Here is a 67,099-nt window from a genome sequence, read left to right on the forward strand (position 1 = left end):
CTCCTTTGTCATATGTGTTATTCCTGTATTACTGCACTGCATATGTGTTCAGTTGCACTACCTTATGTATTAGAAAAGTGGTTATTGTTATCTGGGCTTTAGAAAATTGATATGCAAACATATATTTTCTGTCATTTATATATATATATAAGTAGTTACTCATACAATTTGTGCACAGTGTACAATAAGTATCCTGCTGGTCAATAGATAAATATATGGGCATAATTATGTGATCTAAGAAAAATGTATTTCAGACATAAATGTTGTATTTCATAACAACTTAATAGCATCTTGTGCGTTTTTATTGGATGTGTGTGTAGAAATGTCTGTTTAATGGTTTTACTTTTCTGAAGTTGTCCGAGTTACAGTATGAGGATTACATACTGATTTTATTCAAATTCAAGTCAAAATCATGGAAATATTGATTTCAAATCAAATCAAATCAAACTTTATTTGTAAAGCACTTTTCATATTTATAAAAACAACGCAAAGTGCGATTTCATTGAGGATTAAAAAATTTTAGCACAGACAAAAAATAACATTTTTCATGCAATTCTCATATCCTTTTCACAATAATGGACATATACATCATGTCATGGCAACAATGTTGTCCTGAGTAGTAGAAGTAACTAGATTGTCAGGTGGCCTACCAAAAATAGTTATATGAGGGGGTGAACAGATGCTAAACCTAAGATATCAGAAACAGACTTAAAGAAAGACTGCCAGAGTTAATTTTGAACAAGACCAAAACATGTGAGTCAAGTCGCAAGGGGCCTGAGAGCGTTGAGCACAGTTTTCATCAGTTGTGTCTGGAAATATTCTGGAGAGTTTCTGTTTGCTACAGTGAAGTCTGTGAAGCACTTTAAAATGGATGAGAGATAACATGACACAGCTAGAAGAAAAAATTATTTAAAATTAACTAAAAGTGCTTTAATCCAGAAATCTAGAGAAAGGATGATTTGTGGTTCAGTTTTCCAAAGAGCGTCAATCTCATTTATCGCTGACTTGTCTGTTGTGGATAGGAGGTCATAGAGGAAGGAAACCTGACCTTTCGGCAACAGTCTTGCCTGAAGTGCTAAATCGATGCCACTGGAGTTCGGGGCTTGAGGAAAGGTAGATGAATGGGTCCTAGCAAAGTTGCAGAGCTGAAATTATTGGAAGATATCAGAACCGTTGAAGTCAAATGTAGTGTTTAAAAGGTCAAAGCCAACAAAGACATCATTAACATATAAGTCACCCGGGCAGCAGAGGCCGTTCCTCTCAAATGAGGAAAATCGTGGATCAAGCTGGTGTAAAGAGGTAGTTGTTACAGATATGCTCTGCTTTAGGGAGGGAGAGCCACCCGAAGTGTTGTCTTACCTCTGACCATATTTTAAGTGTGTTTATCACAGCATCGGACATGAAGCTGGAGGCAGAGAGGGGAAGGGTCCCACATACCAGAGATGGCAGAGAAGAAGAGCAGAAGTCAGCTTCTCGTCAGCACCAGATGAACTGGAGAATAAGCCAAAGTATGATTTTATTAACATTTGGCAATCAATAGCAACTTATAAAAAAATTAATTAAATGTAAGACATTTAAAAAATCTGTGTGTGTGTGTGTGTGTGTGTGTGTGTGTGTGTGTGTGTGTGTGTGTGTGTTTGTGTGTGTGTGTGTGTGTGTGTGTATACATGTGGCAAAATGGGGCTAATATTGTATAGCCCTTTGGATACTGTAAAATTGGTGGAAAAGCAGGACAAAGTGAAATTAAACAAATCTGCCTCTTTTATGGCAACACTGCTGCCACTTCATCCTCATTGTTGTGGTCCTGTGTCAAAAAAAAAAAAGCATTCCCCATTTCCAGCACTAATTCCTAAGTGATAGGCTATGTCATCTATCTAGAACTAACTATCTATCTATTAGCATGAGCTCCCTTCCAGTATTTTATGACATCTGGCAAATATATTCAATATTCTTGATGGTAAATCCACTAACTGCATAGCTTGTGTTATTCTGCACATCAGTGTTTCCTATCAGTCCACCAGCTTCCAGAGTTATGAGTCAAAGTAGTGCTTGGTGTCATAGGCACAGCCCTTCAGTAAGCAGTGGTAAAACGATGACCTGTCCAGGATGAACAGAAAGCCTATTTTGTGAACTCATCATGCCCTTCGCGTGTGTGCATGTGCATAGAGTTGCTGAGAGGGCCCAGAAGTGGGATAAAGGTCGGGATTATGACATGGGGTCATTCTGACTAAGGTCCTATTGGACTGTGACCATAGAAACTGCTGGATTACCCAGATTAGGACTGACATGAGTTAGTCAGCACATCCCTGCCCCGATCTCTCTGTGACAATACACAGCCACAAACCTTAACATCCCAGTCATGTTCACTTCTTTGCTTTGTAAATAACTATTTGTTCTCTAAGTCCTGAGAGTGATTTGTCTATCAGTTTGTTTGATCTGTAAACTGTCAGTTGTTGAATTTTGGACTTACATTGCTGATAGGAAAATAATGAAATTCATGCCACACCCTGTGATGTTCTAACCTTTGAGGTCTGTATTTGTCTTTAGTTCAGTATTTTCTGTATTTTTTTCTCTCAATCTTCGCCCTTCAAATTTCCAGTATTTCCTTGATCTCAGAGTCCAAAGCTCCGAGTGTACCTATGGCATCCTTTTGCTGTGACTCACCTCTGTTTCCTGTCTCATATTGTGCTTTTGATCTTATCAGTCTGGTCTCGTCTGCTGCATGTACTGTATGTTGACCCTTGATTAAGGGTCTTGCTTCAGGGATTAAAGCTCAAGGGTCCTCCTGGTCAAAAAAAATAGAAACAAATCAAATAAATGTGTTTCTCCCAGCATACATCTCTCCATCTTTTATCTTCTGATTTCCCCATCTATTAGCCCAGCTAGTTGTTAGAGTGTCATTTCTGTTCCTTCCTCTATGTAAGGTGAGGGAAAATGGGGTTAAATAGAGGCAGAGTGCGTCAGGGTTAGGGTTAGGCTAACATTAGGATTAGGATAGTTATCCCTGAGCTTGGCAGAAAGAGGCTCAGCTCCATTGTATCTGTGGAGTATTGTTGTGGTTGTTGACTCGCTGGAGCACTTATGAATCAGGTACGCTGTGTTTGTAACTCTCTCCTCAACACAGACAGAGGCTGGTTCGCTGAAGCGAGTCCCTACTGCTAGACTCTCTTATTTTTCTCTCTTATTTTATCAAATTACTTTGATTGCATGACAACCATTGACTGATTTCTCCCTGTCAAATGAACGAATACATGAATGAACTAGCTTATGGTGTGTGTGACGTGCAGTAAGATCCCATTCTGCAGGGGCATTTGCAGTGTTAATTTGGGCATCGATGAGGTGTTGGTTGCTAGCTGTTTGTACTAAGTTGTTCTACTGTTTTCATACACCTTTCCACCAAGTTTCCTCAAAATTGTGCACATTTTACCTTTCAGACGTACGCCTTCTCTTGAGCTTGTTTATTCTCTTCAAAATTTGTAATACATCCACCTAAGTTGTCCTCATGAAGAGGGAGACTCGGGTTTGTTTGGGAAAACCCATTGCTTTCATGGAAGTGAGGAGTTCCTGTCTGGATTAGAGTGTTTTGACGGACTCAGCAGGGTGCAGGTGTGCACTCCACACCAGCTTTAGCTTCTCCTATGTTTGTCCGCTCTCAGTCGCTGAGCTCACTCGTATCTGTCAGCGTCAATCTTTCTCTCAATAAGCTGGTACAGTGGGCGCTCCCTGTCATGGTTTTCCTCATGTTCTGTCCCTCCCCAGCCCCCCCCCCCCCCCCCCCCCCCCGCGAAGGGGGAGGAGACAGCAGGTCTCTGAAGGGACACTTGGCTGATTCATCTCTTCCCAGGGTATTACGCAACGCTATCCGCTGCGTTGGTCACATGGCCACAGGGCTCACCTGTGTTTAGAGTGACCATCTGCCCTTTCTCATTCCCAATCCCATCTTCCCACCCTGAGACATCAACCTCCAGCTGACTTCTGAAGGAGCTGCTTAGTTCTGACCCAATTCAAGCGTGAATCTATCCACAGCTATGTGTGAGGGGAAGAATTGTATAAGTGGTAAGAGGAAGACGTGGGAGCCCAAAGGCAGGAAATAATACCAAGACGTGCGAACGAGTGACTAATGCTGGGCTGATTGTGAACGCTTGCACTGTACTTATTTCCTACCTTCTTCCCTGTTAGACAGGAGCATCAGCAAATCATACTCCTCGCGTGTGGGTGAACAGAAGTAAGCTGGGATTGCATCTCTGTTAACACCTCCGCAGATTCAGTGTGAAGCAGGGAGGGAGAAACACAGACATGCAGACGGAATGACTGGAAAGAGGAGGACAGAGGGGAGCGAAAGAGACAGAAGATACGTTTGACCGTGTGGGTGTGTGAAGTATCAAGGCATGCATCATAATTGTGGATTCTTCTTGGAGCAGCTGGACAAGTCACTGCATCAGCAGGACATTGCTGGTCTTTCAAAGTGTGCCGTTTTGTACTTTCAGTGGGAGCCGTGAGCACAGAGAGCGACATTTTCAGAGACAAAATGGAAACCGGCTTGTTTTGCTGTCTCAATGACTTCATTCACTGGGATTACAAAAAAAACAGTCTGACTGAAGTGATGCTGGACGTACTGTAAGGAACAGTATGATGCCTCTGTTCTTTCAGTAAACAACGAATCCACGTATTTGAGGTGAGTGTGACGTTATTACGGTTTAATGATAAAATTACTGTGGTGGGTGTATATGTTGCATTTGTTTTGAATTTACTGAAATCTATGTGACTGTCAGACCTTGTGGGGGCATTTTTTATCTCTCTCATTTACTGATTTAATGTAGAAACTTTTGTTTTATTTGACTAAATATCAAACGTCAACACACTGCTCGATTAAGATAAAAACGAGGGATCGCTTTATCAATAAACACCCTCGCAAACACGGTGTATGTGCGACCGTGTTTTTCTGTGATTTGGGGTGTTGAACTAGACTTCTCAAAAGCCCAGTATTCAATGTAGTCAGCCCACGCTGTTTCCCGTTTCCATGGAAACTATTGCCCAGTGCTAAAAGCAGTTCTATTCTGTGCACTGTGTGTGTGTGTGTGTGTGTGTGTGTGTGTGTGTGTGTGTGTCTGAACGATGCCAAACATCTCACACACCAGATTTATTGGATGTGAACAGATATCGACTGCTGTTTCTGCCGTGATATGAATCATCAGATGCTGTAGGAGCTCATATACAGCAATTAACCTCCACAGTCACCCCCCTGCTCCCCTCCTCTCTGGATGCTTCACCATAGCATCCCTCAGCTTGTTTATCCCTCGCTCTTTTAACCCTTTCTCTGTTTGTTTTTAGCACTACATTTTCTCTGTCTTTGTCTCTAAGATGGCCGTCAGCCCTATCATCATCATCTGCCTCCTGTCACTGATCGGCTATGGCTCATGCCACCCTCCTCCTCCTCCTCCTCCCCGGGGATGCAGCGTGGATGTGGACCCCCCTTACAGAGTGCTGTGCGACCTGGAGGCGGTCTGGGGTGTCGTCCTGGAGGCCGTGGCCTGCAGCGGCGGCGTCACCTCCCTGGTCCTCGCCGTGCTCCTGCTCGTCAAGCTCCGTTCCATTTCAGACCCCGCCAGGCGCTCCGGCCTGGGGCCGCTCCTGCTGCTCCTGGGGACGCTCCTCGGGATTTTCACCATATCTCTGGCCTTCCTGGTAGGGAAGAACCAGGCCCTCTGCGTGGTGCGCAGGGCCTTCTGGGGGCCCCTGTTCGCGCTCTGCTTCTCCAGCTTGCTGGTGCAGGGCGTGAGGCTCAGGAGGCTGGTGTCTGGGAAGAGCAGCCCATCGGGCAGCACCCTCGCAGCTCTGGGTCTGGCCTTAGCTTTGGTTCAGGGGATAATCTCTGCCGAATGGGTCCTTCTGACTGTAGTCAGGGAGGGGCACCCGGCCTGCGAATACCCACCCTTAGATTTCGCTCTGACATGCAGCTACACTTTGGGGCTGCTCCTAATAGCCATGGGTCTTTCTTTGGGGGTGGTTCTGTGTGGAGGAGAGTTTGCAGCAGAGGGAGGAGGAAACAGTGAAGAAGATAGAGAAACAGAGAACGAAAAACGAAGATGGAAGTGTAACGCCGTCTGGCTCTTCCTGTCCAGTCTGGCCTCAGCATTGCTCTGGGTGGCCTGGTTGGGCTTTTATCTGTACGGCAGTCAGGCATTAAGAGGGAAGGCGAATCGAGAAAGGGGAGGAGGGAAGAAGGATGCAAGAGTTCTGGATGAGCCTGCTCTGGCTGTGGCTCTGGTCATCCAAGGCTGGATCCTGCTGCTGTTCCACGCCATCCCCGAGGCTCACCTGTGTCTCCGGAAACCGCCGCAGTCCAACACACAGGATTTCTTCGACACCAGCCACACGTCTCCTCCTCCACATTTCGGGGATGAGCTCCCCTCACACTCCCACCGACCCTTCGCAGAAAACCAGGCCTTTTCAATGGAGGAGCACAGTGCAAGTAGGCCTCTGTAATGTGTGTGTCCTTGCATGTTAGTCTTCCAGAGATGAAGAACAAGCCTTGAAGCAAATTTAACTTCAACCTTGGTTCAACGATGCTGCCAGCTGCCACTAATTAGGCTTGAAATTTGATATATGAGGCAGAGCAACAAATATGCTTAGATTTTAAGAATTTTGCGACAAGGTTCAATATTGTTGCTAAGCAACACATAAAAATATGGACTGTCCAGATTTTCCTTCATTCAGTGTCATGTCTCAGCAGTAATTTAAAAAAAAATGCATGTTTAACTGTTAATATAGCAATCATATTACCAAACTAGCGTTGGCAGCATGTAGGTTTGTTTACAGATAAGGTGGCTCGCTTTGTGCAACTGTAAATCCAATTAATTCCCATGAAATACCTGTTTATCCAACAGGCTTTTTCACAGGGGAGCATTATGAGTCATTTCGCCTTGATTGCTCTCAGTTTTTTTATTTGAAGCCATATGAACAGATGAAGGGCTAAACCGTGACGAGGCACAGTAAAACCATCAGGAAGGCAGCCGAAGCAGCAGCAGAGAGGCATCAGACAGACTACAGGATGCTGATATTCGTCAGCCATTGTACAACTGACAATACTGAGTCACACAGAGAAGGTCATGTAGCGCGGTGTGAGAAAGACACAGGAAGATGTACTCTGTGGATGAAAGCATAAGGTTAAAACTCTTGTTCCCTGTCTTATCAGCCACAAAAACATGCTTTGCACTGTGTGTGTGAGAAAAGTCTGCAGAAGAACTTGTGAGTATTTTATTCAAACTCTATAGACTGGCTGCTGAATAAACATACATCAAGCGCCGCTCACACAATGAATTGCCTGAAGATTTTGGCAGAATTCAGCATCTTGGACTTAATTTAAACAGTGATTTTTTTTTTAACAGACATTACAGCCCAAATAACTAACTTTAAACATTAAAAATGTATTTTTAGTAAATGTGAGACCAAGACTGACTCAAACATGAATTTAGAAATGAACTAAAATGAGGTTAGCAGTAAAGAGCAGGCAGTGATGTTTTCTGAAGTAAAACCTGCAGGAGTGTGATGAAAATGGCAATACTATTTATTTTAGCTATTAGGTAGTTTTCTAAATATCACATCCTGGGACTGCTAGCAGTTTTTTTTTTTTTTTTTTTAATTTAACCTTTATTTAACCAGGAGAATCCCGTTGAGATTAAAAACCTCTTTTTCAAGGGAGTCCTGGCCAAGAGGCAGCAAAGTTACAACTGTTACAATAAAAACATCAAACAAAATCCATATCAAATTACATAAAACAATTACAATTTAAAGAGTCCATTTCAAGTGCTTTCAGTCTGGCTTTAAATTTGTTCAATGGGATAAGCTCAGTTAATCTCCAGTTTTTTTGTAACGTATTCCATGTAGTGGGAGCAGAGTGGATGAAAGCTCTTTTCCCCAGTTCTGTTCTGGCAAAAGGAACACAGAGCAACAAATGATCATTTGAACGCAAGCCGTAAGAATCAACACTTCTTTGTGTGATTAAGTTACATATGTAGGAGGGCAGTAGACCAAGCATGGCCTTGTAAATAAAAATGTACCAATGTGCCAACCTCCTGGTGGACAAGGGCGGCCATCCTACACGACAATACAAATCGCAATGATGAGTCAAAGCTCTACAGTTGGTAATAAACCTCAATGATGCATGATAAACTGTGTCAATCTTCCGAAGACATTGAGCTGAGGCATTCATATACAGCAGGTCTCCATAATCTAAAATTGATAAAAAATGTTGTAGTGACAAGCTGCTTTTTCACATTGAAAGAAAAACAAAATTTATTTCTGAAGAAAAAACCCAATTTGAGTTTCAGTTTCTTCACAAGATTTTCTATGTGTGGCTTGAAGGAGAGGCCCTCATCAAGCAAGACACCAAGATATTTGTACACATGAACCACTTCTATGACATGTCCCTCAAGCGTAAGCACTGGCGGGACAGTTTGATGCACCTTCTTATTGTTTGAGAACAACATCAGTTTAGTCTTGTCAGTGTTGAGGACTAACTTTAGCTGCAGAAGTGTGTTCTGGACCACATTAAAAGCTTTCTGCAAGGATTCAACAGCTTTCGTCGGGGTTGGTCCATAACCGTAAATAATTGTGTCATCGGCATAAAAGTGCATATTAGCATCTGACACATTGAGACCCAAATCATTAATGTACATTATGAACAAGAGGGGTCCCAGTATTGAGCCCTGTGGCACCCCTTTGTGGACACTCATAAAGTCAGAACAAAACCCTTCATATTTAATGCACTGAGTCCTGTCACTCAAATAATTTGCAAACCAGGACACTGCATGATCAGACAAACCAAAATGATGAAGCCTTTGCTTTAAAATAGTATGATCCACCGTGTCAAAAGCTTTTGACAAATCAATAAAAAGTGAAGCGCAGCACTGCTTGTTGTCAAGAGCAACGATTATATCATTAATCACTTTAGTGGCAGCAATGATAGTACTGTGCCTTTTCCTGAAGCCTGACTGCAACTTTGAGATAAGTTCATTATTTGGTTGTCACTGTTTGATATATAAACCCTGTCAAAAGAGAAGTGTGTCTCCTGCTGAACAAACTAGAAGCAGCAGGTAGCTTCATTGAACAGCTGCACCCTTTTGAGCTTGTTTCTCTATTGCAACGTCATCCCTGACCTTCGATGGAAGCCTGTTGCAGGCTGGTTTGGCTGCATGTTTTCCGTCCCTGCTCATAACCCAACCCTAATTGTTGCCTTGTAATGGAAACAAAAAAAACCTTGTCATGAATGTGGGTTTGCATGCATTAAATTCTTTCTTGAAAGCAGGATAAACAGATCAAACTCTATGTAGCTGAGTGCTTTTGTTTTGTGGTTGGCTGTAGAGAGAGAAAGCAAACCTGCGGGTAGGAAAATGTGATGCTGCTGTTACAACTAACTAAATGTTTTTAGTTTTAAGGACTTTTTTACTTTGTTTAAATGACATTTTTATCAGTTAACCCTTTATTTTATTTCAGTTTCATACAAGAGCTTCAGTTTGTTGACATCTGTGTCTTATGTCATTCATCCAACCGATACTGTGGAGAAAGGCCACACATCAGTAACACCTGTGTGTGTGTGTGTGTGTGTGTGTGTGTGTGTGTGTGTGTGTGTGTGTGTGTGTGTGTGTGTGTGTGTGTGTTTCCCCTCTCTTGGCCGGTCAGCTCTTCGAAGCGGGACGTACCACGGCAGCAGCCACGGGAACGTGCGGCCCGGCATCGCCTTCAGAGGCCACGTCTACCAGCCTACTGAGATGGCTTTGGTCATGAACGGCGGCACAGTAAGAGAGACGGAATCACATCAGTCCTGTGTCTGTGCTCCTAAAGACGGATTCTGATATCTTGCTTGGCTCTTCGCAGATGCCCACAGCCCCGGTTAACTACACTGGGCGACGGTTATGGTAATGTGACCGAGACTAGAAGACGACTAAACTCCCGTCTCATCTCCTGTGGCCTCAGAAGAAGGAAATATCACAAACACCACATATCATTTCCAGTTCACTTCATGAGAGATAGTTTACTGTGTTTGTGCAAATTTGTGTAAATTTCACATTATGGAATTCTGGGCTAAATGGTCTTGATTGCCTCTTAATTTTTTGGCATAATGGATGTGAAATCACATTATAAGAACGAGACTGATACAGCATCCGTAGTTATTCCATAATACTTACAGTGCATTATTCTGATCAGTGCATACAGTCTATCTGTGACTTTTAAACCAAGTGATAAAGGGGTGTGTGAGGGTTTTGTGTGAGTTATATCAATGATATGTTCGAGTTTCAAGAGGAGTGCAGCTCTAAGAATGACAAGAGGGTCTTGAACACGTTTTGCCCAAGTCTTTTTCTTCTTTCCTCCTCTTTCTCTTCTTCTGTTTTCCGTCTTTGTTGTTTGGCTTAAAGCTACAGCTTAGAAGAGAAACTTCAGGACGTTGATTTGAATTACCTGCACACTCCTGCAAAGCTTGCTTGGCCTCTGCGTTTCATGCTGGAAAATCCCCAAAGGACTCTCATAGTGCTTTCCTCTCTATATCAAGTGCTGTTGGGCAGTTACACCCCATGTGTTCATGAATACAACGTGATTCGCAGGAGCTCGTGCACAGTTGCGGAGGATTATGGGATAGATACAAAAGGTGAATGTAAAACCTTCAACTCATGGATTGCCTTTACAAAAATAAAGATATGTTTTTAATAAGACTACCTTAAAAGCCATTTAATACTGAGAAGCCTATTCTGCAGTATGGGGTTCAGACATGGAGGTTGTGATCTTGCACTTTATCAGCGCTACGTCTGGAAACTCTGACATTTTGAGATAAACTGAGTTGCATGTAAAAGCACAGTTTTAAGGTAAAGTATTTTGTCAGAATGTATGTATTTTATGTCTGTTTTCTATACTTTTGATATACATAGATATTGTATATTACGAAAGACAGTTCCTGTTGCGCAGTGTCAAAGATGACCTTTCGTTCTAAAAACACTATTTGACTAAAACCTCTTACTTTTTCCAAAAAAATTCATAGCTCTTAACAGGTGTTTGAGGCTTGTGCTGTGCAGTTTGGGAGCAAATCTGAGATTAGAGTTTTTGCAATTTGATCAGATTTTTAGAAAACATTCTGAGATTTTTTTTTTTTTTTTCTGAAATATCTCTCTGTCATTCAAGTAAGTTTTCTTTGGATAGTCACCATAGACTTGTTACACTATGTAGTGTTAAGTTAACATTTGGTAGAAAGACAATCTGATATTTTTCTGCTAGATGGTCACGAGTTCAGGCTCAGATGCGGTTAAGCAGCCCCGAAACAGGATCCTGCCTTCAGTGTGCTTCACAATTTGATGTATATTCACACCGACTGCTGTTTTGATACCTTTTCATATAGATTGCTCTGCGTTCTTCCCAAAGAAATCAAGCATTAAGGCCATTTTCTGTGACTTTTCCTTGAATATTATGACAGGTTCCCTGACTTAATGCAGAAAAATTATGTGAGCTTCTATATCAGTGAAAATACCTGGAAATAGGACATTTATTCTGTTTGTCGTCGGTGACACTGAAATGTTTCTCTCCAGATCCAGACTGAAAAATAGCTGACAGCAGCTGTTCAAACAAGACAAGCAAGAATCCTGCCAGATTGACCGAACTGCTGCAGCCTCTCTCTATCCAGGGAGCAGCAGTGATTTCGGTCCGGGACGTTTCCTCCTGTTATGATCTGCTTGTGATGCGGCAGTCAACACTCTTATGTTGTGACCGTTTCTTCTTGCTATAACCTTGAATACCTAGATCGTCTGTTATTTTGCTTTCGTGTGAAGGTGTGTGCTCCGATATTGTAAAATGCAAATATGAGATTTTTATGTAATAGCCCTCTATAACAGATTTTTAAAAACGTACTGTCAATGTGAAAAGGCACTGGTATTTCCCTTTTATGATGATAGCTCTGTTTCACTGTTTTATGGCAGCGTAACATGAATGTCTGTAATGTGATTTGCACAAAGTGGCTAATACATCAGTGCACATCTTCAGTTAAATGCTGCCTTGGTCATGTCGTCTTTTCTGAGAACATGTAGCGTTGAATTATAATGCCCTGACACCAAGTGTTTCATGCAGTGTGGCTGAATCACAAACAAGAAAAAGAAAAGAGAGAGCGATGGAGAGAAAGAGGCTTTCAATACAAATTTGGTTTTCAATGAACTGAAAAGTGAAAAATATTTTAAAGGAGCCACAGAGTACCACGGAAACATAAATGCTTCCCCTGTTGATAACTTATTAGACAACAAAAAGTCCTTATTTATAATGGTTTCCACAGTCACCTCAAGGCAAGACAAAGCAAGTTCATTCTGATCTTCATGGTGTTTTCGTGTTTCGAGAACTTCTTTATTCATCCTTTATTCACCCTGGGCCTCCAACCTGACAGTTGTGAAAGACAGGTACCTCCTGGACAGTTCCTCAGTCCAGCACAAACAAACAGTCACACACCCTGGAAGATTGAGTGTTAACTTCAGACTGTTTTGGACTGTGGGAGGAAACCAGAGAACCCTGATAAAAATCACACATGCATAATCCACACCAACAGAGCCCAGTCACACATGAACAATATATTCTGGTTTTAGTGTCTGAGTTCTAACCACTTCTCCCTTTATTCTGAAGTCAAAAGAAATCTGTGGTTAATCTATAATTTTATCTGTAGCTACTGGTAGATTTGTTTGTGTTGACTTAATGATTGACTGGTGATTAGTCGAAGGTGAACCTTTAATAGCTTGAATTATTCTAGAATATAGATAATGGATGCTGATGAGCAAGAAATGCTGAAGGGGATCCAGAATTTACAGAACTGCAGAAACCTCAAAAACAAATGCAGATCTCTTCGAGCTAATATATTACATCTGAACAAACTCATACAGAATTGTTTTGCTATTAACGCTGTACATCTGATATTATTCACATTTATCTGCTCATTCCTTATTGTCATGGATCATGAAATTAAGCACATGAGTTTAAAGGTGAGAGTTATACTCAGTAAATCTGATCAAAGCCTGGTGTGTTCTTCTAACCTTGCAATGGCTGGTTGTCACCTGCTCCAACTGTCTTCTGACTCACTCGTTATGACATTATTAATTCCTGTAATTAATTCGAAAAACATTTGCCAACTGCGTCAAACTGAAGTGATTTCTGCACATGGTCTCTTCTTCGTGCATTTGGTAGACTCCTGAGACGGTTGATACATATCACGGCTCAACAGGTTATAAATAGTGAAAATCCGTCAGAGTGTGTAGGAGTGTTTCAAAAGGAAGCATCGAGTAGTAAGAAAGACATTGCCCCTGAAGAGCATGTGTTACTGGAGGCTGTAGGTGGAGGTTTTACTGCACAGAGCTGGCACCTGGAAGCTGTGGCTAAAAGCTCGATCTGTAGGAGGCTTCTTCAAAGTCCTGCTGTAGGTGAAAGCCTTGTGGCAAAAGGCTAAAGGTGTCACGCCAACTGAACGCTGGATTTGCAGTGGTTCTACTTCGTAAGTGCTTAGCCCGCCTACGGGCTTCGCTAGTGGCACACCTCCAATCTCTGTCCAATCCACTGAGACTATACAAAGCTCGACGCACCAATCCCCCGCACGCGATGGCGCAGCGCCACGCCCCACACCGAGGGTACATAACCTCGGATGGCGCTAAGCAAACCCTTCTTCTTTCTCAGCATCTCCATGAGACTTAGAAGCCTCTTTACGGATCAAGATTCGACTTGAATGGATTCGCCGGCCCGGGACCAGTCGCCATCGGGCGTCGGGCCGTTCTCCTGCCGCTCCTGCGGCATTCCGCTCATCGTACAGGACTGTCACGAGCTCTGCTTCCTCTGCCTTGGCTGGCAGCATCACCGCCAGCGGACCTCCTGCCCGGCCTGCCTCGCGCTGCCGCTCGAAGAGAGCCAGCGGCGAGCAGCCTTCATGGGCACAACCTCCCCGGCTCCTGCCGGTGAGGACGACGCCGAGGAGACCGCCGCCGCCGCCTACGACTGGGCCGAGATCCGCGGCAGCGTCAGCAGCAGCAGCAGCAGCGTGTCTGTGTCACGGAGTTCGACTCGGTTCGACTCCGCCTCCACCGCATCCCGTCTCCCCCGTGAGCCTGTGGAGCACCTCGCGGGGCTCTTCACTTCAGCCGCCGAGCGCACCGGCCTCGCGCTGCCGCCGCAGCCTCCGGAGCCGGTGCAGCGTGATTTTGCACTCGGGCTGGCAACCCAGTCACGGGCTCGGTCCCGGACTGCGGTCCTATGTCCCGCCGTGCCGTCGTTTCAAGCTCACGTGCAGCGGGACTGGGGTACGCCACTTGCCGCCAAGGGTACGGTGAAGGGCTACCGAGAGTATTCTTGTGTGGAGGGCTGGCCGCCGGTCTCCGGAGTGCCTGCCATTGAGGACTCCGTTCGGCTGTGCCTCCTCCCCCGATCCTCCGCCTGGCCCGGCGGAAAGCCCGTGCTGCCGTCTGAAAGGGACAGGCGCATGGCGAGCTTCCTGGATCGTGGCTACGCTAGCGGCAACCTGACGTTCGCCCTAGCCAATAACATGACCTTCCTCCTGGGCTCTGTGGACAAGATCTGCCACGAGAAGTCCCAGCTTTCCCCCGAAGACATCGTGGAAGTCCAAAATACGGCCGAAGTCCTGATGCGCATGTGCAGAGCCATCGCCGTCAGTGGAGGCCGCGTCATGGCCAACGCACAGCTCGCCATGAGGCACCTGTGGCTTGGTCTGTCTTCTTTATCTGAGCTGGACCAGCGGGGCGTCCTGGGACTCCCCTTGTCCACCTCTTCTCTTTTTGGGCCCGATATACAGGTGATCATCGAGCGCCTGGAGGCAGCAGCACGAGGCTCGCAGCAGCTCGCCCCGCACCTCCAGCCCCGCCGTGAGCCGCCGCCGCAGCGCCGCCGCTCCGCGGACCAGCGGCGTCCCGCTCCTTGGAGCACCTCGGCACCTGGACAGACCGGACCGTCTTTCCGCCGATCCTCCCGGGGCGCCGATCAGCCCAGACGGTCCCGCGCTCCCGAGACACGGAGCGCCCCGTCCGCTCGACCCGCACCTGCCAGCAAACATGCAAATAAAGGCCGTCAGGCCCGTTACATCTTCCAAAGAGCAGCAGTCCCTCCTCTCCCCCGTGTTAGCATGATCGAAAAGTGCAAAACCCGGCTGGGCCCTTCTCCCTCCCTCCTCCCGCTCCGCGATAAGGCGGCTGAGGATGGCGAGCGGAATGCGCACGGAACCGCCTCTTCACCGGCGCTTTCTTCGCGCTCTGGCCGCAATGCGGCTGCGGACGCGGGGCATAGCAGCGCGCTGGAGCCGCTAGCTTTCCCGCTGTGTGCGTCACGCAAGCGGTGCGCTGCTGATGTCCTTTCAGCGCCCCGCAAACGCTTCAGGCTGCACTCTCCACCGGCTTCGGCTCGAGTGAGCATTTCGAAGCGTCAGAGCGACGGCTCCGGCCCGGCCCGGATCCCCGCCGTGGGGTATCCCGGCCCCGGCCGCACCCATAGCGCTCTCAGCAGCGTCTGTCCGCCGACCTCCGCTCGTGTTAGCATGACGAGGCGTCAGAGCGGCGGTGCCGTTACGCCCCGGGCTGCCGACGTGCAGCGCCCCAGCCCCGGCGCCACTCATGCCGCTCCCAGCGGAGTTTCTCCGCCGAGCGGCGGACTCACGCCGGCCCGGGTGTCCGCCGTAAAGCGCCCCGATCCCGGCCTTATTGGTGTTGCTCCCGGCAGCGCTCCCTCGGCTTCCCCGTGTGTTGTCACGGCGGAGCCTCGGAGCAGCGGAGCTCTGCCGTCCCGGGCTCCCGCTATTGAGCGTCCCGGCTCCGGCTTCAGCATCACGGCCAGCGATCCGGAAGGCTCCGACATCAGCACCGAGGACAGCGACCCGGAAACTCCGGGATCGCGCTGCCTCTGCTCGGGTTGTCCCCAGCAAAGCGCCGGTCCGCGGCCGCCTGGCGGCCGCCCGCTCTCATTCAGGGGACGCCTGCTCCACAGCCCTTTCGCCGGGGGGCCCCCGTCTCCCGAGGCCGGGAGGACGGGTGGGCCGTCCCCGCTGGCCGTGGTACAGCCACTCACGCTCCGGTTTCACACGTGGCGTGTTATGTTGGGACCGCTTTCTCCCTGGCTGTCCAGGACGCTGAGAAACGGTTATGCCCTGCAGTTCGCCTGTCGTCCGCCTCTCTTCAACGGCATCCTTCGTACGCGGCTCGCATGCCCTGCGGGGACGGCCGCTCTCGAGGCAGAAGTAGCCTCACTCCTCCGCCGGGGTGCAGTCACGGAGCTGACCGCGACAGAGGCGCACTCGGGTTTTTATTCCCCCTACTTCTTGGTCCCCAAGAAAAGCGGGGGTGTAAGACCCATTCTGGACCTGAGGGTCCTCAACACTCACATAGCCACCAGGAGGTTCCGCATGCTGACGGTCAAACACCTCCTGGAGAGCATTCGACCTGGGGACTGGATGACTTCGATCGACCTGACGGACGCCTACTTCCACATCCCCATTCTCAGAAGGCACAGAGCCTTCCTCCGCTTTCCCGTGGGGACCAGGTATTTTCAATACAACCGGCTCCCCTTCGGCTACTCTCTCGCCCCTCGCACCTTTACCAAGTGTGTCGAAGCAGCGTTGGAGCCCCTCCGTCGTCATGGTCTGAGGATCCTCACTTACATCGACGACTGGCTCATACTGGCGTCCTCTCATCAGGAGGCTGTGCTGCACACGACCCAGGTCCTGCACCACATCGAGCTCCTGGGGTTCACGGTGAACCGACACAAGAGCGCACTCACCCCAGCTCAGAGCATGGCTTATCTGGGGTTGGAGCTGGACTCGCTCTCTATGACTGCCCGCCTCTCCGAGGAGAGACGGACCTCCCTTCTCTCGACCCTGAGGTCTGCAGTGACCACACCCCTGGTCGGGGTTCGTTTGATCAGGACCATCCTGGGTTTAATGGCCGCGGCCCACCCAGTGGTCCGGCTGGGCCTTCTACACATGCGCAGGCTGCAACGGTGGTTTGCACGCCTCCGCTGCATGGGAAAGTGGGACGGATGCAAACGGTTCCCGATCCCGCCCCAAGCACGCCAGGATCTCCTTTATTGGATGGATCCTGCTCTCCTAATGCAAGGAGTTCCCCTGGGCTGCGTGTCGCATCACGTCGAAGTGTTCACCGATGCGTCTCTCGCGGGATGGGGAGGCACCCTAGACCACCACGCGGTGGGCGGTGCTTGGGATTTGACTCCCACTCACATCAATGTGCTGGAAATGACGGCGGTGCAGAGGGTCCTGCTCCATTTCCAAGCCAGGCTGAAGGACAGCCATGTGCTCATCAGGACGGACAACACTACGGTGGTCGCGTACCTGAACAGGCAGGGGGGGACCCGGTCTCCCCCTCTTCATCGCATAGCGGCGGAGATCCTCCGGTGGGCGGACCGGCACCTCGCGTCTGTCAGGGCGCGTCACGTGCCCGGAGTCCTCAACGTCGGTGCAGACAGAATGTCCCGGGGAGGCCCACTCCACGACGAGTGGGGCCTGTCCCCGTGGGTCGCAGCCCGACTCTGGCGCAGGTTCGGATGCCCAGTGGCAGACCTTTTCGCCAGTGCAGAGAACGCACAGTGCCCACTCTGGTTCTCGCTCAGGTTGTCAGACGCCCCCCCTCTAGGGGTAGATGCCTTCGCACACAGGAGCTGGCCGTCGGGCATCCTGTACGCGTTCCCTCCAGTCCACCTCTTGACCCCGCTGCTGCGCAGGGTGAGGTTGCACAATCTTCACGTGATCGTGGTGGCTCCGGACACCCCGAGTGCGCGGTGGTTCCCGGACCTGGTTCAGTTGGCAGTCGGGGACCCGTGGCCGATTCCCGACGGGCCCGACGCACTGCAGCAGGCAGGAGGCGCCCTTCGGTCCCGCCCCTTCCTGGGCGGGAGGCTCCTGGCTTGGAGGCTGAGCGGGTGAGGCTGGTGGAACTAGACCTCCCCCCAGCGGTGGTGTCCACCATCCAGAGTGCCAGGGCCCCCTCTACTGTCAAGGCCTACAGGTCTCGGTGGAAGCTCTTCACATCATGGTGCTCGGAGAGGGGCTTGGACCCGGTCTCCTGCACCGTTGGTGGAGTTTTGGAGTTCCTCCAGGCCCTGCTGGACAGCGGTCGCGCTGCATCCACCCTGGCGGTGTTTGCATCGGCCATCACAGCGGGCCACGGCGGTTTCGGCCGCTTTTCTGCACGCAGCCACCCGCTTGTGAAGCGGTTTCTGCGCGGGGCGTGTCGGTTGCGACCGCCCCCCAGGCATGTGGTCTCTCCATGGGACCTCCATGTGGTGTTGGAGGGCCTTAAGGGACCTCCTTTCGAGCCTTTGGAGCAGGCGGAGGACCGCTTTCTCTCCTTTAAGGCCGCCATCTTGTTGGCGCTAGCATCCGCCAAGAGAGTTGGGGATCTCTGCGCATTGTCAGTCCACCCATCCTGCATGGTGTTCAGCCAGGATGGGGGACTCGTGCACCTCTGGCCTAACCCGGCCTTTCATCCCAAGGTGATCACTTCGGACTTCCGGTCGCGAGTGATCCGGGTCAGGACGTTTGACTCCATGCCTGGTTCGTCTGGGGACGACCCACGCCTGCGGTCACTGTGCCCGGTCAGGGCTCTGCGTCTTTATGTCCAGCGCACAGCTGGCTTTCGCACCACGGACCAGCTGTTTGTGAGGTTTGGAGCCCGGGGGCGTGGTTCCCCGCTGACCTCTCAGCGTCTCGCCCACTGGGTGGGGGGCGCTATTGCAGCTGCCTACGAGGCACAGAATCTCTCGCCACCAGCAGTGATTCGTGCTCATTCCACACGACGTGTGGCTGCCTCTGCGGCCCTGTGCAGAGGGGTCACGGTGAGTGACATCTGCCAGGCTGCCTCCTGGGCCTCTGCGTCCACCTTCGTGCGTTCGTATCTGTTGGATAAGTGCACTGACTCTGTGGCCATGTCGGTTTTCGGCGAGAACAGGAGTTCAGTCGTCTAACCGTTTCGGTCCTTCTGGCCTGGCTGCCGCGTCCCGGGTGGGCTCGCGGACCAGGGGTTCCCCACCTACCGCTCGGCTCTGCCGCGGTCTGCGGATGTTGTTTACGGTGTTGCAGGGGCAGGAGTTCTGCCGCTTGCTGTTTTTGGGTTCGCTGCCGCTCCCCGTGCGTGGGACGCGGGCCAGGGGTCCCCCCCTTCACCGCCTGCCGCTGTGGTTTCCCGGCCGGCGTGTGTGTGTGTCGCTGTGGCGATGCTTTGTACGTCGTGGGCCGCGCTACATCGCTAGGTGCCCGCCTCGTCCTTCGGGAGTTCTACGGCCGTTCTGGACGTACGGTTTGTTTACTTCCGTCTTATGCACCAATCCCGTCAGCAGGCCAGCTGGGAGTACATTCATCGACCTACGGCCTTCGCCTTGGTGAGTACCACTAGCGAAGCCCGTAGGCGGGCTAAGCACTTACGAAGTAGAATTAGTAGTTACTGGATGTAACTCCAGTTCTACGAGTAAGTGCGTGCCCGCCTACCTGCTGGCCCAGCTGTCTGCTTCCCTTGTTTTTGCTACGTCAGAAGAAGGGTTTGCTTAGCGCCATCCGAGGTTATGTACCCTCGGTGTGGGGCGTGGCGCTGCGCCATCGCGTGCGGGGGATTGGTGCGTCGAGCTTTGTATAGTCTCAGTGGATTGGACAGAGATTGGAGGTGTGCCACTAGCGAAGCCCGTAGGCGGGCACGCACTTACTCGTAGAACTGGAGTTACATCCAGTAACTACTAAATACAGTGGGAACAGAAAGAACTGGGTGAGTTTGCAGATTATTAGAAATGGCAGATTATCCAAATGGAGCCTGAAAGGCATCTGTACAATTCTGTAAGGGCTCTTTTTGAAACCAACATAATCGCCCCCTGCTGGAATTTCCTCGGTATTACAGCGTAAGCACCAACCTCTTAAAAAAAAAAAAAAAAATATATATATATATATATATATATATATATATATATATATATATATATATATATATATATACATAAAGCTCTATGATGGGTTGTCGTTGCCTGGGACGCTTTCTCGTTACACAGGAAACAGGAAGTCTCGAGACTACGCAGAGCTACTTCCGGGTCAGGAACGTAAACTTGCGTCCACGTGAATTACACAAAGCATACAAAGTAAGCGAAAATCCAGTCTTTTATGAATTAGTTGTGTTTCATGGCACACTCTGCAGCTGTCAGTACATGCTCTCGTCGCACGGCTGCCTGTTCTGTGTGTTCTGTGGTGTTTTTCTCTGATTTGTTTAACTTTTAAGGTCTGCTAGCTTGTTAGCATGGCGGGTTTTTCAATGAATAAACTCGGCTCCTGGTAGTCGTGTCAGCTTTAAGCTTTAGGAATTTGACGTTCTCTCACTTTGTTTTTCAGACGGAGACGGACGACGAAGAAGTCATTTTCATTTCTGAAAAACCCGCGACCGTTCGCAACGTGGTTCTTACATTTGACCTGGTATTGATCACCACACTACATATTTCTGCAAGGGGACAATGCATTGGTTTTAATGTGATCACTGAACACTGTTGGTGTCAGATAGTGAACAGTTCAAAGTCCCATGTTTAAGGAGATAAACGCATTAGTAATGTCTTAGTCCTGGAATTTTTTCTCTGACAGTAAATAGTTCAGATCAATAAGCTACCCCAGTGTGAAATGTAAATGAGTCTTTTACACTGTTAGTATGAACCACAGTCAATTTGACTGTGCATTTGGTGCAAACAAAACAAATATGGTTTCATGGTTATGAAAAGATGTAAAATGGAGACATAGCAACTATGAAAATATTGAAACAAAAATTGCTGAACAGTCAAAGGACGTTTCTGTCAGTGGTCACAGAAGCTTAGCTTACCTTTACTGCTATATCAACCATTGCTTCAATGCACCCACGAATCTTTTGTTGCTGTCTGGAAGCATAATGCATAATTCCACTACATCCCAACTCCCTGGGTCTCTCTAGCTTTATCTGTAACTGGCTAAGCCTTAACTGGACCTTTCATGTACTCATTTTTAAATCCTGCCCATCATGCTCTCTCACCTCTGTCACCTCCAGCTCAGTCTCCTGTCCTTTAGACAGGTCCACTGTACATCAGAGCAGGTCTCACCTCGTCTCTTGAATATTTAAAAAAATGTGTTGTGTTGCCTGCAGGAGAAGCGACGTGCTCTTCAAAGAGAGATAGATGAGCAGTCTCAACCACTACTCCCAGCCAAACATCTGGTTTGTGTTCATTTATTTGTAAACATGTACACACTGTATTTAATTGAAGGATGCTACTTCATTACGTGAACTGCGTTTTCCCCATCAGACAAACAAGACAGTTTCAGTGGAGACACAGACCATTAGGATGAAAGTGGAAATGGAAGAAGATGAGAATCTGATAAAAAAGGAAAAGAAGCGTAAGAAAAGACAAGAAGCCGACTGCTCTGTTGAGGATGAGCATGCAGGAACTGTGAAAAAAAGAAAGAAGAGTAAAAATGTTGATGAAGTGCCGGTGCCGAAAGAAAAGAAGAAGAAGAAAAAGAAGGGAACTGATTCTTTGGGTGATGCTAACAGTTCGGTTGTTATTGAAGAAGAAAAGAAGAATAAAGTAATAAACGCAGAGAGTTTAATAGAAGTAGAGGTGAAAAAGAAGAAAGTGAAGTGTAAACCAGAAAATACAGAGGAGGAAGAACCAGGTGTTGAACCAGATAACAAACCAAAGAAAGTTAACAAAAGTAAAAACAGTATTTCAGCTGAAAACACACAGGAAACTGAAATACCAATTAAAGAAAAGAAAAAGAAGAAAGCAAAGTGTAAACCAGAAAATACCAAGGAGGAAGAACCAGGTGTTCAACAAGGCAACAAACCAAAGAAAGTTAAGAAAAGTAAGAAACGTGAAAACAGTATTTCAGTTGAAAACACAGAGGAAACAGAAATGCCAGTTAAAGGAAAGAAAACAAAGAAAGTGAAGTGTAAACCAGAAAATACAATGGAGGAGGAGGAGCAAGGTGTTGAACAAGATAAACCAACGAAAGTTAAGAAAATTAAGAAAAATGAAAACAGTATTTCAGTTGAAAACACAGAGGAAACAGAAATGCCAATTAAAGAAAAGAAAAAGAAGAAAAAAGATAAAAGTATTTCACCTGAGGAAGAAATGACAGCAACAGCAAAAAAGAAAGCCAAAGTGGCTGAAAATGGACTAAAATTAGAAATACATGACACTGAGGTTCACGGGGTTAAATTGAAAACTAAGAAAAAGGAAAGCGTCTCCACTGCGAATGATACAAATGCAAATAAGAAAGTGAAACACGGACAAGAAGCTGATCAGACAAACATGAAAAAGAAGATAAAGAAAGAACCTGAGGAGGAGAAAGACGCTACTGAGACGACCAGCAAACACAAAAAGTCTAAAAGAAGGAAAGGAGGCAGTGATGACAATGAAGAAATGACCGAGAATAAAGAGAAATCCGTGACGATGGAGACGACAGAAAGGAAGGCGCAGAATGGAGCAGCTTCCGAGGAGGCTTTACCGATCGAGACAGAGAAAAAGAAGAAGAAAAGGAAAAAGGAGAGGGAACCGCCGTCCAGCACCTGTGAAGATGTTGAGAAAGTCCTGGCTGAGACCGCAGATCCTCCCGGAAAGAAGAAGATCTCTGTGGAGGTTGGTTTAAATATGAAGAAAAAGAAGATCAAAGAGGAGCCGGAGGTGAGCGCCTGTCTCGGCTGGTTCCTCCTGACGCCTCGGCTCTCTGAAACTGACATGTTTTTTCATGATCTTGTGTTTCAGGAGGCGTCCGAAGTAGACGTGGTTTTTCTGTCATCAAAGAGTGGAAACTCAGATGAAGTCACCATAAATAAGGTACCGTATCCACAACGCTGGCTTTTCCATATTTTCCTCGAGCAGTATTGCATTGGGATTGTGTCAGAAACATACATTGGTCGCTGGGCAAAAATTCTCCTTTTTAGTGTACTGAGCATGAAAAACAGCACTGTAGCAGCATCAGCAGCGGCGAAGGGTTTTAAAAGCAAAGGCAAAAACAGTCCTGGAGATATTAGAACAGCAGCGTTTGGGCGGTTCAGCAGTGATTTGAATCAGACTGAAAATGTCGTTCGTTTTTGTTTTCTTGCAGGAGAGAAGAAAAGCGCTGCAAATGCAGGTTGACGAAGCCTCTCAGCCTCAGAAACCGTCCAGATCAACAGTCAGTATTCTTGTCTTTGTGGAAAACAAATCTGATTCTTAAAGTTTTGAATATCACCGGTGTTTTTATGGATACTGAAGTCAGCTTTGATTCAAGAGTTGTTGCTGTGGAGATCAATACCTGGACGTTGGCTCCCTCTGGTGGATGAAATCGATCTTGTAAACTTTACAATCTATTTGTAATACATTTATTTTTCCACAAATTGTCAGAAGTTTCATTTCACCTTGCACATTCTTGTAGCGATGTGGCGGATGGAGCCGTCTGGAGAGCTGGTCGGCTGACTTCTTGCCGTTTCCCTCTGTCCCTCAGGGTTTGGGCCAGTGGAGCACGGCTCAGTTCGACAGCTCCGCACAGAAGAACAAGTTCCTCCGCCTGATGGGCGGCTTCAAAAAGGGCGCCCAGCCGGCCGCAGGCAGTCCCGGGGGGGCCAACATGGCGCTGGGGAAGGACACCCAGCAGCAGCTGCACAAAGGGCTTCTGGGAGAGTTCGAGCGGGCGCACTCACGCAGGATGGACTTGAGTCAGCGTGCGGCAGGACTCGGCTTCAGCGCGCCGTCCAACAAGAAGTTCTCCATCGACGTTGATGCACGCCGATCCGTTCGATTCGATGACTGAATGTTTGTATTCATGCCCTCAGAGTAGTGTTGTCAAAAGGCAGATGTTGACGTAACTCAGCTGATTTGTAGGAATTTCCATGAAACCACCGCAAAGAAACTGATGTGAAATTTCCATTTTTATGTTAATAGATTTTTTTTTTAAAACCCAAAGTGTCTTCAGCTTTCATTCACATCCTGACAAGACAAACGGCTGCTTTGGTGATTTGATAGTCGTTTATTGTTGCCTTCTGCTTTAAAGTGGAAAAACATGTACACTACAGGTTCAGTTCTGGCAGATTGGACTATCATATGTTGTACTTCAATGCTCCATGCATGGTGGTTGAGTTTTAAATCTGACTCAACGTTTGGCTCCCTTTATCACATTTTCCTTTAAGACAGTTCACTTTGAACAGAAAAGCAAAAGAGGAAAAAAAATGACACGTCTCAGCTGAATTCCCAGTTTTATCAACACGTTACAAAAACTCTCAGCTGCATAAAAGACATCAGGAAAAAAAACAAGTCGCCTCTCCCTTTCTGCTTCAAAATGCTGAGTGTTGTCGACAGCCTGCTGCTTCCTCCCCCAAGTAACCTGACGATCTTCCAGACTCCAGGACTCCTTACTTACAGTGAACTGTTTGATTTCCCGAGTAAACTGATACAGTTCTCATTGGGAAGCTTTAAGGCAAACGAGCAGGCTGCAGGTTAAACCTTTAAACACCAGCTGCATGATGTTTTGGAATGTTTGGAGTGAAAGGATGACAGATGTGCAGGCATGAGCCGGCGCTGCGGCGGCGCGGGAGGCTAGCGGCGGCGATGGAGGGAGGGAGGGCTGCTGCAGAAAGGAAGGAAGTTGTGTGTTCCTTGTGGTAGGAAGGAGTTTCAGTGCTCTCACGCTTGGAGGTACTCGGGCTGCACTCGTGCCACTTTGCGGAACTCTTTGGCGTGCGTCCGCGGGCACTGCATCTCGCACCAGCTGATGGGAACCATCTGAGCACCTGTGAGGAACATGAAGTCAAAGTACAAATTACGGCAATCCGTGATCAGCTCCACAAAAAAAGCTTTCAATTCTTATAGACGAAAACTCTCAGTAACTCGACTCAAAAACCCCACAGACTCCATCAGCACCTCCTCAGGTGAGCGTCACTCATCACATCTATGAAGATGTCTGCTTTGTGCTTACAGCTCGTCTTTACCGCTTTTCTTGAAAACAACTTTTCTTAAAATCCTAAAGACATTTCTCACATGTCTGAAGTTTTTTTTTTTTTAAACCCCAAGAAAACAATTTCAGCACACTGCCTAGAAACAAGAGGAGTGGCTTCAGTTCGTTATCCGGAGTAACATGATGTTCTGCTCCGCGATTTACTACAGAGCCTGAGATAAAACCCGTCTTTCAAAGAAAAGATGAAACTATGAAGGGATTTGGATGAAAACATTCTGAGGGTTGAGTGGAGAAGAGGTTTGACAACTCGGATATTAAACTGCGTTTTTACTACAAAATGGGTTCAATATTTCATTACTTTAAAATAGAAAATTAAAACCTGCCTGACTGGAGATAATCATTATAGACTATATACCTCTGGTGTAAAGCTGATCAGTGTACGTGCTGCAAACATGAAACAATAAATACAGTCTGAGATCACATGGATGTTTGGAAAGAAACCAAAACACTGAGCAAACTATTTTAGCCTGACAGACGAGCGAGCTGATCAAGCTAATCTTCTGCATGAAGCAAACTTTCACCACAGCTTGTATGAAACTGTTTAAGCTCCAACAGGAGCAGAGAGCATGTTTACAATGCTGGAGCTGCCTGTAGCAGTGGATTACTGCACGCTGATCACAACAATGTGGTGCCAGCAATTATAGAAGATGGTTGAAGGATAAACTCAAACCTCAGGTTTTCAAATTTACTTTTTTTCTGAGACGGTTGACATTAGAAACAATATTTTTTTAAAAATCAACCTATTTGTGGCTGCTTCAAAGTTATTCTTAGTAAGAATCACATATATTTTGTGTGCTTGACATTCAATGCAGCATTCAAACATTTTATATGATCTAATATGACAGACATTAAAGCGCTGTCACACCAGGATAAGGTTCACTTATGATGAGCTGCGTTTCAGACATGCTGAATTTCAGACATTACCTGCTTCACTGTGTGCCACCACCACCCCCAGCTCGTTCTCTGCTGTTGTCAACAAGTAGTTCGACTGAACGTCCCCGAGGGAAATCTGCCGTTACAGGTTAAGGTTTTAAAGAAAAATGCAGTCAAGTCTGACGCTGAAAAAAAAAAACATTTCATTAGACCGTCTGTGACCGTTGGATGCACTGAAATACACCTCTGCTCATAAACGTACACATGTTGGAAGTACTTGGAGGATGGGACTATCCTTGACAGAAGTAAACATTTCTCTGATTTGTCACTGATTTAAAGTCTGTCCAGTCACTGATATTTCAAGAGCTCAGAAACTGAACAATCTGCTTTTAAACTTCTGTGCGAATCAATTTGAGTCTCAAACAGAAATATTTGAAAGGGAAAACTTGGGTAATTTTAATGACAACTTAAGGCAATCACAGTGACATGATGCGTGAGAAACGGCTTCATCTCAGAGACTCGGCAGTGTGGGCTTGACTCATCAATAGTGTTTTAAAACTTATAGCTTTGAGTTCCACAACCGTATCAACCAATTTCAGATTATAGAAATTGTAATAGATTCTCCATAATCTTTGAGGTGTTGATCAAAAGTTGGAGCTGCTGCAGAAGTGATTTTGTTTTCTGTATGTGTGTCAGGTTTTCAGAGAAATTCCAGTGAAAGGAAACTGTGTGTACACCTGCAAATGACCTGCATACTTCCCACAGCCGACAAGTCTTTCTCTTTAACGCTCTTCAAGGGTTTTCACTGTGTTTTGACTGGAGGTCAAATGAAGGATACGACTTTAGCCAGAACGATGTCTCCTGGTCTGAAGCTTTTGTACGTTTCCACCTGAAAGAGTCCGAGAACAGCACTGAGTGAACACTGAGCTGAGCTGCTGGAGGTCACAGAAAACCTGAAAACTACAAACACACCTTATCCTTCTCTGTTGCACGAACGTCTTCTTTCCTACAGAAACAGAGTCAAGTGTTTTTTTTTTTTTAGGCAAGAGAATAACAGGGGAGTGGTACCCTGCCCTGTCACACTACCTGATGGTCCCTCTGAAGCGGTCCTTCAGTGGCGTGGAGCCGACGTAGAGGATGTGAACTTTGGCAAATCTGGGGTTGATGCTGGTCACCTGTAGATGAAATAAACAGACCTGTTGGAGGACCTAATCTGCATTTAAATTATCAACAACCTTTTAATTCATCAACTTTTGCGATCTTAAGGTGTAAAATTCATTTATTTCATTAGTTTCACAGCATGAGGTGCAAACCACTGCACCGCCTTCTCCAAATTATACTTTTGGATGTTGTTTTAAATTGTCTACATATCTCAATATGACGTTCACTATGGTATTTCAGAATGGTGAGAGTGTTGGGTCAGCTTTGGTTCAGCTAGCTAGCATCATCAGTGTGATCTGGGTGTCAGTTCTGCATGGTCGGTTTAGTTGCCCAATGTGAGTCTTTTTTGATAAATTAGTTGTTTTATAACCACTATACGTGAAGCTGTTTGCTGCTTCTCAGCAAAACTAGCCCCGCTTGTTTATTTAAATTAAACTTGCAAAGTTAAAAAAAAATAACAATCATAGTGACACTTTCCACTGCATACCTTACAGGTGACGATTGCGCCTACATCTGGCAGTAGTTGTGTTTCCGTTTCCCGAACCACTGAGATCACTGGTAACTGAAAAAATACACACATACAAGTCACACAAACTTGTAAAGAATTACCAAAAGAAAAAAAAAAATAAAGAAAGTTCAGCACATTTTTCACAGCAGGCTCTGAACAAACCTCCTGCAAATCAGTCCTTCAGAGACATTGCATAACACCCTCATTCCGTCACGCCCACTTATCTCAACGCTTCACACCCATTATCCCCAGCAGTCCTCACCTCCTCTCCCTCATTTTTCCTGAGCACGTAGCCTGCTAGCGAGGAGTATATGTATCCATGTCGGAGATACACCCCTGTGCCTGGGATACAGTCGTCTACACTGCACAGTTTGTCACCTGAGTACACACACAACAAACCAGAAGAGCGAGGCATTGGTAACATCACAATCAAAGAAACGTTTGATCTGCAGGAATAGAAAACAAGAACAAATTCACATGCAGGACAGGGTTTGATGAAGCTCTGGTTGGAATCTGGAAAACTGAAGGTTAAGTGTTCTTTATTCGTATCCTTTCAAAAAGTGCACTGCACTAAACAACATGATCTGACTGAACTGGATTACACTGAGGTGTTAGAAATAATCTGCTCTCTGCAGTCAGGCTCAACACAAATGCAATTTGAAGCAGAAATAAAAGAAAACTGAGAAACATCTTTTTCACCAAGAAATGTGAAACACCTCAGTAAGACATGTTCGGTTTTCCACATTGTCTAACATGGTCTCTAGAAGCTTTAAAGTAACACACACCGTCACGTGTACAGAGCACTTGTGCAAAGTAGTTATCTTATGCATGTTCAAAACAAGTAAGATTCTCAAAAATTCTGACGTTGATGTGTAATTCTCTCAATAGCATGACAGTAATTTCAGGCCACTCACATGATAAAATCTTTTTATTCGAGCCACCTTACCACATCTTCACGTTTTAGTACTATGTAGCTTTAAAAAGTTTTTTTTTTTTTTTTTTGCTCCTGAATGATTAAGCACGAGCCATTATTGAAAGTTACAGGCGGTCAGGCCGCATGTAATGAGTAAGAGTAAAGCACTGTGCACACATTTACTACTGCCGTTTCCCATGGGTGCGTCAAAACAAGCGAGCGGAGGAATGTGTTATCCTGCCGGAGGCGATGGGCAGGGCTGCTAATGCAACATGCCTAAAGTGAAAGGTAGCATCTGACAACTCAGGAAACATGGCAAATATAACGAAATGATGAAATGCACCGGTACACACGCACTTCTTGTCTTAATATACTACAACACATGGTTTAAAAACAACGTGGTGGGAAATACACAGAAGGGAAGTTAGCAAGATTTAAGCTGTCAAAACTGCATCTTTGTTACTTTTTCAAGCAATATAACGGAAAACGAGCAACCCTCTATGAACAAAAACGACACTGATTATAAAATTGTCTTGCAAAACACGCGTTAAAGAGAGAGAAAGGTACATTTACGGGACTCACCTGGAACACACAACTTCATGGGCGACATGTTTGCGAGAAGAGCAGACCGTCCGCTTATTGGCTGCGACAGAAGCCTCAACTCACATCTGATTGGCTGGTTGGAAGAGACCGGAAGACGACCAAGGGCTGAGCTATCCGCCATGTTTGGTGAGGCACACATGTGGACATACATGTGCCTGTAAATGAGGATACTCTGCATGTGGCATCCCTCCCTATTCTTCTACAGAAAAAAAATATTAATTCAGTTAAATTGATGAGGAAAAAAAAACCCTCAAAGTACTACTGGTAAGGTGAAGTGTTACAATACTTTGATGGTCCCAGGTAGGAGTTACTTTATGCAAGGTGGCAATAATTTTCAGTCAGTTGGATAAAATAATAATCCTTCTATCCATCTTCTGTATCACTTAGTCTTGTACAGAGTTGTTGAAGTCAATCCTGGTCAATTGCAAAGAAGACCTGCTGAGTTGGCACATTAAAAATGATGTAAAATGAGATTATAAGGCTTCCAACATCTTTGCACTGTTAGGGAAAGAAGTTTAATTTTTTTAGGTTCTCCAGAATATGTGGTACTCTTGGGTCATGGATAGTCCCAGTCTTAGTGCAGCAGTGTTGAAATCCCGATACCCAATCGTGTGGTCTGAGGGGACCATACTGTCTGATATGCTGGATTGTTGAATATGAGTGACAGAGTAGCTGGGTAGCTGAAAGCATGTACATACGAACACTAATGTGTGAGCATTTTCCTGCTGAGATGGGGAGCCGGTGAAGGGAATGGGTTTGCATTTGTGCACCATCAACAGGACTCTGGCAGCATCACCATGAAGTGTCACATTTTTGGAGGCTCTTTCCAGCAACTCCAATGAGTAGTGTAGTCTGGATGAGCCCTAATACCATAGTTGTGTGAACCTTTTACATGTGTATGTAAAAAAGTGCTTTTTTTTTGTTTCTTTAAAAAAAGAAAAAAGACTCATGACACTGCAAAAACATTTCAGCACTTAACAGCTCACAAAATTTATTCTGTTTTGCACAACACCACAGCAGACAAATTTCAGCAGTGCAAATAAACATAGCCTTTTAAGAACAGCCAGTGTTACACTATTGGTCTAACTGTATCCACCTACATTAATTCTCTGTAACAAGAAATGCAGAGGACTGGGTTTAGGTTTCATCCTGCTCTCTGGTCCCCAATTTATTTTGGTCGGTTAGTCTAATGATGAAATGTATGTCTCAGTCTGGTATCAAGTAACGATCAATCAAGCTAAACGTCACGTTAGTTTGTGTGCAAGCTGGGTATTTTAAGATAAAGTGTGCATTGTGTGTCTGTGTGTGCCCCGGTCTGATGACAAAAATGTTAACCCCTTAATTTTTAACTGATTTGTAGATTGCAATATACTCTAGTCTCCAGTGGAAGTCTATTTCTTGGCTTTTCCTTGAGCTGCCACCGCCTCCATGGCCTTCCTGACGGTCTCCTCATCTCCCAGGAACTGCATGGGTCCTAGAGGCTTCAGGTTCTTGTCCAGCTCGTAGACGATGGGGATACCTGTGGGCAGGTTCAGCTCCATGATGGCTTCCTCCGACATACCTGGGGAACAAGGACAGACATTCAGGTTTAATGTTTAAAAGAATACATTTCTGTGACACATGTCTGACTGATGCTGGGGGAGACCAGAACTAGTGGAAAGGGTGAGGAATAATGTTCTAACGAAAAGCAGCAAATATCTTTCTTGAAGTCCAGTGTTGTCTTCAGGAAAGTAGAATCAGCTAAATCAGAAGGCTGTGGTCCACCCTGAAGAGGTTTGCAAAGCTACTGGGTGCATTGAAGACAGCATCAACAACTGAAACATTTCTAATAAACTGGGAATTTACTTTGCAAAATAACTGAATGTTTATTTGAAGAACAGACTGTGCTAAAATGAAAATACATGGATGCAAATGCAATGTTTAAAAAAGGATGCAAAGTTTTTGCTTTAGAATTGTGTAACTTTCACCCTCACCCTCAAGATGCTTTACAATTCCACGGAGACTGTTGCCATGAGCAGCAATAAGGACCCTCTTTCCCTCCTTGATCTGCGGGACGATCTCCTCATTCCAGAAAGGAAGTGCTCTGGCGATTGTGTCCTTCAGGCTCTCACAGCTGGGAAGCTGGTCCTCTGTCAGGTCCCCATAACGCCGATCCTACAACACCAGGAGGGAAGGAGTGTTACAACAATATATTAGTTATGCACATTTGCCCTGCTATAATAAAGATGCAGTTGTAAGAGCGTCGTCACCTTGCTGATGGCCTGATAGAAGTCGTGGTCCTCGTCCATAGATGGAGGAGGAACGTCAAAGGAGCGCCTCCAGATCTTGACCTGAGCTTCGCCGTGCTTGGCTGCAGTTTCGGCCTTGTTGAGGCCAGTCAGGCCACCGTAGTGACGCTCATTGAGTCGCCAAGTTCGGTGAACCGGAAGCCACATCTGGTCAATGCTGTCCAGAACAAACCACAGGGTGCGGATGGCCCTCTTTAGGACAGATGTGTAGCAAATGTCAAACTCATAGCCGGCATCTGAAATGAATCAGAGGAAGACATGGAAACATTACACACTCAAATATTAGCTGTACTTTGAAAGAAAAACAGGTTTTATTAACTTGCAATAACACATATGAACACATGCTCAGGAAGACTGCACAGCAGGGGTGGGAAGCTAATTTTCCCAAAATAATGGAATAATGTGACCATTGAATAAAGTCAATAGCATTCATTTTTATTGGATTTTTTTGCACTGGGAAACTGAGGATTTTTCAACATTCTACAGCAGGAGTGTCACACACATTTTAGCTTAAGGACCACAGTTGATGCTTTCCCTTTAAGCAGTTCCACCATGCTCAGCTTGACTCATCTCCCCCAGCCTGGATTCGTCATACCGAGGCAACCAGAAACTCAAGTGACGTCATTCGTTCTGCGACACATCGCGGGTGATTCGTCTAGCTCTTGCTGAATCCGCTCGTCAGCAACCACAAGAAACGTCTGCACCTTGTGGTAACTCCATGGGGTTGATTTTTGAGCATTCATCTCTTATGTTCCTTTTGTGATTGCATTTTAAAAATGGTGGGGCTGACGCTGATGGACGCGCCAGACTCCTGACTCATCTAGTGATGTTGCGCTCTGGCCAATCAGAGGCCAGCTCTGTGAACCAGACCCCTCTCCAGGGGCAAGGTGAGCTGAGGAGGTACAAGAGGAAAAGGAGAATACAGCCCAATTTTCATCTTGAGTGGGCCGGACCAGTAAAGCAGTCCCACAATAACCTCTGAATTTAAAGTTTTCCTTTGGTGTGGTGCAGACAACATCTGATGAAAATGTCTATATTTTCACACGACCATGTAATAAAAATTATTACAATCTCAAGCCACTTTAAATTAAACTTGTGGTTCAAAATCCAGTGAAATTTCCAAAAAAAAAAACCTCTTAAAGCTGTTGAATTATGCATGTTGTTATAAACCCAACCTGGCAGCATGGCGTTGAGTCTAATGCTAGCTTGCTAACTTTCACACCAGCATCCCCATCCTCAGCTGTCAGAGTTGTCTACTACTCGAAATCATTTAAGTTTTATTGAAAAGTCGTCTTCTTTGAGTCTTGCAACATTAGCTTAGTGTTTTGGCGGCCGGATTGGAGCCTTACGCGGGCCGGTTTTGGCCCTCGGGCCTTATGTTTGACACCCCTGTCCCTGCAGAGGGAACCATGCCTGCGATGGCTGATGGCTGAACTCTCAGGACGGTGTGGGGTCTCTGCAGAGGCTCCGCTCGCTGCCTCCTTTCTGCTTCCCCATCCGGATGAGTTGCATAAGCTCGCGCGCGGCGGTGTAATCCAATGTGGGCCGATTAGGCCCGCCGACACGGCGTGATGAACGCACCTTTCAGGGCCTGTCCTCCCCGCCTCGCCTCCTTCTCGCCGGTCTCACTCAGGTCGGCGTCGAACCAGCCGCAGAAGCGGTTCTCCTGGTTCCAGCAGCTCTCTCCGTGGCGGATCAGCACCAGCTTGTAGGCAGCCATCCTCTCCCCGATGCCCTCTACGCGGTATTTCCGGAAACTTTGGGGTGAGCGACTCCTCCAAAAAGGCGGCGGCGAAGCTCTCAGGCCGGTTCTGGCGCAGCCCCAAAGACGACCAGAGAGAAACGGAAGAGTTATTTTAAAGATTTTTTTTTTTTTAACAGTAAGGATGCAGCGGGCGTGCGTGCAGGTTTGGATCGACTTGACACAGCAGCACCCTGTCGGTCTAAACCTCCTTCCTCTCCAGTCCTGTCGGTTCCCACCAATCAGAGCCGAGGAGGAGGGAGGGAGAGGAGGAGGAGGGAGGATGGGTGATGCGCAAAGACGCACGTCCACAGGCCCAGCGGTGCATCGCAAGCAAGAAACACGCACCAAAACAGGCCAGAGCGCACAGATGCTGGACCCACAAGTAACTGGCCGACGTTAGATAAATCTATGCATGTCCTCCCATCAACATGCGTTTCAATGTCATGCACCAATTCCAGCACCTGCAACCTTAAGCAAAATAAAAAAAAAAATCTTGGTTTGTGTGCAGAAGACAAGCCTTAACAGCATGCCTGTGGGTGGAAAGTGATGCAAAGGGCTAATTGTTGAAAATCAAAATGCACATTCAGAAAAAAAAAAATAGAAAGTGGCCAACACAGCAGTCCTCCATCGTTGCTTCTGGGCTCACAGCATGAGGCCTTCCATGTGGCAAGTCTCGAAGCAGGTTCTGGGAACATTGCTGTTCAACTTGTGTGGCATAAGGAAAACCGAGAAAACTCATCTTGTAGGGTCAACTTTTGACTTTTAGCCCAGCATTTAATGAAACCATAATGATATTGAGCATTGAAGATCAATGCATATGATTCTGATTCTGACCTGATTCTGATTTTATCTGTCAAACTATATTCAGTACATACTCATCCAGCGGAAATGATCAGTTATCCAGTGGCTATCCCTCACCGTTCACAAACATGCTTGTGACATTATAGTGACCATAAATTTCCCTGAGGTTTTCATGTGAGTGTGTGTGGTTGTCTGTCTGTCTGTGTTTATCCTGTGATGAATTTCTGACCTGTCTAGGGTGTACCGGCCATCAGGCATGAGCTCCAGGGCACAGCCACTTTGCACAGGATAAAGCGTTAAAAAAGATGGATTGATGAATGGATACGTATTACGGTTGTCGTCTTTCTCTATTGTAAAATGCTTGCCATGTAATGTTTTTTTTTTAAAGTGAACTTCTAAATGAACAAATTGAACCCCCCCCCCCAAAAAAAAACCCCCCAAAAAATCTAATATATAGTTGACAAAAACACTGAGAAAATATCAATAAGCAGTTTTTCCCAGCAGTAGCTATTGTGTTTTTAACCAAATATCTTCACTGGTTTTTCTTCAGTTTTTAATGTGTAAGATGGTTCATTTCTAATGTGCCTCCCTTAGATCTTCAAGCATCATTTTATTTTTAATTGAGAAAATCTATGTTTTAGTTTTTAAAAAGGGTATTATTGTGTGCTGTCATGGTGTTGTATTTTTAAATGCAAACGCCTGTTGTCTTTTATTAATTATGCTGTCCTCCACAATGAGCTTAAGTCACTGTTAAACAAATGTCACATTTCCTGGTCAAAACAGATGATATTCAGTAACATTAATTCACACAGAAGAGGTTGAGACCCACCTAAAAAAGTGTATTTTTTTTTTTAACTATCCTGACTTTCATTTTAGAATTCTGAGAAAAGTCTATACCATTGGACCAAAGGTGTGGGCATGTTTTAAGTTTTTGTTTTTTTTAGTTTGAGGTGTTTTCATGCAGTTATGGTAAGCAATAACTTTTTCCATAGTCAATAATCCTCACAACCTCGTACATACACAGTCTAATACTCATAAATACACTCTGTCACACTGTACTCAGAATTCTGACTTTATTTTCAGACTTTAAAGTAAGAATCAAAGATACAGTGTTTATTGATTGATTGATTGATTGATTGATTGATTGATAAGGTGCCCCTGGTACTGTTCTTAAAATAAAGTTTACTGAAGGATTTTTCTGGATTTAACTGATTCACTTAACCGTGCTCTCACGTGTTCCCCGGAGGCGGATTGATTGTGTCCAATCAGCGCTAGAGATTAGCTTGTTGGCAGTCAGATGTGAACGCTGATTGGTCACAAATGAAAATAGTCACGTAGTCCCGCCTCTTCCCGGAAGCTGACAGTCATCTGACTTGTTTCCTTGTTAGCTGCTCCGAGTGCTAACCAACAAAACAGCGTCCCACTTTTTTCCTCCTTCTCCTATTTACTCCTTATTTCCTCTACTTTATCTTCCCTGCTGGAGTTATACTAACTCCCCCCTCCACCTCCGCGGTCATGGACGAGACAAGTCCGCTTGTCTCTCCGCTCCGGAACTCCGTAGATTTCGGCTACTGCCCCACGGAGCCCCCCAGCCCCCGAGGCGCGTTTGGAGGCACGCCGGGCTCTGTGGTGCGCATCCCGGCCGGCAGCCCGGGACGCAACCGAGAGAGACAGCCGCTCCTGGACCGGGACCGTGGAAACCCGCCGCGGGAGCCTCACAGGAACGAGTTCCCGGAGGATCCCGAGTTCAGAGAGATCATCCGAAAGGCCGAGCGAGCCATAGAGGAGGGGATCTACCCGGAGAGAATCTACCAGGGTTCCAGCGGGAGCTACTTTGTCAAAGACTCCCAGGGGGTAAGACGACCAGCAGCTGGCGCATCTGCTGCTTTCTCACAGCTGAGTCCACACACAGGTCCCTGTGACTGACCCCTGAAACCCCCAGTGCGGTTTATTCTGAAGTGTCGGAGCTTCCAGGAAAGGCCTCCTCTAACCAGCCTGCGATGACTTGGCAGATAGACTCCAGACATGCCAGCGTGCATCCTGAAGACCCACATGAGCTGACATTACGCTTCCCATTACAGGAGACTCGAGGCAGAACTCTGACAAAAGTTACACACTTGTCTCCTTTTTGTCAGTGCAGGTGAACTAGTAGGCCCAGTTAGTGTATCAATATGGAGGCAGCCAGTGTTGAAATACCATATTGTTATATAGGGCTTTTCTGGGAAGACAAAAAAAAACAAACTATTTAAAGTAAATAAAAGAAACCGTTCTCAGCAATCCTGACAAGAGATTGATGGTTTCAGAAAATCATAAAAAACTTATCAGCCTTTGCAGTGATTTGTGACATAACACCACTACTATTACTAAGACTAATGTTATTATTCCTTTCGTTTATACCAGTTTTAAAGTTTTGGATTACAGAGTGCTTGAAAAGAGAAGACTATAATGAAACCAAGCTTAAGAAACTAAGAATCAAATTAAATTAATCGATGAATAAATAAAGCTGAACTGCGACCAGGACAGATTTGTAGTAAAATAGTTGCAGAGGTCACGGATCTGGTGATCAGATTATTCCTCTTGGCCACTTTTGTTTTCAGCTGGAATCCAGTACAGGTAACACGGCTTGTGATTCATGGAGTTCAGAAGACTACATGCAGAAAACTAGAGTAAATGAGCCTGGTGGGTGCTAAAATAGGTTTGCATCTTTTTGCTCTGATTCTAAGTCTTTTAGCTTCAAGTACTGTGCTGACCATATGTCTGATACTTTCAGATTGCTGAACACAGTCAGATTCTGACCAGCTTTAAGGAACTGAGGCAGCTCTGCTGTATAGGATCTGAAAGTTCCAAAGTCTAGATGTGTTGACCGAGCTCATGGACAGAAATCAGTAGACTCACAGCTGTAAATGTTGATAAGGTGGCCTTACGAAGAGTTTACTTTAGAGGTGAATCCATATCCATGTACAACTCATCAGATTTTTTTGAGGGATTGTTTGAAAAGAAGCTTTTTACTTCACCTCTGCAACTTGAGTGAGACTACAGGTTGTCAAGTGATTATTTATGTCGGCTGACGTCAACTTTGAATTGAAATAAAATCGGTCAAAACAGGAGGAAATGTTAGTTTAAAGAACTTGTGTACTAAATAGATGCCTTCACGATGATGCAGAACCGGATGTAATGATTCCATCTCCACAAAGCATTAAGCTAATAGGTGGATGCCAAGAGATCGACGCTGACTGTGATATATTCACTAAATGCATTTTATGCACTTTTCTGAAACATAACTGGCAGATTTTCAATACTTTGATTTAGTTTCTGAACTCCAATCTAAGATGCTTTCCTCGCTCAGGTGAATGTGACTTTTTACCAAGTCCGTCTGCTGAGGCTGCTGATTGGTTAGCACGTGTCTGTCTGACCAGCTGCCGCATTGCAGGAATGTCAACAGCGATGCATAAACTCCCTCATATAATAATCATGTTATCTCCTATTGCGATATGGAACAAATTATTCAGTCAAGCCGAAGATGCTGACCACACATGCCTGATTTGTTGCAGTGACATTGACACACTCTGATGTGCAGTTGAGATAACTTAGGGAGTCATCACAGGATCGATCTTTCAGCCCAGACCAAGCGTGACAGTAAACTTTGATCGGTCCAGCTGGAGCAAACTTGAAAAAGTCTTGAGTCTTCAATCCTGTTTATGCCAAGTAAAATGAGTCTGTGGATTTTTAGCCAAAAATCTTCCCTTCAGCTTGTTTTGCTTGACATTAAGTCTTTCAAAATGTGCTGTCCTTCACCCCTCGCAGGATTACATAGTATGAAATCGTATTCTCGGCTGAATGTGTGAGGTTTTTCTCCAGTGACCTGCTTCCCCCGACCCCCACCTTTCTTCAGTTAGTCACCACCACCATGCTTAGCGGTCATGTGCTTTGCTCCCTGTGAGGATATAATTCTCCTCCATGACCAGTTTTCATGTCGTTGTGTGTGTCTGTGTGGCGTAATGTGACATGTGATTTCTATAATCAAGTCATCGCATCGCCACACCCAAGTTCTTGCGTTTTACTCAGACTCTTTTCTTATGGCTTTGCTGTGATTTTGAGGGAGGTTTCAGATTGATAATCTCCTCTGGAACATCTGGCTTGTGCACAGTTTCAATTTGAATCTTTGATAAAACATTTTCACACTGTGAAAAGTAGAATATAAACCACTTATGTTTTGCTCTCTACTGTTTCCTTCCTGCAGTATAAGATCCTGTGGTATTTTCAAGTTCACAAAGGAAGATATTGTCCTTGGATTTAAATATTTATCCCAGACACAACCAAACCTTTGTTTCTCACACTGTGTGCCGAAATTATTATTTATTAATTTTTTTTTTTTTTTTTTTTGTGAACATCTTTATCTGCCTTTTATTCTCACTTCTGTTTTCTGTTTTTTTTTTTTTTTTTTTTTTTACATACAGAAGATCATCGGCGTTTTCAAACCCAAAAATGAAGAACCGTACGGCCAGCTGAATCCCAAGTGGACCAAGTGGCTCCAGAAGCTGTGCTGCCCCTGCTGCTTCGGTCGGGACTGCTTGGTCCTGAATCAGGGTTACCTCTCCGAGGCCGGGGCCAGTCTGGTGGATCAGAAGCTGGAGCTCAATATCGTCCCCAGGACCAAGGTAGAGACCAGCCCAGCGCAACAGTGTCACACCAGTAGAGGTTCTGCTTTTCTAAACCGAAACTCCCGCTTCAGGTGGTGTATTTGGCAAGTGAAACGTTCAACTACAGCGCCATAGACAGGGTCAAGTCTCGAGGGAAAAAGTTAGCCCTGGAGAAAGTGCCGAAAGTGGGACAGCGCTTCCACAGGATTGGACTGCCGCCCAAGGTAATCAGATCAATTGATAAGTGTCCAAATATTTTATTAAGTGACAATTTTGTGCTATGATGTTTGTTTGTTTTTTAACAAACCCAATGCAATAAACTAACCCTAAATTAAATTTCAGAGCAAAATGAAACTGTTACATGTATACCAGTTCTTTTTTCATTTGACCAAATTTACCAATAATGCATGCCGACTTTAAACTGTCGTAATTGTGCTGTTGTACACTCTCAAGTGAGTCTGAATAAACAAACAAAACAAAAAAAAAGATAAAGAAACATCATGGGTAGTTGTGTGAGAGTGTTGAGGTTGAGTTGAACTTGTGCTTCTGTTAGATTTGGATCTGAACTTCTCCAAAATAAAGCCAAAATACGTAAATTGAACATGTATGTTGGATTTTTATGATGGAACACGAGCTAGGAACTAAGGCATCATCAACAATGTGTTACAATGGGGCTGCCAGACATAAGGCCCGTGGGCCATTATCGGTCCCCAAGCAGGCTCCAATCCATCCCGTCAAACCGCCGAGCTATTTGTGAACATTTTAAACAGAACTTTGATTTTTAACAAAAAGAAAAAAAGAAAAAAAAAAAATATATATATATATTTGGAGTAATGACACTTGGACCCGAGTTGAGATGTCGGTGATGCAGCTATGAAAGCCGTGCGGTCAGGGTGAATTTATAAAATATACATGATGCAACAGCGACAGAGGACTTCTTTTTATATATATATATATATATAATGTTTTATTTGCACGAGAAAGCATCATTAAAATTGGCTTCATGTTGAGATTTTTGTAACTGTTTGGTTTTGCAGAAATATAGACATTTTCATAGTGTATACTCTGCACCACAAAAAATGAAATCTTCAGAGTTTCAATTTCAAGGTTATTATGGAAACATTTTACCGGTCCGGCCCACTCGAGATGAAACTGGCCTGTATGTGGCTCCTGAGCTAAAATGTGTGAGAAGGATCCTGCAGAAGGACTCTTTGGACTCGTTCTGTCCGATGCATGTTTTGCTGAGAGCTGCTCAGTAGCCGTCATACTTCAATGACGCTCCACTTCAATCCCACCAGAGTTTGCATGAGAGCTTGTTTGGTCGTCTGAACGGTTGAAAAGGCTTCACACTTTCCCATCAGGATCTATTTAATCAGCGCCAAACCTGCCAAATCTAAACACTCTATTGAAGGAGATCTTGAAAGAATAAACGATATATCCTAATATTTCATGTTTCAATCCCACCAGGTCGGCTCCTTCCAGCTTTTCGTCGATGGGTACAAGGATGCAGATTTCTGGTTGCGGAAGTTTGAAGCGGAGCCTTTGCCTGAAAACACCAACCGTCAACTTCAGCTGCAGTTCGAACGGCTTGTGGTCCTCGACTACATCATCAGAAACACAGGCATGAGATTTGATTCTGTCGGCCGCCTCTCAGACGGTGCACGTTGATTTTCACTGTCTGAATTTAAATCCGTTTGCGTGTCAGACAGGGGAAACGACAACTGGCTGCTCAAGTATGACTGTCCCATGGACGCTGGTGGTAATCGGGTGAGTAAATCCTTACAGTCCATCCTTTTTCATGGCATTTTGTCCAACTGGAGGCCAGTCTGAGCCGGCTGAAGGTGAAGGGTCACAGGTCTCAGACACACATTCACACTGACAGATACAGTCTGAACAGTAATGTATTAAGAAACCGTCCTTACTGTTGGTGTCTGTCAGGTCAGACTGTCTGCAGTGAGCTGTAGATCTGAGTTTTTGTTTCTGTAACGCCTTTATCCCTGCAGGAGACAGACTGGGTGGTAGTGAAGGATCCCATCATAAAGTTGGCAGCTATCGACAACGGCCTGGCCTTCCCCCTCAAACATCCCGACTCCTGGAGAGCCTGTAAGCACTCGCCTGTCTATTTTACTATGTACACTTTTCTGTTTTGTTTTGTTTTGTTTTTTCATTGATTGATCATTATGAAAAAAGTACTGTTATTTACAAGTACTGTGTTAACTGTCATTGTCCAATCACCAGACCCGTTCTACTGGGCATGGCTGTCCCAAGCCAAAGTACCGTTCTCCCAAGAAATCAAAGAGCTCGTTCTACCCAAACTTGCGGACCCAAATTTCATCAAAGACCTGGAGGAGGACCTCTACGAACTGTTTAAGGCAAGGAGAACTCGTATACGAACATCTCAGAAATAGTAAATCACATGATTAACTGGATGTTTCTTCATTTATTCTTTACACACGGGAGGTTTTAGGTCCGGTTTGAAAAGGGGACAAAGAACACCAACAGAGCTGAAATGTCAGCTGTTAATGCCATAAGATAGTCTTGAAACTGTGGAGTCAGATAAAATGTGCACACAGTGGGGTCATACAGTAAACTGTAACTGTTTCCTTCTCATTGTTCCACAGTGAGCGGAGCTGGTTCGACTGAATATTTATTCTTGTGAACTGTTAGTGTTGTAGCAGCTCCGTTTCAGACTCAAACAGAAATACAAAGTTTCCAGTTTTTAATCACAGGATACAATACATACTTTTCACCTTCTCCAGGATGAATCTGGTTTTGGGAATCCCCAGACAGTGTGTACTGCATATCCCGCTTGTATATCTGTGTTTTGTATGGCTTTGGTTGAATGAGAGGAATTCAGACGTGGTGGAGAACCTGTACTAACAGATCTGTTCTCTATGTCCTCTTGCAGAAAGATCCTGGTTTTGACAGGGGACAGTTTCACAAACAAGTAGCAGTCATGAGGGGTCAGGTGAGATTTGTTTTTCCTCTCTCTTCTCACATAATCCAGATAAGGAGTTTATACTAAAACATCTTTTTCCACTTTTGGACATGCAGATATCTCCTTTCCCTGTTGAGCCTTTTTGATTTGACGCACTTGTGTCTTTCACCATTCAGATCCTGAACCTGTGCCAAGCCCTGAAAGACAACAAAACCCCCCTTCAGTTGGTCCAGATGCCTCCCGTCATTGTTGAAACAGCCAGAGCCCCCCAGAGAGCCAACAGCGAGTCCTACACGCAGAGTTTCCAGAGCAGAAGACCTTTCTTCACCTGGTGGTAGGAGGAGCACGCGACGGACGAAGAGCAGCAGGAAGCTGGACGGAGGAGACGGCGTGAGGAGCGCCTGTGTGCAGATGGACGAGGAGGCAGAGTCCGGCAGCTCAGGTTTTCGTCCCGGAAATGGAAATATTTCTCACCGTCCGTCCACTCCTTCTGGATATTTTTGGTTCACGGAGAGCGAGTCAGCGGGCGTACAGCCGAGGGGCGAAAGAGGAAGTATTTCACGACGTACCTTCCCCGTTCGCTCCTGTGCCTTGTGCGGATGTCAGTGAGTGATGAAGATTCTTCCTGGAGAGATTTCAGTGAGATATGGGACTCGCCCACACATACATGCACGCCAGTCAGAAGCCTCTCACATGTTTGTTTTGGGATGGACTGAGTTGCATTCCATGTTTGTATGCTTTTTTTTTCTTTTGTTTCCCCCATACCTCTCTGCCTTTTAACATTTACATGCATCTTCCTCCCCCTGCAGCCAAACGCTCAGGGCTGGAAGCAGCAGTGGTGTCACTAGATCAGCATTTTATTTTTTAACTAATAAGAAAAGTGCTCATTTCGTTCAAGTCTTACAGATTCAGGATCAGAGAGACGTGTGCGGACAGACACCGTGTGAACTGCTTTCACCTCACTCACTGCTCCGGAGGCGGAGGTGATGGGCAGCAGAGGTACTTTTGAGTTAAAACTGTGAGAAGCATGGCGGCTCTGCCTCGACCGTCTTCTCCCGCTGACGAGTTGAATCGCCAGCGAGGAAGGCTGAAGGAGACTAGTGTTTACTCTTCAACTACCTTCTGTTTGTCTTGGCCATATTGATTTCTATTAAGTCTCTGGCTCGTGGGTGGACCTACGTAAACAAAGAAGTAACTTCCTGCTGTGCTGAACTGACATGAATTGTGACAATGCACTGTATAATTTGTATGTAATATTTAATGATAGATTATAATTAAAAACATATTCCCATTAATAGAAATGATCGGTGACTGTATTGACTCTGGTTTTGTAGCCACACCTTTAAGCAGTGTTGAAAGAAAAATGCCTCACAGTCTTCAAAAAGCTGCTAAAATGTGTTGTTTTTTTTCCGTAACTCTTTATTTTCAAGCATTTAAAAAAGAACATCAAGATTATATATTTTTCCTTGCATATCTTTTCTCATATGGCTATGAAGTGTAAGACTTTACTCCACATTGTAACCAGGTGCACAGAAAGCCAGTATCATACAATAATATCTTTAAAAATAAAACAGACTGGTGCTAATCATGAAACACGAGTGCAGGTAAATCCAAATTTAATCCCAAACAAACAATTCCACCTTCACAGGGAAATCAATCCGTTGATGCAAAGTACATAAAGAAATACCAGCTGATACCAGTTTTCAAAGAAATGTGATTGTTGGCATCTTGTCCATTTTGAGAGTCAACAACCTTTCTTTTCCCTGGAATGTTCTCAAGATTCTCAAAGCTATTGATGCGATGAAAAATATTCTGGACACAATAAAAACAGGAGAGAAATGAAGCAGGAAGGCTTTCGTGTGTGTGATCATGTCTGGCCCCATTTATAGTAAAAATTAGATTCAATTACAGAAATGCTACTTTTTTCTGACTGATATTCCAATTCCTACATTCATTGTGTGTAGATTTTGGTCAAAATTTGGTTAAAATCAGTTTTCTCTGTCAATACAATACATATGCTATTTTGAAATAACAAGAGTTGCTATTAAACATAACTCACATGAGTTTTATCAAAGTTCAAGGGTTGATTATACAAAACCAGAAGCTCCAAACGGTTCAAACTCGCTATTGAATGACTTCATTTCATTGCACGTTGTTGGTTGTTAATGGAGGATGCGGTGAAGGTAGCGCTCAGAGTCTCTCCCACCGTCCAGCTTTGCTACTCCTAACCTCCAGGCCGATGGCTTGAAGGGATTTTGGAACTCTGTGATGTTTTCCTCAGAATTCAGTAAAAACTCTCCAGGACTGGAAGCTGAGTCACCGTCTTCATCTTCCAAAGAGCAGCCTGACAATGACTCCTCAAACCTGAAGACAAAAACACACAGCTTTATTTAAGGAAAAAAAAAAGGCCTTTTTCATCCTTTATTTTGGGGGAAAACAAGCATTTGTTCTGCAGAATATGTGAGGTTTGGTGAGAATCTATAGCGGAGCCAGAGTGGGGGCAAGGGGGCGGTCGCCCCAAGGTCATAGGGCCCCGTTTCATGTGATGTGTTCACATTTACTCGTAAATAAATTAATATAATAAAATGTGTGCAGTGTGTGCGAGAAGGTATGGCATATGATTGTGGGTATGCTAAACACTATGCTAGCCGCTAGCGGTACTACCCAAAACCTAACATCGGAGCCACTGGTGAGTCAGTGAAACCTTCAAAAATATTATCTTTATCAGAATGCTGTGGTCTTAAACACCTGGATATTTGAATGTGTCTTGTGTTGCTCTCAACTATAAGAGACGGCCGAGTCTATTTTTTTCTAATATACGTGAATTCCAAAAGATTATAGATAGCTGTGTCTGTATCTATCTGAATAGATTGTGTAATTTTAGACCAGCTGTGTTCATTTTATATTTAAGCTGTATCAAAGATGGTACAGATTTAGCCCGTGAGTTTTTATCTGAGCTTTCAGCATCATGGACAGCGGACGCTCTGAGATTGACAGCTGTTAGGCTGCAGTTGTATGTGTGTGTGCGTGCGTGCGTGCGTGTGTATTTGTTCTTCAGAACAAAGTTTGTGAACTGGTTTGTGACTTTAATCTGCTTTCTGAGGCATATAGGTTTGCTTGGCTCAATAAAAGTGAGCATTAGTGTGTTGTTTGATGGTAGCATGAGGGATTGTTTGAATGGTGAAATTACTATCATACGGGCCGAATGCTCCGCCCCCTCTGTACTGAGACCCGCTCCGCCTCTGGTGAGAATCCATTCAATGATGAAACAATTTTAACAGACGCAGTCTTCAGTTTGCCCTGATAAAGAGAAGCAGTGGTGGAGTGAACCAAAGCTCTTCTCTCCTCTAACACGACTCCAACAAGACTGATATCATCCTACTGAGGAATGTGGGGAGAAACCAGGACGGTGGAGGGAGTGAAGTTCTATCTTTGTGAGGACTACTTTTAGCTTTGCACCAGTGGGATGAGAACATTTAAACAAAGATATCTCGACTTTCGGTTCAGGATTAGGGTCAGAGTTGGGACTAAGCATTTAGCTGAGTTCGTTAAGGTTTGGGTATAACACCGATGTGTGTGCTGGTATGCAGAGAAGAGAGTCCTCTGAGGTCAGGGTGAGTTTGTTCGACACATGACGATTCACACAACGCATTTCAACACAGGGACACTGACTAATTTGGGCTCCTGGTGTGGAGCTTTGGGTTGACGTGATAATATCCCCTGTTTTAACGTGGCTTGAGGTGCTTTTCTGTGTGGAGTTAACGTGTGTAAATTTTCTGGAGGTATACGGATTATCCTCACAAGTGTTGTCCGAGTAACATCAAAAAAGATACAACCTAATTTTATCTTTTTTTTTTCATATTTGGACAAAAAAAAAGGCAAATCTGTTTCGAGTGATGCATCATGGGAGATTTTGCTCAGGTTGAAGGCACAATGCAGATTTTACAGGCCAAAGAATGCTACAAAACATTAATAACAATATTCTATGCTGCTTTTAATCATCAATACATACATTTCAATGCAAAAATAAGCTTTTTTTTTTATACAAAAAGGACCGTTGGAGGAATGATAAGCAAAGCAGATGAAGGACTCTGGACACATTTCAGTGACGTGAATTCACCTTATCATTAGTTAACATTATGAAAACTATAATAAAAGTAAAAAAAAATGGACATTAATGCTTATTTGTAGCTTAGTGAGGAGTGATATCAGCTTTAGACCGGTGTGATAAGGACATAGATAACAAGCATGTCAGTCATTTTTTTTAGGCAAGATTTAATACACATGAAGAGAATGGAATGTTCTGAATTTTCAAGAGAATTACCACATATAAACTTGTCCACTGTGATTAGAGGTTAGAGGTTAAAGAAAAAAAATGTGTGCTCAGTGTGTGTATTCCGCTCCAAACTAGAAGGAGCCTGACTTGGACAGTGTTTTCTGCAGTCACTGCGCTCACCTGAGATACCCGGATGCTTTGAGCCATTTGTGCTCTTTGTGTCCCTCCGCTCTGATTCCTGCCTTATTCCTCGCTCGGACTCTCAGCCCGACCAAAGCCTGAGCCAGCATGGCCTCCTCTTCTGCCTCTTCTTCCTCCTTCTCCTCCGCCGCTCCGTCCATGTCTGCGTCCATCCCTCGCCACACCAGCTTGGCCCGGTGCTCGGCGTCTCTTTCCCCCGCTGATCTGAACAGTTTATGGAGCTGGTGCAGGTTCACTCCTGTAAAGATGTTGGAGCACCCAGACTTCCTGCTGCGTCGACTGAAAAGCTTTTGAGTAGGCTGAGTATCCTCAACCTCAGCAGAGCTGGAAGCCAGGACTTCAGACATCTTAAATGGTTTTCTGGGTTATTTTCTCCTTTTTCTGATCAAGTAGGACAATTCAAAGAAGAGAATCTCTGAGGGAGGGTAAGCTGAAAAGAGAGAGCATTGGCAGGAAGAGGTCAGTGTGGTCAAACCAAAGATAACAAGATCACTGCCACCAGCCAATTCTGCAGTCAGGAGACACATTTCCATGACTGCAGCCAAAAAGCCCAGTTACCTCAGATACCCCTCCCTGTGCTGATCGTGTTAAGAGAGAAAAATCTCATGGAAATCACAGACGCAATATTTGGAGAAACAATTTAATGAACCAGTTTAGCATATAATGTCAGCATGTCGATGAACAGTTGAAAATCTGAATACAGTTGATTGTATCATAACTTCCAACAATGGAAATTTTTGAAGTGAAAACTGTACTTTTTACACTTTGAGGTTTGAAAATCATTTAATCAAACTATGTTTCACATTGATGTATCACGTTGCAGAAAAATGTGTTACTTTATGAAGTCCATATTAAGTCTCAATATCAATTCTTTCACACAGATACTTAATAAAAGCCCATCAGAAGCTCAGAAGTGTTCACACACCTCCCTGATCAATCAGCAGATGGACGTGTTGGATTGATCAGCAGTGACTGAAAAGACATTCTCTCCTCAGAAAATCAAAGTCCTGATCCTTCAGAACTAAATCAGCACCGGCCGCAGCTCATGTTTCCTCATTCAACCCTTCAGATCATACCCTGGCCCCAACCTCACTGGCTTTCAGCTGGAGAAACATCAGATCATTTGTAGGAAGGAGATATAACGAGAGGACTCACCTTGGTGTTTGTAGTCCAACTCCGACTGAGACAGAATGTGACCGTCCTTCACCACAGGCAGACAAGTCAACCTGATTATTGATCCAGCCTCCAGACTCCAGCCCTCACTCCCACTAATACCAGGCCGACCCACTTCCAGCCAGTGCGTCAGCGCGCACCCTCCTGCAGAGCTCACACAGGCAACGACCTAATCAAAGAGTAATCCATGAATGAAGCCCTGGCCAAGGTGTTAATCTGAAAACAAGAGCTCCAGTCTGTACATAAAACGAGAGTAATGAAAGAACACTTGATGTTTGCTCTGCTCTAAGTGCCTTTAGTTAGTTATTTAAATTTGAAATTAACAACTAAACAGCTTAGGATGCAAACAACTCTGATTGAAACCTTGATTTGTTTTCACATTTTGCACAAACTTTGAAATACACCATGAAACATACTCAGAGCTTGTCTGCATAACTTCTAAAATATGTCTATTGGCACACTGCCAGTAACTGTATAGTGGTCCAGATCTAAAGAAGTAAGCAGCAACATTTTTTTTTACTTGACTTGAGCTTTCTGGAAATATTCTTTTGGATGGTAGCCTATTAAACACATTCTTTACAGTGAAGCGTCAACTCTGTTTAATCTACAAAACAGTGTCTTTGACAGGACACTATAAGCAGAGACATGTCAGTGGATATAAATAAAACTAGTAGTGTCACTAAGCTTCACAAAGCAGCTATTTAAACCTCTGAATTCAGCGTCAGATAAGCAAAACAGAGAACTGCTGCTGTAGATCTAAAAGTAATACACTCTGCTGCTACCACTGCTTGTTAAAGATAAACATATTTCTGTACTATTATTGGCCATGATGGGGTTAACTTGCCTAATTGAGTATAGAGCTTCTTAATCTGCCTGTGACTGAACTGAATTGAATGTATTGAATTAAATGATTTCATGTCTAATGTGTTTGCGGCAGGCTGTTGTTCAGGACGTCCTTGATGTGCACATCCAAGAAGCTCACGTCAGAAACCCTCTGCACAGAGTCTCCCGGAATCGTCTCAGTCGTTTGTCTTTCGTGTAAATTATCCATCTTCTGGAGTGCTGGAGCCAATCCCAGCTGAGTGAAGGCAGCTTATGTCTGCAGGCCATCGCCAGGCACACAGAGGGAGACAATCACACACACTGACATTCACCTCTGCCTTAACATGTTTTTGGGATTGCAGGACAAAACCTATCATGCATCCACACGAAGAGTATGCAAATCCATACTGAAAGGCCCCAGAGCCCAATCTGATGTCAAAGAGGACCTTCTCACTGCATTATCTATCTGGAAAGCCACCCTCCCTCCAGGAGACTACCTTCTTTAAATTACTGCTCAGAAATTTCTGAAAACACATAGAAAAGTTCTGAAATCCATTTTGCATTCTTCAAAAACATCAGGATCAATAAGAATGTTACACACATCAGCTGTTTATTCAATCCAGAGATGGGTTTTGGTCTGATCAGGGCCTTTCTGTTTCGGGTATAAAAGTGTAAACAACTATCCCAATAACAGAATAATTTAGTTGATGTTCATAAATGGGCTGAAAATAAGTCGATGCATGATCTTGAAAATAGCGTCTTACTTCCAGCAAGCAAGAAAAAGTATCAGCCTCCTTTTTTTCCCTGCAGCCTCTGATGGCCTGATGAGCTTCAGGTGTTTCTGCTTTGTAACCTTGAAAGGGGAGCAGCTCCTCCTGCACTTCTTGGTATTGTTCCTCAAGATAAAGGCATGAGTTGGCTTTTTGCTCGACTGCTGAAGGCTGGACGGCTCCGTCCTCCCTCAGGGACTGGGGCTCAACAATCAGCCCAGTACATCCGAGGAAAACCGCCCAAAGATAAAATAGGGGCTCTGGTAGGAAAAACACGTTTGGTGTTATTTAAAACTACACTGGAGGTTGGAAAATGCTAGGAATTTAATTTCTTTGAATTGTAATGTTTTTTTTTTCCGTAGGAATCCATGTTTGTCCTGACTGTGATGACTCTTTCCATCCTTGGACCCTCTGGTTGGATCCTGTCTCATATAGAAGACTATAAATCCCGCAGTGACTGATGGCTGAAGCTCTGATGGACCTGTAATTCTTCATCTTTATAAAGGGAATGCAATGAGTCAGTTTTGCATTAAAAAAACAACAAAAAAAAAAAAACTCAGCGTCTCTGTGTGTTGTCTGTTTTTGAATGTTTGCACATGTGTTGCTGTAGCGCCTCTTCACTGGAGACCTTGATTTAACCTTTCATCAGGCAAGTGACCATTTGATAATTTGTCTTCCAAACTGAGTTCATGCAGTTTAGTGAAAACAGGATTTGAAGGAAATAGCTTGTATAAGGGCTGGATTGGTAAGTTGTTGGCACAAGGTACCATGGACCTGGAGAGCTGATTGAAGTTGCGAGTATGAAAAAGTTGTGGCTGCAGACAGATTAAAATTGTCTTTGATGTCCTGGAAGGAGTGCTGTCCAACATCTCTAGACATATGATCTAAAGTGCAAACATGACTCCAAGCAGGGCATGAGGTGGGTCTTTCTTTAACTGAGGCCCAGCTTTTTGAAAATTGGTCTAGATGTATGCTACTTATAGAAGATCTTACACTGTCACTCAGCAACACGCCATGTTTGAATTAGTTGTGAGACTACAGGACCAAAACATAATTGGCATTCTCTGATGTATTGGTAAAGAGATCGCAGGGTGTCACTCAGTCTTCTTCTGGCTCCCGACAGGAAGCAGATGCGACTGTTGTGTCACACAAGAAAAGGTCAGAGCACAAGTGGCCAGAAATAAAACTTAAAATTAGGAACTGATGAACCACCACTCATCATTCCTCTTTGTGTGGTGGACAGCTCAAACCGAGGGCGTTTTCTGTTCCGAATGAATTGCGCAACAACACTGTACATTTTGCTCCAACTGTCAACAAGAGGGGCGAAGCAGATCATTTAACTGAGGTAATGTATTCTGGTAAGAATCTTCATTTTAACAACAGAGAAATGGGCTCTCAGAGAGTTGGGAAGATTAACCCACCTGTCTAAGTCTGCATGAACTTTGTTATGCCTCACAATGCATTTCAGTGATGGAAATATTTGCAGTCCCAGGTACTTGAAGCTTTGAGTAACTGGGATATTTGTGGGAAATTGCAATTTTCCGTCTGAAGCATTGAGGGGGAGTAGTGTGGCCTTGGTCCAGTTAACCTTAAAACCAGAAAAGCAACTGAATTCTTTGATAGAAAGTAAGCTAGGCGCAGACTTTGAAATAGACACTTTATGCTTAAACTGTTTTTCACCTCCTACCACAAGAGGGCGCACTATTCATCCGCCTGTAGTTCACGTTTCCCACCGCTAGATGTCACCCGGAAGTGACCCCTCCCCCTCCACACGTCACTTCCGGTGCTGTCAGGCTGTCTCTCTGGGTTCGCGGAGCAGCAGTCCGGTACCGGGAGAGGGGTTTTTACCTAAATTAAAAGACTTCACGGAGCTCCTGAATGCGCCATGAAGCAGCAGGTGACCGGGACCGAGCAGGCCCTGCGCGGGGCTCACCTCCCGGCGGCCGAGGCGGCTCTCTCCCTCCAGGAGGAGCTCGTCGCGGCCATCCACGGAGCGTTTGAGGTGGCTGTGGAGATCGCGGTCCGAGAGGTGAAGAGCCTCCTGGGAACAAGAGGGAGTTACGCGGACCTGCGGCGGGAGAACGAGTCCCTGAAGGAGAGGCTCCAGAGAGCCGAGGCGGAGCTGGACTGTCGGCGGAGAGAGGCCGGGCGCTTCACCCCCGAGGAGAGACTCTCCATCCCCACAAAGCACGCGCATCATCCGGTCAGCCCCCCGTGGGAGTCCGGCTGCAGTGGGGGCAGAGGTGGGGGCTCTCCTGCAGGGCACCCCGGGTACAAACAGTCTCCAGACCCCCGAGATGAACCACTGAGCTCAGATGACCAGGACTGTGAGAGTGAGGCTCACCAACACATCCGCTGTCTTTCTCAAGGTGTGTGTGTGTGTGTGTGTGTGTGTGTGTGTGTGTGTGTGTGTGTGTGTGTGTGTGTGTGTGTGTGTGTGTGTGTGTGTCTAAGTCAGCACAATCTAACTTTCAAACCATATTTTCATGATGAGGGCCAATGACCTGGTGAGGATGTATACAGATCAGTTTACAGATTTCAACAGTCCCCTGGCCTTTCGGCTTTATTCCAGCCCACAGTAGAATTTGTGAACATTCAGACTTGTCTTCTCAGTTTCAAAAGGAATTTGATCAATTAAACTTCATACACAGAAACATTTCTCTCCCTGCCTCCTTGTCTCCCTCAGCAGAAACCCATTGTCGACACAAAGCTCATCCCTGATGGGTGCATTTTCAAAAAGTGTTTATAGATGTGTATTGTGAGTCCCTGACTTCACTCAGGTTAACTCTATCCCAGAGATGGTCCCAAACCTTCACTTCACTCTCCCAACCTTATTTTCTTCGTACTTTGAACTCGACATGCAATTCCAGTGCTTGAACAAAATTGAATTACGTTACTTCTAAAATTTTGCAATTTCAATACTGAATGTTTCTCTCATCCATAAAATTAGAAAAACCCCACACTTACTTCGATGTGGTTTTTCATGGAGACAATTTTTTTTTAATTGAAAGCTTAGACACTGTTTGATCAACACCTGTGTTCAAATTTAGGGTGAGTATTTGAAGCAGCTATAATGTGCTGAAATGTACTGCTGTCTTAAACTGTTGATGTCAAAGCACATTGAGGTATTATTGATTTTTAAAGGCTGTGTGTCTGTAAATAATTGTAGTTTGAGAGCTTTGCTTGTTGAGTGGGTGAAGTTCTGCATCGGATTTAGTTTCTTCCTCCACATGCAGAGTTTTATTTGTTCTAGCAATTTCTTTAAAAAAAATTAAACAATGTTTCTAGGGTTTCCCTCTTTAGATGACTTCTCATTGCTTGTGGACTGTTTTTCTTTTGCAGAAATCGCTGAAGAGAGCACTTGTTCATCTGTAATGAAGGCTGAAAATATGAAAGCATCATGTAAAAAAATACTCAGTCAAGACCGTCCCCTCCCTCCACATCCCAGCAAGTCCACCTTGGAGCAGGTGACTGTAAAGCAGGAGATGCTGGATGACTTGAGAGAAGGTTCACCTTCCTGTTTGGACTCCATTAAAATGGAAGATTACGGCTTGGATTGTATGTCTGAGGTCCAGTCCAGAATGTTGGAGGAACAAAAACTGCTGGTGGCAGATGGTGAGAGCCAGGACCTACACTTCCAGCTGTCCAGCGCTGGGCCGGACCGGGGTAAGATCGACAACAGCGTGTCTGTCAGTGATTCACATAATCATTTATTCAGCCTTCAGAGCAATCCCAGTCATCAAAGCAGAACAGCAGCTACAATCCCAACTGTAGAAATAAATGTCTGCACTCATGTTTACATCATTCACTGTGTGCATTCATTTAGTGATTATTTTTTTTCTCCTGTACATTAAAAGAAATGCCTTGTTAAAAAGCGTTATTCTTTATCTCAGCTCCAAACATGCTGATGTTAGACAAATCTGATTCTGACATGAACGTCCTGGTGTTGATCAAGCAGTTTTAGCATCTCAAGTGGCCATAATAAAGATTAAATTGCGTCTTAACTCTGAAGATCAAACATGTTTTACATTGATATTTTACTTTGAGAATCAACCCTGAAAATGGAAAAAAACGATTTTTGTATTAAAAATTATTTGCGCATGTTTTATTCCTTTTTTCCAGCTGATTCTCCAAACCCAACCACCAGCATCCCTCCTGTCACAGATCTCTTAGCCCTCTCCTCGGAGTTCCCAAGCCTCTTCCAGGTGGCCGATCCGGGTCCCCCGTCCGAAGCCCCTCCTCCGCAGGTCTATGGCGTGCGTGTCCGGACCAGCCGCAGCCTCAGCAGCACCCTGTACGCCTGTAAGACCTGCGGGCAGGCCTTTCAGCTGCCCAGCCTGCTGCGGCGGCACAACAGCCAGTGCCAGCAGAGGCAGCAGCAGCGCTGCCAGCAGCCGGCGGCCGGAGGCACCAGGACCCGGCTGCAGCTCTTCCCCCCGGGCTGCAGCCCCTTCCGCTGCACGGTGTGCAACCGGGAGTTCAACCGTCTGGAGAACCTGAAAACTCACCTCCGCATCCACACAGGAGAGCGGCCGTACACCTGCTCAGTCTGCGGCAAGTGCTTCCGTCACTCGGGAGCTTTAAAAAGGCATATACGCATCCACACCGGGGAGAAACCGTACGTCTGCGGACAGTGTGGAAAATCCTTCAGAAACTGGGGAGGGCTCAAGTTTCACCAGCGCTCTCACGCCAAGCAGCTGCAGTCGTAAGCGGCTGCACATTCTGGACTTTTGATGCTACTCAGAAACTGACTTTTTTCTTTTTTGCAGTGCTCACTATCAGTAGATTATTTTGTCTGTGTGAATTTCTATATAGCAGGGCTATAAAGACTGAAACATCCCTGATACATGGGTTTGAGCACAAACATCCTTTTGAAAAAGCATTATCAACTTAAGCTAGATGGCTTAAGATGTTAATCTCCCACATTCTAATAAAGTGTTCTGTGTTATCAACCCCTAGACGAGAGCAAACCTTTGTTGATGGGATCACACACACAGCAGCATTTCATAAAGTTCAAGGCTTTTTCTATCAAAAAACAAGTCAAAACTCAAATAGACTTAGATTTTTTTTTAATAGAAGTATTGAAGCTGTGTGACTAGTGACTTTATCATTCTGCTGAACACTACATGAATAATGCTTCATGTACACTGTTCATCTTGTTGGAAAAAGCTTTTTATGGAATTTTAATAGTTCTTCACATACGGATGAACTCCTGCGTGTTTCATATTCAGTGGTGTTTTTGTCGTTATTGGTGTGTTTGCCATATCCAAATACACTAAGCATAACCGAATCAATAAATCACTGGGTAGGTGGACTAACTGCTTTGTTTCTCTGGTGTGCTGTACACATGGGAAGTTGAAATAAAGCAGCTTATTCATATTCAAATGTTCAGGTTTGGGTTAAATGTTCATCATAAATATAGGAGTCCTGAGTTCAATCACAGGAAGGCTGCAAAGTGTGGCAAGTTGTGAAGGTGTGTAGGCATTTGCTATTCCTATAAAACCTTTTAACATGTGTTTATTTTTGTAAAGAACTGCCAACACCAGGTTTGCCTGCTACCTATATCTGAATAATCTTAGTATGTACAATGTCCGTGGAAGGCAGATATATTGTTCCACTGAAATTGGCATTGAAAAAAGCATTTAAAATTAATGGAAAACTAGAGAGATGAAAATTGAAATCAGAAAAGTAAGGCATTTGTGCATTCTTTAAAAACAGCACCACAGTCCTTAAATCCAATCATTTTGGCTTGACTTTAAATCTTTATTTATGGTATTAAGACTATTTTTACTGAATGTTTTTCTTTTTTTAAATTTTTGTATGAGCACCAACCTTTCTTTATTTTAAAAACGGTTGTCCATATTTTTTGTTTGAATGTATTTTCAAAAATCATTATAAAATTGTATCTAGTGTTCCACTGCTATTAGCATTATTTATTCACCATTATAATCATGATAAAACTGTACTAGACATAAAGTTACATTTTACTGTGTTTAAAGAATAAACCTATTCTTTAAAGCTTGTTTCTTTAAAGTTATTTTATTTATAGTTAAAGTTTATTTTATTTTTCTCTTAACTTTTCTTTGTTCTCTCATAAAATATATATACATGCTGTTTTTGATCGTCACACTCTGGTATCGACAGCTTCTCCTGCGTTCTGCGCTCTGCTGTTGGACCTGGATTAAAGCAGGAAGCGGAAGCGCCGGAGCTGACGAGGACGGCTTCGCAAACAACAGCTGCGGGATTTCTCTGCGGGTTTTCCCGCAGACGCGTTTCGACGGGCCGCTGCTCCCGCAGGACGGCTGGCCGCTGACATGTAGACCCGGCTGGGCGGATTTGGAGGCTCTTCCTTCCTCCGGGATGATGGCGTCGGCGCGGCTCTCCGGTTGTTCCGCCTGAGCGCCTCTCTCTCTGCCCCCTCTCGCCTCTCTCCTGCCTCCCTCCGCGGCTTCGCCCTCCGGCCGGGGGTCGGTCTCTCAGCTCGGGGTAAACCCTCTCTCTCTCTCAGCGCACAGCTTGTCTTAGCAGGTCCGGTTCTTCTGTCCGGGACTCGTTCTGTCGGCAGACAGGAGTCAACTTTCCTGTCAGACAGGCCACAGATTTCAGGAGGAGCCGTTCTCTCGTCAACATCAAATAATTACCTTCTAATCACAGAGATCCTGGTTTAGGGACAGGTCTGGCTCAAACCAAACTTCAGTTCTTAGCCGCTTCCAAAAAGAGTAGGACGAAGTGTAAAATTAAAACAAGATCCAGCTGTTTAGCACAGACAGGGATTTAAATTTAAAGGAACTGAGTACAATTTCAGCAGTAATGACTTTTACTTGTAACACAATACATACCAGCACTGTAACAGTTAAATAAAGTACTGTAATCCTACTCGGTTACAGTGAAAGTGCTGTTGTTAAGATCTGTGTAAAATAAGCACTTTAAAGCATTTTTGTCACACTTAAAGAACATATAACATAACTATTTTATCAGATATCTTTAGTAAACAAAATTAAATATGTTAATTGTTAAAAGAAAACAATCACTGGCACCAGATTTTTTTCAATAATGCAATAGATTATATGTCATATAAACTGTTTAAGTATAACTGAAAGTCCTCCCTTTAAAAAATGTAGTAATAGTCCCCAAAAATCTGTCACTCATGCTTTCCTGTGGGGTGTTGTGGTGGATGGTGTATGAAGTGTGCTCCTGTCCTGACCTCACTGCCTCCTCCTGTCCAGGAATGGCGACACATGGCGCCGGAGCGTTCCCCGACCCGTCTCAGGCTCCTGGGGAGCGAGCCGAGCTGGTGCACTCGTCGTCTAAAGACACCGCCGGGTCTCCCGACGTCTCCGAGTTGGGGAGCCCTCGCTGCACGCCGAACTTTGACCTCCTTAACATGGTCGTGTCCTATAAAAGAATGGCATTGTTTCTAGAACCAGTTTCTGATGCGGTGGAGCTGGCGCGCCTCCTGCTCGGGTGTGTATGCGCGCGTGTGTGTGTGTGTGTGTGTGTGTTTTCAGCCTGTGTGAGCTTTATGTGACACAGCTGCACTCATTTCCAACACTGTGCACATTGTTTTTTTTTTTCACGTTTCAGATGGAGGATGCCTCTCTGCTCTCTGCTTGTCTGCATATTCCTCAATGTCTTCTTCTGCACCATCAATGAAGGTAGGAGGAGGAATAAAGAATTACTATTGATCTCAGTTTATTGTGTGTGGTTTGAAACACGCCTGAATAATTGATGAGCTGATTGTCCTCTCTGGTGTCAGTGGGGTGGTTCACCGTGACGCTGGTGGCATTAGCAGTGCCTGCTGCCCTGGGTTACCTGCAGGACAGGTGTGGGGGCAGAGCCTCCGAGTCTGAGCTCCAGAGGAGGCACCATCACGCCGTGCACCGCCGGGATCTGCAGACGGTGCACCTCACCAAACAGGAGGCCATGTTGGAAGTCAAAGACCTGTAAGTCAGTGAATGTCCTCATTAATGATTAACTGGCTGCTATTTTCATGATTTATTGACGGTTCATCAAAAAGTCTTTAAAGCTGTAAAGTATTCTGGTAGTGCTCTTATTGTATCTCACCGACGGTCCCAAACCAGGCAGTCTGCCTGTTCTAATCAGATGGTGGTTTAGTGGTTTGCACTCTCGGCTCACGGCTTCTTTCACTTGAGGCTTGGGGGACTTTCAGTGTGTCTGAGGCGATTTGACTGCAGAAATTACCCTGGGAATGAATGTGACTCTCTCCATTTGCCATGTGACAGGCAGGCGTCGTCAGGATGTTGAATACACACATCAATGCTCTCCATCATTTTTTTGAACTTGTTTGATGTATAGTCAACACATCATGGAATGAGCATTATTAGTAGGAGGCTAAATTTCAAGCTGATATTCTTTGCGTAGAGCAGAGATGTCAGACATATGGCCCGTGGGCCAAAACCGGCCCGCAAGAAGCTCCAGTCCCGCAAATCGCCAAGCAAATTGTAAAAAGAAATTTCTTTAAAAAAAAATTTATTAAAATTAGCTTGTAGTCATTTTTTGCAGTAACTGTTTGGTTTTGTGAAAATCTAGAATTTTTAAATCACTTATACTTTGTGCCACAACAAAGAAAATCTTTAAAATTTGAACTTAAAGATTATCATGGCACTATTTTACTGGCCCGGCCTGCTCAAGATGAAACTGGGCTTCATTCGGCTCCTCAGCTAAGATGTGTTTGACACACCTGCTGTAAAACTTTGTCCACATAAAGCCTTTCTGATCAGTTTTAATGATGTTTTTAGTAAATACAGTTTCACTTTCAGCTCGTAGTTAATAAGACGTTGCCAGCTTTTGTCTCGGGTGAAAGAAAGAGAAAACTTTCTGTGCTGCTCTGTTTTATACTTACTGCTAACCAGTGTTGGTCAAGTTACTTGGAAATAGTAATTAGTTACTGGTTGCTAATTACATCTCCAAGAAGGAAACCAGCTACTTGACTGATTATTTTCAAAAGTAGCTAGTTACTTTATTACTTTACTTCCTTTTCATCAATATGATGCAGAACCTGAATACACTTTAAATCAATAAACCTTTCAGCCTGATTCTATTCTTTCTGCATATTAGGTCATGTAAAATTTAAAGAGTCCATGTAAACTTTTTAACAATTTCTGTCACACTTTTCTTCATACGATCCATGCAAGGGTACAGGAAAGTTACAATAATTGAATTACTGTATATGCAGTTATAATCCCTTACTTCACTCGTTACTTGAAAAAAGTAATCAGATTCCAGTAGCACGTTATTTAGCACATTACTGCCAATCAGTGCTGACGACACATTGTCAGTGAAGGGTACATATTAGCATACGGTGGTGTGAAAAAGCATTTCCGCTTCTTGATTTGTTAATTTTTTGCATGTTTTTCACACCTAAATGTTTCCTGTCGTCAAGCTTTGTTCTGACTCTGTTTAGAATAGTTTTTCATCCTTCATCAGCCTAAAGCCTCACATTTCACCACATGTCTGTTTTTATTTTTTTGCTGATTTTTCTAACTCTAGTCTCAATGCTGTATCTGAGACAGACATTTGTCCACACTAACTGAATGTTGCAAGATCCTTTCAGAACAACATATCTGAGATTCTGAAATTAATATCAGACACTGAAAGTTGAAAAGATGATTATAAAGCACTGATGGCTGATATTTTTAACCATCAATAAGTCTAGTCCATTTCCATTTTTAGATCTGTTTCTACAGAGTAAATAATTAATCACCCTCAAGTCCATATAACAGTCCTCCTGATGCCTGTAATCTCATCTGATTCTGAACCCTAAATGTAGCTGCTTCCTGATCCACTAAGGTCTGGTTACTGGATTTGTTTTCCATGTGTTGCATATTATGTCCATGGACAAATAATCTTGACTTTGTGCGTTCTGCTCTGTCTCCACCAGGCTGAAGCACTTGGATGACATGCTGTCCTCTGCCTGTCAGTCAGCAGAAGCTGTATATAAAGTCCTGTACTGGGACAACCACACCAAGTCATCAAGGTCCGATTGTACCACAGAGTATATTCACATCTATAAACTGCATGTTTGATGTGATTGCACACTACATTTGAATGTATTTTTTTAAGTGCTGTTTTATTGTGGTGACAGATACATTACAGCCCTTTAATATTTGGATAGTCAGTGACTTGAGTCCTGTATTTCGAATATACTCCTTCCAGGTTCTATGGTGGCATTATAATGGTGGTGTGCCTGCTCTATTTTGCTCCTGTGGGTTGGGTGCTGGCCGGACTCAACAGCGCCATCTTCCTGTGGAACCGAGACTTCTGCAGAGGTCGGTCTTCTCCGTCCTCAGAAGGTTAAAAATGAACTCATCCAGGTGTTAACGGCCTCTCGTGTCCCTCGTCTCCTGCTGCAGTTTTACTGGACATCAGAAAGCTGTTCCACATAGGCCCCGTCCAGGCCTCGGAGGGCGTGTGTGAGGAGCAGGAACTCGGCGGTGTGTTGGACCGGACCCCTACGCCAACAAGCCTGGAGGTGAGAGGAGGCATCGCGGTGGAGAAATGGGCGCCTGCTGTCTGAAACGAGGACTCAGTTGTTGTGATTTACATTAAAAGCGACCGCAACTATAAGCTTCTTATCCCAGGTTCTTAGTGCTTTTACCACAATGTAAATCCTTCTGTGGATTTGTTCTTTGGTCAGCTGTGTGTGTTGTAGTTTTACTCTCTGCCAGAGGTTGGGGGGGGGAAGTCGCTGGAGCTGAAACGTCCCATAAACCATCAGGGAACGGCGAGCCACCTTGGACTGCTCGTTTGAGTTCAGTGCTGATATTTTCATGTGTGTTGCTTGATGGCAGGACCTTTCCCCTGGCAGTGTGGAGGAAGCTGAGGAGGCGGAGCCTGATGATGAATTCAAGGATGCCATTGAGGTGACTTCATTCATTCCTTTGCTCCTCCAGTTATTAGATTTCCCTGATTTTTAGTTTGATGGCGTGTGTCTGTTTTTTTTTTTTTTTTTTTGTCTCTGCTGTTCTCTGAACTCAGGAACATTCAGTTTCCCTCCAGGTAAGCGTTAATTCCCTCTGTTCAGAAGAGGCTAGAGTCCTGTCGCCCTGTCAGCTCTCTCAGTATAACAGCGTGAACACATGAACAGCAGGCTCATGTGTCGTTCCTGGTGTGAGGTGCCTTGTGCTGTACTTCTCGCATGGTTTTGGGAAAAACACACACTCTGCTCCACTGAATATCCCTGCCTTAGGGTAACGTTGTTCTGTTTCCTTACAAGGAAACCCCCTTGGTCTTAGTGGTAAGTGGATTTCCCAGTGTCTCTCGTCCCTTCCATTAGTCATCCCATTCACATGTACGATACAGATCAGCCATAATATTATGACTACTGACCAGTGAAATGAAAGAAAAAAACTCTTTCAGATGGGCACCTGTTTAAAGGTGGGATATATTAAGCCCCAAGTAAATATGTTTTACTCATAGTTATTAATAAAAATGGGCAAGTCTGACTTTTTGAATGAGTTTTGATTTGAAATAAAATCTTTTCCTCTTTAAAGTGGGCGAGTATCTCTCAACAGTTGCACCAGGAAGGAGAAGCAGTGTACTGCCAACATGCTCAGTGGAGTTGTTGGGGAGCAAAGACTGGTCCGTGTGGTAAATCCAAGAGAGAAGCCTCTGTAACTGAAATACCTGCAGATTTTAATGATGATACTAGAAAGGCGTCCCAACACAAAGTGCATCTCAGTTTATTGTGTATGCAGATGAGCATAACATCAGGCAGGTGGTCATAATGTTATGGCTTATTCTACGAGTATTGTAGCAGTGATGGGGAGCAGTAGTAAGAAACACCGATTGATAGTTCCTGTTACTCCTCATAACCGTACAGCTGCATGACTGTCGTCATCCATGTAACATCCTGCGTTGGTGAAACCCCGTAGTGTCCTGAGCAGTGTCATGTCTGAGCTAGTTTGCATGTTGTTTGTTTTAACTCAGGCGTTTATTTATGTGCATGGATGCATTTATGCTCTGACTTGGTCATGAACAACCAGCACAGCTGTGATGAACCGACCAATGCTGAATATCCATCCTACGGTAGAGAGCAGATTTTTGAAAATGCGCAAATAGTTCTAGTCTACCTAATAAAAACAAAGTGGATGGACTTCTGTTGCCTCATATCACTGCTTTTTAAGTATCCAGTCACTGCAAATCACTGTTTTTGCAAATGGGTGGTGTGGTTGTATTTACCAGTCTGCTTCTCTTCCACTAACAACAATTGCTGCTGAGTGTGGGAGTAAACTTACCTCTCAGATGATTCCGTTGTTCTAACAGGGAGCTTCTAAAAATGTACAAAAGTGTGATGCATTCATATGAGGTGAGAAAATAGAGGAAAGAAAAAGCTGCAGACAAAAAAAACCCTTCAGATATTTTTGTCGAAGGTTTTTTTTTCTTCAAAATTCTTTCAACATACTTGAACAGGTCTTTTTTTTAATGGATGCATTTCACTTCAGTCAGGGAGTTGTTTGTGAAATCGTCGTCACTCTTACTGGGAGATGCTCTCTTTGCTCTTGGCAGACGGAGAAGCACAGCCTAATGCTTGCAAATACATGCATTTCCATTTCCACTCTCATCACTGGCCGGAACCTCTAGTCAGCAAGCGTGATTTTTTTTTTTTTTTCTCTCCCCCCAAACTGGCTGAACTCCTTCCAGTTTGAGTCTTCACGCCCCCAAAAGACAAGCTGTATTCACTGTCCTCGTACAGCCTGTAACTGCGTCCCCCTCTGTCTGCCCCTCTCTTCCCCAGGAGGACGATGAAGGGCCTCTCGTCCCGCCCGAGTTTGACACCATCTCCGAAAACGGCCTTTTGAGCCGCAACGAACCGATACGCAGCAAAGTGTCCAAACTGACGGAGAAGCTGCGTAAACGCTACCCCACCACCAGCACAGGTCCGTGTGTTCCGCTTCATCTACCGAGTTCAACCCTCTCACTGTTTAACATCCAAACCCCTGGAACTAGCAGTATTGAGCTGATGTTGGACATTAGACAGTGTGACTTGGGGTGTGTGTGTTGATATCCAGAGCCCTGATGGTCAAACCATGAGCTTTCGGACCCTTGTTGGTTTGTATTTACTATTTTTGAAGAAACAGAAAAGCAGATCTTTCCAGATTTATCTTGACTGATAAAGGGTTGATGTACCTCAGTGATGAAGGAAGTGTCACATTAATACTCATTGTTGTTTTCTTCTGTCTCCAAAGGAAATTGCTCAAGCTGCACTGCTGTCTTCTCTGTTTTGAAGAAAAGGGTGAGACCATCGAGTCCTGGTTATATTTAGGCATCATCTCGTCATAAACAACATTTATTATTGTGATCTTGTTTTCTCTCTCTGGGCTCAGCTCAAGCCTTTTGTCTCTTTGTTTTGCAGAGGAACTGCAGTAACTGTGGCAACAGCTTCTGCTCTCGATGCTGTTCCTTCAAGGTGCCCAGATCTTGCATGGGAGCAACAGGTGAGACTCAGAACTTAAATAGTGAACGATGATAAAATCAAAACGGCTCCACGGTGTCGCATCTCATCTCGTAGTTTCGTCTCAGCTGATGTGATTGATTGTTTGCTCCTCAGCTCCAGAGGCGCAGAGAGAGACCGTCTTTGTTTGCGCTGCCTGCAATTCTGCTCTCATCAAGTTACAATGAGGCGGCGCGTACACAACCAGCAGGAGACGGTTCGTCGTTATCACCGAACCCCAACCAACATGCCAGGCTCTTAGATCTATCCAAACACCTCCCATGTGCAATTCCAGAGCCCCTCTGCCTTTCCTGCCCAGCCTCTTCTAATGTTGATGGGATTCTTTCTGTAATGTGTTTGGTGTTTTTGGTTTCACTTGTTCAAAAGGACTGGACCTTATTAATCAATGAGATTTTGTACAGAGCACAATGACTCTATGATCACAGGACCGACTTCCTTCCCTCTCAGTGTCGGAGGCTCGGACGGAGTCTGTGGTGTAGGGAGACACAAAAAGGCTTCATGGATGTTGATGGTTTTTAATGATTCTTCTTGGTTTTTTTTTCTTTTTCTTTTGCCCAACCACAAAGACGGATTCACTTGAATGGTGATGTCTTCGGCACTGTGTAGCAGATTGTCTGTACTGTAATGCTGAGAGGACTTCATGAACAAAACTAAGGCACAGTTTTTAGATTCATTTAAGTAACGGTGCGGGGAAAATGGCTGGAAGTGCCCATGAATTTTAACTGTGTTCAAGTGAACAAAATAATGGATGTACGGACAAAGTAAATCATGCTTTTCCCCTTGGAGAGCTAAAACTGTTAAAACATTTGCACAGGATGGTTTGTGCACTTTCCGCCGCCGGCGTCAGACGTGTCATGTGACGACAAAGACCACCACCCCCAGGAGCAGGCGAGTCTCCGCTCACACGAGCAGTTTGTGTAAGCTATTTTTATTTTCGGTGATACCTGAAGAGTTTTTATTGATGCGCCCACCAGTTAAAACGGCTCAAACCACACAGGAAGCAGACTCCTCACTGAGGATGGGCGTCTTCCCGTGAGTCACATGACGCTTTTGACAAAGGTGAGAACTGAGGATTTTTGAAACGATGCGTTTTGCAGACCCGCTTTGCTCTTGTAACAAATTGCTGCTTCATTGTTTGTCGTGTTTTGTTTTTGTTTTGGTTTTTTTTGGTTTTTTTTGTGTAGACCTGTCAAATAAGCTGTTTTGGAGTATTACCGTAGCCAGAAGTCCCAGGAGTCCATGTTGTTTTTTCTGTAACTGGATCAAAGTCAACATGACTGGATTAAACCAGCTGATGTATCAGAACCTCACACTCTTCCAAGCAGGACTTGACTTGAAGAATTGTTGAGGATGTTGTTTTAATCGTAAATTCAGACACAGATGATTGTAACTGTTTGCTTTGCTTTTATTGTAATCATATAGAAACTCTTTCTGTACATTGTTGTATATCTAATATATTTAATTTAAAACTCAAAAAGTTATTGTCTGAGTTTTTATTGTGTATCTTGTCCCTTTAACATTTCAAATAAACTCTTGAATGGATTTAACTTTTGACATAGTTAATAAAAAACCTTGTAAGCAGTTGAAAAGTTTTTAAGTCTTAAGGTATTTAATACTTTTCAAATTTAGATTGTAAACAACTAATCTGAATACTATTATTACAGTTTAGTCCTTCAAAGCAAATCGTCTTACGCTGACAAATTCTGATGTTTTTATCTCAAGGCTTCAGATACTTCTTTAAGCAGATGTCAGCCATACATATGCCAACATATGCCCTTTGACAAGGTAGTATTTAGAAGTCTTATGTTCAATCTTGTGTTGGTTTTATGTCTCTATGAATCGTGAGGGCCGTTTTAGTAAATTTTGGGGGGATGTAGGTGGCGCTAGAGAGCTAATGAAAGGGTTAATTTTTCAATTTCAGCATTTTTTTTTTACTTCTTTTCAGGGTGATTAAGGGGGTCAAATTAGGCCTTGATCATGCTGAGTAAAAAAAAAAAAAAAACCCAAAACAATACAGCAGGGGCTTTGCTGCAGGCCTGCCTTCTTCTCCAGAGTGGAGGAAGGCAGAGATCACCTGTCTCCAGTCCATCACAGAACAACCACATCCACACTCATAACAATAAGATCAGCATTTAACTGGAGGGAGGAATTCCGCACACTCATGGGGAGAACATGCAAACCCTACACAGAGAGGCCCCGTCAGTATTGACCCCATGACCTTTTCACCTTTTCACTGACATGCAAGATCTACTGCAATGAGCTGAAATGTAATTTCAATGTTATAGTTCTTTGACATAAGCCCCATTCCATAGGCTAACACCCCGCCCCCCCCCCTTACCCGGCCCCATCCGGCTCATAACACCTCCCCCTTTAGCCCCGCCCCCGCCGTGTCCCAGTAAAGCGATTTGAGCTCGTGCATGGACTCGTCCCTACGGCCACGGATGGCAACATGGCGACAGAGGTAAGACTAGCTTTAAGAGCGTTTGTCGGGTTTGGGGCTGCCGTGATTAGCCGTGTTTTTTGGGTGGGGCTCGGGGGCTCGGGGGTTCGGATCGTGGTGCTCCGGAGCTTGAAGGCTGCGCACGCTTTAGCGGAGCCGCACCGATCCATCCACCGGACCGACGACCGTGTCCTACATTACCATGCCCGGTCGTTATCGCTCAAACTGCCTCCCTCTTGGCGCATTTACAGAAAAAAAAAAAGCCAAGCAAAGCAGGGAAATTAAAAAAAAAGTCACTGGTACTACAAATGCAGATAAATATATGGCAGAACCCCCCCCCCCCCCCCCCCCCCCCCCCAGCTCCCCCCTCCCCAGCCCCGCGATGTTAAGCTGTTTTGGTAAAAGCAGCTCTGTTTTTGTTCGAGGAGAAGCTTTTTAATCCAGAGACAAGCAGCTGTCTGTGACCGCTGAGCGCACACACCCGGAGACATGTTCAGTGTGGACAGCAGCCGGACCAGCGTGACCCGTCCAGTCGAATAACCTGTTCAGCACCATGGACAGCTACCGTGACCCGTCCAGACCCAGTCCACCTGGACCTCTTCAGGACTGTGGGCAACAGCCAGACCGGCATGACCCGTTCGGCAGTCTGACCTGTTCAGCACCACGGACAGCAACCAGGCGGCTGTGACCCGTTCAGTGAACTGACCTGTTCAGCACCATGGAGAGCACCCACAACCCGTCCAGTACCAACAATACACCGTGATGCGTTCAGCACTAGAGACAGCAAGGCCATTGATGTGTTGTGAAATGTTACATCGTCTACAAGACCAGACAGAGACAGAGGAACAGGCTGTGTGTGTGTGTGTGTGTGTGTGTGTGTGTGTGTGTGTGTGTGTGTGTGTGTGTGTGGCAGAGGGATAGTATGTCCAGCGCTGGGCTTTGGTCCACAGAGTGATCGATCATACTGTGTCTGCTTGTCACCATCTGTTACTGCTCCATCAAACAGTGTTTACACACATTTTGAGTGAACAGGTGATCAGAGAGGTCCAACCCAGACACTCTCTGGAGACACGCTGAACAGATACTGTATGAACTGGATTACTTCCTCCTATTTGTGAGTGAATGGTTACACCTGAAGCTGAAACCTATTCTAGATTGAATTTTTGTGTCGTGCTTTGTAACATAGCTGTATATACGAGTGATTTCATGTGTGCAGAAACATGTACATGTCAATATTTCCTTCCATCATATTGGATAAAGTCTGATCACCATGTGCTTTTGTCATCCTCAGTTTCATAACCTGCAGGAGCTGAGGCACAGCGCATCACTGGCCAACAAAGTTTTCATCCAGAGAGACTACAGTGAAGGAACCACCTGCAAGTTTCAGACCAAGTTCCCCTCTGAGCTGGAGAGCAGGGTAAAGAGAGCATCTTCAGTTTAACACACTGTGCTTCAAAATAGGCATGCAACTTAAGAAATGTGACCGTCTTATGTAAATGTATTGACTGCTTTCCAAGTTCACATAGAAAGAAATCAAATCTTCAGTTTCATCACTACATGCAAATGATTCATGAAGTATTATATGAATTTAAAGAAGTGTTTATTTCCTGGAAAAAAAAAATCCTAAACCAAGAGCAAAGCTGGTTTGTCAATGATCTGTCTGCAGTTATCCATCATTGTGTGTTTTACTGCATGTACTGCATGTCAGTAGTATTCAAGTTCCGAAGAGGAATTCGACTCAAAGGTTTCATAATGAAACTTAAATTATATTTATGGTAATAATGAGCAGTGTAGTGGTATAGAGACAACCACTTCTGCTCACCTCTCTGATGTCCCTTGATTCAGTCTGGACTCGACTGGAGGGCTTTTAACCTTGTGATAAACATTATTGTCGTTGTAGTTGTGGTAGTAGTAGTAGTAGTAGTAGTAGTAGTAGTATTCTAAAATGAATGTATTGTCATTGCTATAATGTCAGTAGCACTGTGATTCAGTGTCTACTTGCCCGATTCTTATCTGAACATTAATCAAATGTATTTGTCAAAATAAAATGCCCAAAATAGCCAAATTCCATGGTTTGTTTTTCACTACAGCATTTTCAGCTGGAGCTTGGATTAAACACAAAATTCAATTTCATTTATGAGATGAATCAAAACAATTTGTGGCCTTTTAGTTGCAGTCGCATGTTTCAAAAGAGGAAATAGAAATTATGGACTATAATGAATCTGTAGAAATTGAAGCGTGGTGTCATGTTTTGCCAAACAGACATGACTAGAAATAAGTTAAATGTTTGGATACTATCATCTCACTAAAATAATAAAGAACAGCGTATAGATAATAACTCCATGCTTATACTTTCCTGAATGTTATACTTTTTTGTCATTCAATGGAATCTTCTTAACTTTTGTTAAAAAAATGATTTTTTGTTGTGTTTTTGCGTGAGTTACACAGAGCACGGTGCATTTCAAGAAAGTTTT

The 67,099-nt window shown here is 44.7% G+C and overlaps 9 protein-coding genes across 14 annotated transcripts in view; 7 read left to right on the forward strand and 2 right to left on the reverse strand.

Annotated features, from left to right (window-relative positions):
- LOC115390902 (lipopolysaccharide-induced tumor necrosis factor-alpha factor homolog) overlaps positions 1-266 on the forward strand; it is a 3,502-nt gene extending 3,236 nt beyond the window's left edge. For all 3 annotated transcript variants that reach the window (XM_030094945.1, XM_030094946.1, XM_030094947.1), the window contains one exon: positions 1-266. This exon is cut by the window's left edge and continues 154 nt beyond it. The gene's annotated coding sequence lies outside the window, so the exon portion shown is untranslated.
- A 3,679-nt stretch (positions 267-3,945) lies between these two features.
- On the forward strand, positions 3,946-10,253 carry LOC115390872 (G-protein coupled receptor family C group 5 member B-like). Of its 2 annotated transcripts, XM_030094906.1 has the most exons (5): positions 3,946-4,056; positions 4,184-4,675; positions 5,362-6,472; positions 9,673-9,797; positions 9,877-10,253. In XM_030094906.1, exons 3-5 carry the CDS (start codon positions 5,362-5,364, stop codon positions 9,919-9,921), a joined length of 1,281 nt encoding a protein of 426 aa, XP_029950766.1. In that variant the 5' UTR covers positions 3,946-4,056; positions 4,184-4,675; the 3' UTR covers positions 9,922-10,253. The 2 variants fall into 2 exon arrangements, with proteins under 2 accessions (XP_029950766.1, XP_029950767.1); XM_030094907.1 differs by having other exon boundaries at positions 3,946-4,675; positions 9,682-9,797.
- Positions 10,254-20,087: 9,834 nt separating this feature from the next.
- LOC115390850 (lysine-rich nucleolar protein 1-like) lies at positions 20,088-24,191 on the forward strand. Its single transcript, XM_030094876.1, has 7 exons — positions 20,088-20,136; positions 20,384-20,464; positions 21,156-21,224; positions 21,313-22,692; positions 22,774-22,845; positions 23,117-23,185; positions 23,495-24,191. Exons 4-7 carry the CDS (start codon positions 21,352-21,354, stop codon positions 23,798-23,800), a joined length of 1,788 nt encoding a protein of 595 aa, XP_029950736.1. The 5' UTR covers positions 20,088-20,136; positions 20,384-20,464; positions 21,156-21,224; positions 21,313-21,351; the 3' UTR covers positions 23,801-24,191.
- On the reverse strand, positions 24,002-29,090 carry LOC115390903 (exosome complex component CSL4-like). Its single transcript, XM_030094948.1, has 8 exons — positions 29,038-29,090; positions 27,805-27,920; positions 27,522-27,596; positions 26,960-27,048; positions 26,846-26,879; positions 26,712-26,762; positions 25,925-26,009; positions 24,002-24,776 (listed from the first exon to the last, which is right to left on the reverse strand). Exons 1-8 carry the CDS (start codon positions 29,063-29,065, stop codon positions 24,670-24,672), a joined length of 585 nt encoding a protein of 194 aa, XP_029950808.1. The 5' UTR covers positions 29,066-29,090; the 3' UTR covers positions 24,002-24,669.
- Positions 29,091-30,019: 929 nt separating this feature from the next.
- Positions 30,020-33,303, reverse strand: LOC115390898 (phosphoglycerate mutase 1). The gene is made up of 4 exons (XM_030094942.1): positions 32,928-33,303; positions 31,308-31,582; positions 31,032-31,212; positions 30,020-30,619 (listed from the first exon to the last, which is right to left on the reverse strand). The coding sequence occupies exons 1-4, from the start codon at positions 33,064-33,066 to the stop codon at positions 30,450-30,452; spliced, it is 765 nt and encodes a 254-aa protein (XP_029950802.1). The 5' UTR covers positions 33,067-33,303; the 3' UTR covers positions 30,020-30,449.
- A 1,977-nt stretch (positions 33,304-35,280) lies between these two features.
- On the forward strand, positions 35,281-42,650 carry LOC115390862 (phosphatidylinositol 4-kinase type 2-alpha). The gene is made up of 9 exons (XM_030094893.1): positions 35,281-35,745; positions 38,349-38,549; positions 38,624-38,755; positions 39,999-40,152; positions 40,237-40,298; positions 40,535-40,634; positions 40,770-40,903; positions 41,440-41,499; positions 41,646-42,650. The coding sequence occupies exons 1-9, from the start codon at positions 35,407-35,409 to the stop codon at positions 41,805-41,807; spliced, it is 1,344 nt and encodes a 447-aa protein (XP_029950753.1). The 5' UTR covers positions 35,281-35,406; the 3' UTR covers positions 41,808-42,650.
- Positions 42,651-50,478: 7,828 nt separating this feature from the next.
- LOC115390860 (B-cell lymphoma 6 protein-like) lies at positions 50,479-54,676 on the forward strand. Its single transcript, XM_030094891.1, has 3 exons — positions 50,479-51,080; positions 52,054-52,377; positions 52,834-54,676. Exons 1-3 carry the CDS (start codon positions 50,597-50,599, stop codon positions 53,418-53,420), a joined length of 1,395 nt encoding a protein of 464 aa, XP_029950751.1. The 5' UTR covers positions 50,479-50,596; the 3' UTR covers positions 53,421-54,676.
- A 218-nt stretch (positions 54,677-54,894) lies between these two features.
- Positions 54,895-62,733, forward strand: LOC115390875 (protrudin-like). Of its 3 annotated transcripts, XM_030094911.1 has the most exons (14): positions 54,895-55,197; positions 55,938-56,175; positions 56,296-56,366; positions 56,468-56,654; positions 58,613-58,708; positions 58,888-59,000; positions 59,085-59,203; positions 59,523-59,594; positions 59,710-59,730; positions 59,948-59,968; positions 61,469-61,610; positions 61,920-61,966; positions 62,087-62,168; positions 62,282-62,733. In XM_030094911.1, exons 2-14 carry the CDS (start codon positions 55,940-55,942, stop codon positions 62,350-62,352), a joined length of 1,278 nt encoding a protein of 425 aa, XP_029950771.1. In that variant the 5' UTR covers positions 54,895-55,197; positions 55,938-55,939; the 3' UTR covers positions 62,353-62,733. The 3 variants fall into 3 exon arrangements, with proteins under 3 accessions (XP_029950771.1, XP_029950772.1, XP_029950773.1); XM_030094912.1 differs by lacking the exon at positions 59,948-59,968; XM_030094913.1 differs by lacking the exons at positions 59,710-59,730; positions 59,948-59,968.
- A 1,832-nt stretch (positions 62,734-64,565) lies between these two features.
- LOC115390908 (golgin subfamily A member 7B-like) overlaps positions 64,566-67,099 on the forward strand; it is a 3,291-nt gene continuing 757 nt past the window's right edge. The window contains exons 1-2 of the mRNA XM_030094955.1: positions 64,566-64,646; positions 65,917-66,042. Coding sequence (XP_029950815.1) covers positions 64,635-64,646; positions 65,917-66,042 — 138 coding nt within the window. The 5' untranslated portion in view covers positions 64,566-64,634. The remainder of the gene's footprint in view (positions 64,647-65,916; positions 66,043-67,099) is intronic.

This window comes from Salarias fasciatus, chromosome 6 (assembly GCF_902148845.1).
Source record: "Salarias fasciatus chromosome 6, fSalaFa1.1, whole genome shotgun sequence".
Taxonomy (NCBI): Eukaryota; Metazoa; Chordata; class Actinopteri; order Blenniiformes; family Blenniidae; genus Salarias; species Salarias fasciatus.

What these genes read in the sequence shown, in the direction of transcription:
- LOC115390860 (XM_030094891.1), top strand. Translation starts at nt 50,597, where the DNA reads ATGAAGCAGCAGGTGACCGGGACCGAGCAGGCCCTGCGCGGGGCTCAC. An exon ending in CATCCGCTGTCTTTCTCAAG is followed by an intron (nt 51,081 to 52,053) that starts GTGTGTGTGTGT and finishes TTTCTTTTGCAG; the next exon opens with AAATCGCTGAAGAGAGCACT. An exon ending in CAGCGCTGGGCCGGACCGGG is followed by an intron (nt 52,378 to 52,833) that starts GTAAGATCGACA and finishes CCTTTTTTCCAG; the next exon opens with CTGATTCTCCAAACCCAACC.
- LOC115390898 (XM_030094942.1), bottom strand. Translation starts at nt 33,066, where the DNA reads ATGGCTGCCTACAAGCTGGTGCTGATCCGCCACGGAGAGAGCTGCTGG. An exon ending in TCTATCAGGCCATCAGCAAG is followed by an intron (nt 31,213 to 31,307) that starts GTGACGACGCTC and finishes CTGGTGTTGTAG; the next exon opens with GATCGGCGTTATGGGGACCT. An exon ending in AATTGTAAAGCATCTTGAGG is followed by an intron (nt 30,620 to 31,031) that starts GTGAGGGTGAAA and finishes CTTGTTCCCCAG; the next exon opens with GTATGTCGGAGGAAGCCATC.
- LOC115390903 (XM_030094948.1), bottom strand. Translation starts at nt 29,065, where the DNA reads ATGTCGCCCATGAAGTTGTGTGTTCCAG. An exon ending in GGAAAAATGAGGGAGAGGAG is followed by an intron (nt 27,597 to 27,804) that starts GTGAGGACTGCT and finishes GTATTTTTTCAG; the next exon opens with TTACCAGTGATCTCAGTGGT. An exon ending in GTGCAACAGAGAAGGATAAG is followed by an intron (nt 26,763 to 26,845) that starts GTGTGTTTGTAG and finishes GGACTCTTTCAG; the next exon opens with GTGGAAACGTACAAAAGCTT.
- LOC115390875 (XM_030094911.1), top strand. Translation starts at nt 55,940, where the DNA reads ATGGCGACACATGGCGCCGGAGCGTTCCCCGACCCGTCTCAGGCTCCT. An exon ending in CTTCTGCACCATCAATGAAG is followed by an intron (nt 56,367 to 56,467) that starts GTAGGAGGAGGA and finishes CTCTGGTGTCAG; the next exon opens with TGGGGTGGTTCACCGTGACG. An exon ending in GAACCGAGACTTCTGCAGAG is followed by an intron (nt 59,001 to 59,084) that starts GTCGGTCTTCTC and finishes CTCCTGCTGCAG; the next exon opens with TTTTACTGGACATCAGAAAG.
- LOC115390862 (XM_030094893.1), top strand. Translation starts at nt 35,407, where the DNA reads ATGGACGAGACAAGTCCGCTTGTCTCTCCGCTCCGGAACTCCGTAGAT. An exon ending in GGATTGGACTGCCGCCCAAG is followed by an intron (nt 38,756 to 39,998) that starts GTAATCAGATCA and finishes CAATCCCACCAG; the next exon opens with GTCGGCTCCTTCCAGCTTTT. An exon ending in TAGCAGTCATGAGGGGTCAG is followed by an intron (nt 41,500 to 41,645) that starts GTGAGATTTGTT and finishes TTCACCATTCAG; the next exon opens with ATCCTGAACCTGTGCCAAGC.
- LOC115390872 (XM_030094906.1), top strand. Translation starts at nt 5,362, where the DNA reads ATGGCCGTCAGCCCTATCATCATCATCTGCCTCCTGTCACTGATCGGC. An exon ending in AATGGAGGAGCACAGTGCAA is followed by an intron (nt 6,473 to 9,672) that starts GTAGGCCTCTGT and finishes TCCCCTCTCTTG; the next exon opens with GCCGGTCAGCTCTTCGAAGC. An exon ending in TGGTCATGAACGGCGGCACA is followed by an intron (nt 9,798 to 9,876) that starts GTAAGAGAGACG and finishes GGCTCTTCGCAG; the next exon opens with ATGCCCACAGCCCCGGTTAA.
- LOC115390850 (XM_030094876.1), top strand. Translation starts at nt 21,352, where the DNA reads ATGAAAGTGGAAATGGAAGAAGATGAGAATCTGATAAAAAAGGAAAAG. An exon ending in AGATCAAAGAGGAGCCGGAG is followed by an intron (nt 22,693 to 22,773) that starts GTGAGCGCCTGT and finishes CTTGTGTTTCAG; the next exon opens with GAGGCGTCCGAAGTAGACGT. An exon ending in AGAAACCGTCCAGATCAACA is followed by an intron (nt 23,186 to 23,494) that starts GTCAGTATTCTT and finishes TCTGTCCCTCAG; the next exon opens with GGTTTGGGCCAGTGGAGCAC.